The 60,948-nt window shown below is 42.7% G+C and overlaps 2 protein-coding genes across 3 annotated transcripts; both read right to left on the reverse strand.

Moving 5' to 3' along the window:
- Positions 1-6,157: 6,157 nt before the first annotated feature.
- On the reverse strand, positions 6,158-28,567 carry WDFY1 (WD repeat and FYVE domain containing 1). Its single transcript, XM_072344678.1, has 12 exons — positions 28,357-28,567; positions 23,146-23,213; positions 22,134-22,207; positions 20,919-20,973; positions 19,519-19,669; positions 16,896-17,008; positions 14,199-14,325; positions 12,662-12,767; positions 11,590-11,691; positions 10,735-10,865; positions 9,789-9,897; positions 6,158-9,084 (listed from the first exon to the last, which is right to left on the reverse strand). The coding sequence occupies exons 1-12, from the start codon at positions 28,491-28,493 to the stop codon at positions 9,025-9,027; spliced, it is 1,233 nt and encodes a 410-aa protein (XP_072200779.1). The 5' UTR covers positions 28,494-28,567; the 3' UTR covers positions 6,158-9,024.
- Positions 28,568-33,078: 4,511 nt separating this feature from the next.
- Positions 33,079-56,453, reverse strand: SERPINE2 (serpin family E member 2). Of its 2 annotated transcripts, XM_072344411.1 has the most exons (10): positions 56,340-56,453; positions 42,842-43,117; positions 42,157-42,177; positions 40,219-40,446; positions 38,969-39,163; positions 36,518-36,716; positions 36,272-36,372; positions 35,189-35,275; positions 34,581-34,664; positions 33,079-33,773 (listed from the first exon to the last, which is right to left on the reverse strand). In XM_072344411.1, exons 2-10 carry the CDS (start codon positions 43,095-43,097, stop codon positions 33,736-33,738), a joined length of 1,209 nt encoding a protein of 402 aa, XP_072200512.1. In that variant the 5' UTR covers positions 43,098-43,117; positions 56,340-56,453; the 3' UTR covers positions 33,079-33,735. The 2 variants fall into 2 exon arrangements, with proteins under 2 accessions (XP_072200512.1, XP_072200513.1); XM_072344412.1 differs by lacking the exon at positions 42,157-42,177.
- Between the last annotated feature and the right edge of the window lie 4,495 nt (positions 56,454-60,948).

The raw sequence follows: 60,948 nt of genomic DNA on the forward strand, positions 1-60,948 counted from the left end.
CACAAAAACATAAAATGGGAAGAGTGTTGAACTCCCACGTTTGTAGTCAGGAGAGATGGTTTCCCCATGCAGTGTGCATCTAGCCACACACGTAGCTCTGGATTCAGGATCCAGTTCTCAGCGCTGCAGGGAGAGCCCTGCTCTCCTGCACACAGTGCTGGACCTGTTGAGTCATCAGCAAAATAGAGAAATCTGAAAGATTCCAGCAGCTGCCACTGGGGAATCCTTTTCTGAGCCTCTGGCTTCAGCAAAGGGGGAACAGCCCTTGGACAAAAGCAACGATGTCTGCACAGTGGAGACAGCAACGGGGTGAAGATCATTCATGGTTAGAAATACTTGTTTGCAAGAGCAGTGGGAGAAGGGAGGCTGTCCTACGAGTCAGAAACATTCCTAGTTTTCTCCCTGCAAAAATGGAAGAATTTATGCTGTCTAAAGGAAAACACAGGAAGAACGAAGCCTTCGAACTAACAGAGGCTGAGCGAGGAGGGGATGCCAAAAAAACAACGACAAAAAGCAACAGCAACAAAATAAGATTTTACAGAGACAAAACGTTATCACTGTGACAAGTTTCTAGGCATGCACCTACATGTCATCCTATGCCTAAATCTCTCATTTGACTGTACCCTCTTAACCATAAAGGATATGCATTGGTGTGGATGGATGCTGGGATGTGGTGGTCCTTATGCTCATCTAGGGTTGTGGAAGTAATTTCCATACTTCCCTCAGCATGCATGACCCCTGCCCTCTTGTAAGCTACGATCTGACCTGGAAGCATTCATTAAAACCTTCATTTCTGTTCATTCAGTTCTTGTTCCTTCTCTCCTGCCATCAGTGGGCCTGCCAAATAGACACTTGTTGCTATCAGCATCTGACAAAGTAAGCCAAAACCTGTTCCTAGAGTCTCTGAAGGTAGCTGGGACAAGTCAATGGGCTACAAAAACTGCCATGCTAACAGGCAGGCATACTGCCTTCCCCAGGAGGTCAATGTTTAGTTTCCCCCCAGCCACAGAATTGTGCTTCTGTCCCATTGAGCCACCAGCCCTCCCTGCTTTGGCCTGTGCAGAACAACAGAGAGCTCTGCAGTCAGAAGCCAGATGTTCTTCACTGCTGCTGATCCAGAATGTCTATAGGCACCACTGTGGAACTCCAAGATCTCCAAAAAACCAGCTGCTATGCCAGGTACATTCACTTGGAGCTGGCTTTACCTAACATGCAAGAACGCAGACACCACAGTGCAGCTGTACTAGAGCTGCAAGTATCAATACTTTCATCTCCAAAATGAATTAAAAATCAAGGGTTGCACATTTCTTCCCGGCTCATTTCCCATCCCCTGACCCCCAAAAGTTTGAACAACTAACTCTCTTCTGCAGCCCACCTCTCACCTAGTTATGTTGTTTACTCCAGTGACGGACAGTAATTTCCTTCTTCTTTTTTTGCTTAGTCTTTTGCCAATAATCTTACTTTCCTGTGCAAGGACCTACCCTAAAATGGCCTATGAACTCAAAACTACTTCATGACTAATTGGAAGAGTTGGATTATCAGCGCTGCACAGCAGCGGGAGCGGGGGAAGCAGCCGAGGCACCGAGCTGTGCCAGCTGCACCGGTGGAGTGGCCACAGGCCAGAAAAATGCCATACCGCAGACTGCTCAGGGTTCTTCCCTTAGGCCCGGTTAATTCATTTGAACACAAAAGCGTGCAAAGAAATGCAAATGTATTCTTTCTAGCTCAAAATAGGCTGCAAAAGACTCTGAGGCTTTTCTCTTTCAGCTCCTGTCTCTGCCTGGAGATGAATGCTCATATTCCTTTCTTAAGGCCATTTGACGAGGCTTTTAAGGAAGGCAAACAGTGCTGGATTTTTGATTGCCGCTGGGTGTTGCATTCTCCCAGCCCGCATTCCACTCTTCCAGCAGCCTATCACGTTCACAAACAGAAACTCTTCAGATCAGGTTACAGTGGCTTCAGTGAATCTCGTGCGCGCAGAGAACTGCTGATGAGGCATTTTCTACCTCCTAGGTGCAAGTTTTTGGTGAGTTTCAATGTTATTTGTTTGAAAATAGGTAACTGCTAAAAAAAAGTCGGATGTTCTGAACTGATAACTCCTAGACCTACTGTTATTAGTTAGGGAACGATATGCAGCATTCTACTTTCCTTCGAAAATCCCGAGGAAGCCCTGAAACAAAACACCCTTTTATGGCAGGGAGAAGCCTCTTTGCTGACATCGAGTGCTACACCCAGTGGCAAACAGAGCCACAAAGTATTTCAGGTAAAGCAGCACCTTGGGAGCCAAGAGGTTCGGGCTGATGAACGCTCCTTGGTGACTTTCCAAGAGTCCTTCTGTGAAGGTTTTTTTCCACTTGCTACTAGATCCATAGAGGAAAGAAACAATTTAAAAGCCCAATCTAAATTCAGCTGCAGGAGGCAGCTTTTAATTGCACTTTGGATCAATAAAGAAGCAATTTAACACTTCCTTGTGTTTCTAAGCAGGAGTTTGTACTTTTCCAGAAGATTCTCCCCTGCTTTTCATATGTGCCCTTTTCCTCATTTGCTCACAAGATCTGCATTTCCCACAACTTAATGGCAGAACAAGCATTAATATCCTTAAAGAACATATACAGTTGTTTATCTGTGCCATAGATTTTGGCACCTTATTAGTAGAAATAACATGTTCAGTATGTAGTTCCGCCATTTAAGTAGTTTAAGGTATTATGGGAAAGCGTTAAAAATAGCAGTCTTAACTTGTTACAGCCTGCAGTGAAGTGATAGGGCTACACAAGAACTTAAAGAGTACCAAGTAGTATTTTAGTCCATTTCCCAGGTGTATAAAACTGAGAGCAGGCCGTAGACAGGCATTAACAGAGCTCTACCCAGAATTCTACTGCTATGAAGGGAAAGTGTTACTGTAGCCCTGTTGCATTCAGTTGAGTTATCAGCTATTGGATACAGTCTCCTTCCTTACATTCCCTTAACTGAAAGGCTAGAATGCCTTAGCTTGCTCTAACCATGCTGCCATTTGATTTTTTGCTCTTTCCATCTCCCTCCAGTTTCTTTCATGTTTTTCCTCTTCCCACTCCAATTGTAAAATGTGGGTACAGCCATGCCATGCTCTGCAACAACAGTGCTCAGCTGATATGTTCACGCAGCATCACAAGATAACCACTGTTCCGGAGCAGCAGTGGGATTAAAACATTAAAACACTGATGATAAGTGTATTTATATCCCCAGCATTTCTTCTCCACAAAAGGGCCACAATGAACACAGTTTAGCAGCTACGTTTCCTTACTTTACATTATGCCCGAGAGATCAAGTTTTAAATTGAACATCCCACAGACACCTATCAGATGTGCAGTATTTCTTCCACCTTTACAGAAAACACCCCAACGTTCATTTCTCTACCCTTGCTGAAAACATTCTGGCATTCTCCAAACCCAGTAAGTTCTATGGGTCATCCTATGGATCTCAGTTCTTCCCTACTGATCCCCAACACTGAAAAGCACAGTGTTCACCAGATAGTTGGGACAGACACCACGCTGTCAGACGTATGAGAGGTAATGTTTTTTACGGTACTTTTTCCAACCTGCAAGGGCTGTGGCAAACAGAAGAGCAATGATGAATGGCTGCATTGCTGTGAGTGCTGAATAAGATGGAATCTTATCATTGAGGATGAGGTAACAGGTCAATTTCCTAAAGATACTCACCTTCCACATCTGCTGCCTTAATTCAACCACTGCAAGACCAGCTCACTCTTATAGATCAGAAGGCTCAGGAAAGCAGTTTGGTCATGCTTCAAGAGTTCACGTCACTCATCTCAAGGAGCCAAAATCCAACAGAGACGTGCTGCTGCAGAAGAAACCTGGAGAAGGAGCCACAAACTAAGAGAAAGAAGGAGAAATGTAATGAGAACAAAGAAAAGACAAAAGATAGTGACTAGAATAGAAAAATAGCTATAGGGTAGCAGCAACTATATCAGGGAACCTTGGGAAACAGTGCCGACCCCTGATCAGAAGATGCACTTCAGTTCATGAATATTTTCAAGCCCTTTGACAGATAGATACACATAGATCTTAAGACTAGACAAAAGCATAAGAAAAACAGGCTTCAGAAAAGAAAGGTCAGTATAGATGTGTGAGGATCACAGAGCCATTTTTACTTGAAAAGCAGCCATGAGAGCAAAGTTAAGAGAAGAGTTAACCCTATTCTGTATCTTTCCCTGTGAACAGGTTAAAGGAGAGGAAAGAGTACACCTCCATACTGTTTGCCATAAAGCATTTCAGAGTAGGAAGGGAAAGGCAGCATTAAAAACACAGATGAAAAATTCTAGAATTAACCTGTATTTCTAAATAAATTCAATCGGTTTTGGACTGGGTAAGTGCTGAGAGATCCTAAGCCTCTGGATGTCTTACACAAAATATGATTCTTACCATACCAGGTCCTCTCTAAACAAAACTAACAGGACTAAATAAGTCAGTTATTTGAGTAGATAAAAGGTAACCCTTAGTATTTGTGTGACACATAGCAACGCAAAGATGAACATATTAAATATTCTGCAGATAAGCCAGACAATCCCACCCATGTCAGTACAATCTCAGAAAGTGTAAATCAAAGAATCTAATCTGTCTTCTGTGTACAGGTGCAGTTACAGAGCAAAACCAGTAAGAGATCTTACTGCAGCCTGAGTACACAAGTACGCTGGAGATCAACCAGTTGGGCAACTCTGAGCCACGCTGAGGGAAAAAAAATTCAGTATCATTTGGTTTCAGTCACTTAAGAGAGCACTGAGATGGGTTCCTGCTTTGGGTAATGGTAAAAGGAGCAGGTAAAGCCTCAAAAGGCAAGTTTCAACTCACTAAAAGTTTACTTGATGATAAATAATAGTATCTAAATAAACTAAGCTGGCAGAAGTTCATCATTTTTATATGAGTTTGACTGTGGGATTTCACTGTTTGTTAGCCAAGCCATTCAGAACTTGGGACTTCAAGTCTACCCAAACAAAAAAGCCTTATAGAGCTTTCATTCTAGCACACAGACATAAATCTGGTCGATGTTAAAAGAAAAAAAAAAAATCAGTGTGTTTCCCAAACCCAGCTTACTATGCAATCTGCCCATTGTGTGAAGCCAACACCACACCAAAAAATCATTGCTAGGTTTGCCACACAGCATATCCAAAGCTTATATTGTTGCAAATCGCATAAAGACTATAGGAAGTATTTAGCCACGCATTCCCACTTACAAAACCAATACATGTATTTTGTAATTTTCACTACAAAGACCTCATTTGCAGTTCTCAAATATTCTATACTCAACCAATCTAGAGTTCAGATGTATTATTCATAACCTATTATGCAATGGTCCGCAGAGATCTACAAACAAGCTTTCCTGACAAGAGATCAGTAACGGATTGCTTGTTTCTGGTCAAATTTTTGTTGCAGATAGAGAACAGGGTAAGCAGTAAGGTGACCAAATAAGACACATTGTTTAAAAGAAAGTTACAGTATTATTCTGCATAAGCCGTTCAGCCACTTTTCAGAGGTGGAAAGAACTTGTCAAACACTTTCAGATTCCTTCTATTGCTCTTGTATATTCTGGGGAGCACTGGGCTACATCATACTGGCCAACATTAAGTGAGAAATAAGGATGCTTCCCTGCTTGTCCACATCCTTCTTCTGTGAAGAGCTGTCACAAAACAACCATAATCAGATCTTCTGCAGTTGGTGTCCTCTGTATCTATCATGTATCTATCACGTTGTAGACTCTACTTAAACCATCTAACATAAATTGGAATTTCTCTTAACACCTTAGGCAGGTCCAAGGGATCTCCAAAGGAGGGTTGATCCTCTGGTACTGTGTTGTAAGAACCTTTGCATACATCTGAAGAACTAGATGAACCAGAGAAAAGGTCCATACGAGCTGCCAAGGACACAGATAGGGAGTACAGCTGTACACCCCTAGCTGGGACCATTCAGCAGCTGTTTGTCTCTAGGCTCACTGGTTCATCACGGGCCTAGCGTTGTGGCTCATTCAGGTCCAGTGCAGCACATCTGACAAGCCATCCCTCCAACCTAGAATTTGAATGTGGGCTGTCTGAAGAAGGAGACAGTGTAGAATAGGCGTTGTCCGTTCATACAATGTAAGAAAAGATGGATCATCCAAATAGACTAAGTGAATATCAAGAAATATTTTATTGTACATGTAATCAAAGTTTTAAAAAACACAAGAAGGAGCGAGGGACAGATTTATCTAGCATTGCTTAACTATGCAGAGTACAGAAATACAACTAGTAAAGACTGAGCACATACTTATATCCTTTGCTCTCCTTCCCTGCTCCCAATCAAAGAGGTTATACAAGTAATATTAGTAAAGCTTCAAATCAAGCTTTCTCAGTAATTGCGCATTGAGCTGACATAGTTGGAATTATGTTCAGTTTCATGAGAGAGTATGTGTATTCAAATGAGTTGTTTATAAACCACAACACCATCTCTTTAGTGGTTTGTAAGCATTACTTGTTTAACACCAAGAATATATTTAAATGACTAATGACTTAGCAGCCATAACTGTCTTGCTATATCTGAACACTATATTTAAGTATATCAATTATAGAAAATAGATTCCTTAGGTTTAAGAATATGTAGTAGAGAATATATTATTTACTGTCAAAACCTTAATGTAAGATAAGTGGTTGTCAAGAAGTGGAAGTATGCTCAAAAAACAGGAGGGAGGTGCATGCTGATTTGGGACACGTTGACTAATCAGAACTAAAAAAGCTGAAGCTCAAGAGCACTGGCTGCAAAGGAGTTATTACACTTCAGTATAATTGGTGTAGGAGTTTCAGAATGCTTGGTTTAAAAAGAAAACAAAAAACCCTATTCATCCCACATCTACACTAAGCTTCCAGCTTAACACGCAATCCTTGATCCTCCTTACCACAGCGTGGTAGTATCTTAAACAGCTCTATCCATGTAACCAGTGTTCTGCCTTACACCCCGCAAAGAAGAAGACTCCCATTCTCTTCCAAAATCGAATAGGAAGAGGTCTGAAAGTGAATGGCAAAGCATAATCAGGGCTTATTCACTCCCTTCAAACACTCAGCTTTCTTCCTGGTTTACAAGGGTGAAGGCCTTCACAGCAGAAAGCTGCATTTTTTCTAGTACAAGCTGATTTACTCTCAATAAGAAGAAATAAACCTATACCAAAAAATGTAAGCTGTACAGCATGTATCAAGGGATGAATCAGATCAGTTTGACGAGTGCTAAATCCTAAATTGAAAGTAAGATAATTTTTGGGGTTGACACAAAAGATAGATGTGTTCATTTTGCATTGGCTTAACACACTTGGCAAATTAAATGACTCCTAGCAAAACTTCTGGAGAAGGGCCAGGGAAAGGTAGACAAAGCCAGATCCAAGATAACAGTAACTACCATATTCTGGATTCTAATGCCCTTTTGAAGACTATCAGCTTTTTGGCTTAAAACAGAAGAGAATCATGGTTTATTACTTACACCATGATCTCCATATACTTTAGCCTATAGCATGGTCCAATGCAGATTATCAGCATCAAGTTAGACAACCAGGACTTGAATTCACTAACACTTATAGCACCACTTGATCTTTGCTGCACTAAAGTCAGTCTAACCTTCTAGTCCTCTGCCAGAAAGTGCCTGCTACCTTTGACAGTTTGTACAACACTACGTACCCAGCTGACCTACCCACATTTTGTCTTCACAAATATGCACCTGTTTTCAGAGAAATCTAAATAGCTCTGAGCTTAGAACTCTGGCATGTGATCCGAGCTCTTGTAGTTCTCTTTTCAGTACTCACAAGTAGGAAATTCATACAACTGATAGACCAATTTATTGCTCTTCTCAGTTATTTCCTGTATATGCCAAATACTGTTTTTAAAGCCTCCCAGTTCCTCTTCACACTTCTCAGCTTTAAAATAGGGAAGGATTGGTACAGATGTTAGAATTAACAGACTTGGGTGCAGGGCAAAAAACAGCAGCTGTTCTGTATCTCAGTAACTACTGCTTTGGGAAGGCTTGGCATTTATCAGTTTTAGGCAACACCAAGGCAGTATTTAAATGTATGCTGCGTTTTAGCAGATAGGCTACCTACTATTAAAGAAACATAAGAAACATCAGCCTTTCCACAGGAAAAAGTCTCTAAGACTTAGCTGGCCATTTTCTCTTAGCCATAACATTTAACAAGGCAGATTTACTTAGCTTCCCATTCTAACAGCATTACAGAATTGTCAAAACATACAGCTCATACCAATGGCCTGTCTTTAAAATAGAGTAGCTGGGCTGCACATTTTAGTAAGACCTACAGAAGTTTGTTAGCTACGCTAAAACTCTATTTAAGAACCTAGAAGTGTTTGAAGAGTTACCAACTACTTAAACAGTTGTCCCACAGAAGCGATTTCACTGGTGACTGAATTTGAAGACAAACACTACAAGAAAGTCAATAAAGGAAATCTTGTATGTTCAAAGGTTCTCTTACCTCACCTGAAAGAAGCTACCTGCCACTTTGAAGTATTTCCTCCTTCCATAGGAATAACCAACATACCTTTTGGAGGCAGTATAAACAGAGACTGCTCAAAAGTATTTATACAGAATTGCTTTTTGGAAGAGAGAATAAGTTACTTTACTACTTGAACAAATTGAATGTACTATACTCATTTTACTCTGATAAGTTTAAGCTACAAAGTATCTGTACAAGATATATCAGCAGAGATAGCACATTGTTAACACTACATATAAATCAAGTAACAACAGGTCCTTTCATCAAGGTGTCATATTGCAGGTAAGCCATTTTACATTAGTCCAAGAGGTTGTGAAACTGCACTTCCGCACCAAGGAGATTCCTGGTGAGCCCAACAGAAAAGCTGTGCTCTATAGAGGTGACTGTCCATCCTGGAACAGCAGCAGGAGAAGAATCAAGCAACCAGTGTTTGCCGTAAAATTCTTAAGAAGGATTCCACTCATTGGGTGCATATTGCTGTACATAAGGTGCATAAACCTGTCAGGTATTAGATCAACGTGAAGAGAAGCCAGTTGCAAGGCTGCAACCAACTACTGGCGTCATGTCCCAGATCTAGAAGAAAATAATGTGGAGAATTATATAGCAACAAAAAGACCTAAAAGATAGTTCTCTAACAGGCACAGAAGCAGACAAAGATTTCTCTGCACACAAGGTAGTAAAACCTGTTTAAACTAGATTTGAGGAGGACGAGGAGGTACACCAGCCTTACAAACCAACTGCCAAACTTCAGGCTCAGAAAAATCTACCTTCTAGCAGTTCTCTGGAGGTCTGGTCTAAAAAAACCGTGCTATGCAGTTTGATACAAACATACTTAGAAAACAACAGACAGCCTGGAACAGTCTTCGGTTCAGGCTAGCATGGAAGATGCATAACTTAAACGTAACAAGATTCTACATCAGTCTGATTTCCAAGTCACTGTTTCATAAAAAGGGCTTTTAGTGGCAACGCTCCAAGAAGTGAGGAAGCTCAGAGCCTGCACTTTTTATCATGTCTGCATCTTTAAGATCACTGGCAGATTCTGCTACTGCTGATACCTGCTTTGTTTGTCCAGAAGACACCAACAGTAATCATTTCTGACAGCTAGACTCTATGCAGTAGACTTGCAAGTAATTTCCTTATTCAGTTGCATAAAGGAAAGTCTGCAACAGACCTGATTCTTGCTACACAAAACAGTTGTTGGAAAGAAAAATGTAAATACAAACATTAGTTCTCTACTAACTTTCTCTAGTGAATGGAGGGAAGAGGGAATTGAATACCTTCACAATCCGATCACTCCCACAAGTGACCATTAGTCCTCTGGAGATGTCCATTGACATGTGTGAAATGTTGTGCTTTCCTTCATGAAAGGTTGCCAGGGAAGTACGGCTGCAACAGAACAGTTCAAACAAAACTCAGCCATGAGATGAAGTCTAATGACACCATTACAGCAGCAGAAAATGAACTTACAAGAAAAATCTTTAAGTCCAGAGAACTGCAGTGCCATCATTAAAGGGGACAGAATTAAATCAGTGAGTCGTGTTAAAGCATTGCATGTATAGTTATACAGGTGTGACAATTCCTGACCTTCCCTGCCTGACTGTTAAAAATGCTAGAGCAGAAGTGGGAAATAACCTAAGTAATTGGTACGCTTCCTCACTGCATTTTTACCTGCTGACTACTGTAAGGTAGGGTACAGCATCTCCTTTTCAAAAATCTTTTTTGTATCGAGATAAAGAGTGCTCCTTCATAACTCTGCCTAATGAGACAGTAGATGATGTCTAACCCAATTTGCTAGCACAGGAAAATTATGTTGGGCTGTGAAAAACACCGCTGAAGAAACAATTTTAAGTATATATAAACCGATGCATACACAGTCTGGCACCTGTGACGCATTATCAACCACCACTCAGCAATTTTATGTGCAATCAGTAGCCCTCATCTACAAAGAATTAGAGATGAATTTGTTTCAACCCTAGATCTGAGATCATGAAAAAGAATAAACTGGATATAAGTGCTTTAATATCATATCTGGTCTAAATCCACTTGCAAAGATAGTTGAGGAAACTCTGCCATTATACTGCTTTGAGTGCCCAAAGCAAAGGCAGACTATTAGCAGAGAGTCATCTTAGAATATTTGCATTACACTACATGAAGAGAGACAGCAAACACAAGAGTTTCAGCACATCAGCAGCATCACTTAAACTATTACTCCTTAATACTCACTCTTCATCCTTGATTGACTCAAAACAGGAATCACAGACACGGACCTGGAACTCAAATCCCATGATCGGGTAACTTGACCGTTTGGTACTGCACTTGCCACATACTGCTTGCCCACATTTTCTGCAGTGATGCTTCATGGAAGAAAACAAAAGACAAACCAAAAAAATCATTACATTGGACCACTTGATCATTTTCTCAAATGTTTGTTGATTAACAACATGCAAGGAAGCCTTCAGTTCTTTTAAGCTCACAGCAAACACTCTGGAGTTCTAAATGGCTTTCTTGACACCAATAGGCTTATCTCTGGTCATCTCTTCTCCTTTCACAATCTTATAAGAGCAGAGGAAAAAGGGTTGGACCGCCAACCAAGGAAAAACAAGTCCAAGAAAGCCAGAAAAAGAGTGCCTCACTGTCTGTCTAGACCCCCCAGATATAAAGCGATCTGGATATGTTTCACACCATTGTCCAGTAAGAGAAGGGCCACCACTGCTTCATTGAACTGGGTACTCCAAAACACGATAGGCTGCAGTTTGCTCGGTTATGGGGAATTGTGTGCTACTTTATACAACACTTAATATCTGTCCACAGCTCCAGTGCATTGAAGAATTCAGAAAAACCCAACTGAGGACTCCCAGCACAGCCTTCTTTGCCCAGTGCTATAAGTTTGATGCAACACTTCTCATAGAATTAGAAATTTTCTTAGCATTACCCAGCAGCTGTGAGTTCTCAATAAACACTCACTTCAAAGCAGCAGAAATACCAGCAGTACAGAAGATCTAATTGTGTTAGTGATTTTCTGTTTGCTTTTTGCTTAAGTGTTGAAGTACAGCTAAACACTCAAATGAGTGATCTCACCTGTCTCAACCCCAATGTCTTTGTGTCCCACATTTGCTTTATATTCCAGAAGAAAGGTTGTTCACATTTCTGACAGGAATCACTTTCTAGCCACTGAGGAGCCTATAAAACAAAAGACGTGAAAGCAATCAGAATTCTCAGCCAAGGAAGTTTGTTTTAAGAACACACAGTGAAGTTTTACTTGGAAAAATGCCATCTCATCTCTGGATATTAACACAGTAGATTACCTTGGGTACAGTACACAGGAAGTTAGTACAAAATACAAACAGAATCTCAAGTCCTACAGTTTGCCACCAAGAGCTACACACCTCCTACACTTTTTAAGCCCAAAACTGTATGTGATAAAAAAATAAATTCAAACATTCTAAGACTGCAGCTTTGGCTGCCTTGATGATTTCCAGCGCCTTGTATCATCTAAGTTGTAACAGCTACAAGGCAGTCATGCTCCTCTCTACAGGGAATTCCAGAATTAAATTCTTGAAGCAGCGATTTTATTGCTTCCTTAGGATCACAGTTTAAAATAATTAAGAAATCATATGTATGCATTTTCCATCCTGTCCACATTTTCATGAAGCATTTCTCTTAGCAGCACATAATATTCTTGACATAAATGATTTATGCCAAATGAAAATAAGGCTTTCTACACATTTCAACACACTCGGATACTTTAAGGGATAGAACGAGAGTCAAGAACTTTTCTAGCACATAGACTTGAACTGAAGCATGTATACCAGATACAACATTCAGCAGCCAATAGGAAACTCTCCCTGAAACCTGACAGCAGGAAAGTTGGAACAACCATGAAGATCTATCCTTAGTTCACTTACATTCATTATTGATAATAATAAAATAACATTGACAGTTGCACTATCTCACCATAAACATTTATTAATACCAAATGTCCAGTTTGTAGACCTTCAGCCTTGATTGTATCCCCATTCTTTCACCATGCTAGGGGAAAATATTGTAAAGGGTTTCCAGGAAAACAGACGGGTAACAGATTAAGAAAAGCCATGTCAGCCTCCAAAGAGGAAAAACAAAAGTATATCTTTCACCTAGAGCGTGATCTTACCTCTTCTCGGCTGATATCCATGTTCCAAACTGCAATTCCTCCATCAGCTGAGCAAGATACCAGCTGCCGTGTCAGTTGAATGTAACAGATAGCCTGCACCTTGTCACTGCAAACAGAGCACATGTTATTTATCAACAGGCATTTAAATCAAGCTTAGTTTCCCAGAAAAGCCTGATTTATCATTGTAAACTCACCTAGAAATCCAAAACTGATTTCCATACACTTTCTGCTAAGTCTACATAGAGCTATAATGAGTGAATTGATGCTACCACGTAAGCACTACTCATCAGGATGTTCACTAGAACAGTGTTCTTACAGGCTTGACCAGAATACCAGAGGTACAGCTCCATATTAACATTTGCCGGCAGAAAGCACTGACAGTGAGCAGAGTGCAATTTGCCTTAGAGTGCAGGTGCAAACTGTGTTAGCAAGAACCACTTACCAAAACAGAGACAACTGGAAAAATCAAGAGAAATGATTGTTTCAGGATGCAGCTAGAAAGCAAATGGAGCTTCTACTTTTGCTAATAAACCACACTAAGTCTGTAGTTGCAAAGAAAAGCATGCAGTGAGCAGTAACACAGACAGCTGAATCCTGAACAGTGTAATGGCAAAGTGAAAGTCAATCCAAATAAACTAAACAAATATCTCAGAAAGTATTAAAGTGTTTTGCAACATCTAAGTTTAATTTAAAAAAAGAAAAGCCATTCTGCTTTTCAGAAATTACTTTCCCATTCAATATGAAGTCTGATGCTAAGTGAGATGTTAGATGAGAAACTAATAGTGTTATTAGGCTTCACCAGGATACATGATGCAGCAGTAAGACCTCCAGTCACTGATGCCAGCTACACTTTTGTAACCAATAGTCTATTATTAGATCTTTAGTCATAAAACTAAATCCTCGAGATTTAACAACAGTTCTAGGACTAAGGCCTAGAGTCTCGATGAAAGGAGGATGGAGGCATCTACAAATTACACAAAAGGAGAATATGGACCATCCAAATACATCTTTAACATAAACAAGCTCTCTATAACCACTGTGTTTCTAAGTAGAATGTATTTTCAGTGGTGAACTGCCAGTCAGATTGAATTAAGGCCCTAGTGTTGTCTCTCTATAAATACAGACAACTACATAATCCACAGAACAGTGGAGATGTAACATGCTTTCATGAAATCTAGAAACGCACTCCAATAATTTAGTTTCTCACCTCACAGATCCTCACAAGTAATGCAGTTAAGCGTTTACAGTACAGAAGCATGTAACTTTTACATAAAGTTCAAGCAATGTGAGTGAAGACTACTCTTATGTCACGTTCTCATTATCCATGGTTTAAAAGCACCAAGTGTGACCAAAAAAATGTTATTAGTAAGCACTTTCCTAATACTAATTATCCTTCTTTCCCTCAGATGTCTTCAGTTATGCAAAAAGTTCTCTTTGTTATTCATAAAGACTTAAACATTTTGCCATGCTATTTAGTCTTCCTAGGACTCTGTGTTTGTTACAGAACATTCAGAAAAGACAAGACACCATTACATACTGATGGCCCTGGAGCAGCAACGTTCTCCCTTTCCTTCCACCAATATCCCACATGATAATGCTGTGATCAGAGGCACCCGAGAAGAGCAGTCGTTGAACAGGATCCCACCACAGGGAAGTAATACTTCCTATGAAAGAACATTCTGAAGTTAGGTCTAAGGGAATAAGTGCTGTTAAAATGAAAACTGACATATTCCCCTACTACAATAGCAAATATTAAAAGCCTTAAGGCAAAGGACAGCATGCAACTACAAGATGTAATCTTGCTAGAGAGGCAAAGACTGGTGACAGAACAAAACCATTCTGAAGGAGAATGTTAAAAGCAAAATATATTTCAGAAAGTTTGATAGTTACCAGTTTTCTGCCACTTATATTTGTCTGCACAGTTTTAAGAGCTGGCAGGTTATTATGTGATCTCTGAAAGGTGAAAAGTGTTAAAGCTTTCCAAGCAGAAACTAGTATCCAGAATACAGTAAGGTGTTCAGCCAGCGGTTACAGACTCAGCGCACGGTATTCACAGGCAAACCGAGCCCATTACATAACTATTTTTATCATGAAAATAGTTAGGATAAGAAACTAAGTGACCACTTAATTTGGTGTCTGTCAGCAAATTTGGACACTGTGCACTGAACTACAAAATGACTTTCAGAAGGCCCAACTTGACTGTGCCACTCCTTATTCAGATGAAGAATTCAGTCATCCAGCAGTATGAGACAAACTAAATTCGATATGCATGGCAATATGATAGGAGACTGAAGCAGTCATTTTGTCACTCGTGACACCTACGCTTTTGTGGCTGCAGGAACATATTTTCCCCTCTTATAGACATCCTTCCCTTTAACTAAAGCACCCTTCCATTGCTCAGTTGTTATCAAGTCTTGTTAGTCTGAAAGCAAGATGAGAAGTAATTACAGCCCAAAACATTTCCTTTCAGCTCTCCGGAGCAAGAGATCTGTCTTGTCATTCTTAGGACTATTATCGTTTTCTGACTGACCCATTTGGGAGTAGTTATCTCAGAGAACAGTGACCACCTGTTCCGTACAAGGCAATTTAAATGTTATTTTCAGCACTACACAGTGTGGCCTATTAAGTACAGAGAATTCTGGAAGTTGACTTTTGAGGGATAAGCTCTAAAGCCATTTAAACAGCAAAGTAAACAGTGCTTGCTTACAAACTCACAGTTAAAGCCAGCACTGGAAGGGAAACAAGTCAAAGTAAGACCTCTGAAGTCTAGCACGCACAGATTATTCAGAGAACTAGCTGCCATTCAGGTGTAGAGTTACCATGACTAGGGGATATTACACAGACACACAGGAAATAGGCTACACAACCTGTTTTGCTTTAAGAAGGGGAAAAAAAATGGAAGAGCTCAAATTACGCCAATGTATGAAAAACCTGTTTTTGTCTCTCTAGTTTAACCAGCTTTTATACTAGATCAGTTCTTAGTTTTGAGGACTGCAGTACTCTTAAGTAATTTATGTATAAGCCAAAGTTGTCTGCCCTGCAGTCAGGCAGACAGCGCTTGGAAGCTCAATGCAACTCAACAGATAGAATATGCATTACAGACAACCAGACATGCTGCTTCCAGACTAACAATCCCATCTATCAAGGAGATGCATTTGAATTCCGACTTCTGTAAAACATACAGATGAGGTAAAGCAGAGCCAGGAGGATTATTTTGCACTTAACTGAAGCAATCTGAAACTGCCTGAAAGCAGAAGATGCCTTTATCATTTGAAAAATTCCAATTTGCCTTTCCTACTCAAAGCCAACCTTGTCATTTCACAGCCTCCTGCAAAGCAGGAATCTACCCAGCTTAAGCAAAGTCTACTCTATACTTAAAGCTATTAGAAAAGAGTCTTTTCCAATGGGCCAGATACTCACGACAATGTAAATTTAATCCTTTTCAAATGCAAATCAGTCAGAAAATACTGAAAGTTGTCCTTCTAGTTACTGTCTCATTTCCCTCAGCACATCAGTAAATTATATGTTCCTTCCATAAGTCTGCATTCTTGCCTTAATCATTACTACAGATGATGGCTTCATATCATGTTACAGACTACTTGGTTCTTCATGCTCTTCATCTGATAAGGGCTACAGCTATACTACATAAGATGAGACATTTGTCTTTGATTCTAGAAGGCTCTCAAAATCTTTTGCATAGTTTCTGCTGAACATAGGAAATCACAAACTAAAATCTCATAACTGAATGACCAGAGCAGGAGGGACCTCGCTGGAGAGAATTAAACAGCTTTTTAGTATCTAGATTTGGGCTTGCTCAAGCTACTTTTAAATATTATATTAACAATAGAACTGCAGGGGGAAAAAAGGAAAGAAAAAAAAGAAAAAGCAATACATTCTAGTTCTTTCTCTGCAGCGTTAAGGTGACTAAAGTTTTTAAAGGTGGCCATCTAGTGGATAACTTGCACTTAACTGAATGCAAGTTTATTTTCTCATCTACAATAAAAGAACTTCAAAGTGTACACAGGATTAAGATTTCCCTACAGCAAGGATGCATCTGTTCTTTAAGAAGTAGCTAACTTGTGCAGCTTTGAAAATTTTCTGAGTGCTATGCTGTACTATTTGTTTATGCAGAATGTATCTTTAGGAGCTGCATATCCAACCAAATGTCTCATCCTGGTTTACAATAAAGCATTATAACCTGGGTCAACTGGTATCATGAGAAAAGTTACTTTACCTTCATGCCCTTTGAGTGTTGTGATAATCGAGCATGTGTTCTGCTCAAGCTTCAGGAGAGTGATCTGTCCAGAATAATCACCAACAAATGCGTATCGAGTTTCATAATCATATCTGAACACCAATCAAGGAGAAACTTCATTTGTTCTTAGAAGTATTTTAAGAGATTGAAACACAGAACTTACATATCAGCTACAAAGTCAGAACAAACTGGAAAAGAACATCTTAGTATGCCAGATAAACCTTTACATAACTACTTCTAGGAGGGCTGGAAGCTGTATTAGCTTAATACTTTTCATTTCTCTCTTCCCACCCTTCCATACATAAGCAAGTACGACAGCATGGAAAACAACAGATACAAGCCATTGGAGAAGCCATGAGGTAATCCATCCCATCATTTAAACCATTTCTAGCACATATTTACAAAACATACTTGTGATCTTCCAGAAGAGATGCCTTAGACTACTTGTTGTATTACAGAGCTCCCAGCAGAATTATTCAATTGGTCACTGGGTGCTATTCAGATTCAGATCTACTAATTGCCCTTATAAATTCTTACACCACCAGAACAGAAAAACTAAATTCAAGAATGTTGACCATCCACAGCTAGTTTACCTTACAAGTAGAAGCATATTCCCATAGTTCTAACTAATTAGAACAAGAGATCATCTAATTTGTGTTCTCTCTCTCCGCTTTCAAGCTTCCTGATGCAGGTCCTTGAACAACTGAAGACTGAATAGTGTTTCAGAAGGGGTTCTGCCATGAAACGCTGTCACAAAAGCCACAGCAGGTCCTAATAGAATCTATTAACAAGGTCATATGTTTTGCACTACAACAATTTTCAGATATTCCATTCTTCTTACTACACAACTAATGTCCCCTAAAACTGAAGTAGAGGGGAAGCTGGATGGAATCAGACCATTTTCCACATCTAGGAGATGTATGCTATTCAGGAAATAAGAACTAAGAAAAATCCCATACATGTGACACCCCATAACCCAAGAGTGGTATATTAACTCATGTGTCCTTTTGGAGCCACACACAGAGAAAAACCCACAAGCAGCTGCTAGCAATGTAGCCTATTCTCCACAACAGAAAATACTAATTTTAAGAAGTACAAAGAAGTCCACCACAAGCAAAAAAACAGAGATTTTGCAACCTAACAGCACTCTGAAATCTCTTAAGCCTGCAGAAATCTTGAGAGAAAAGAGTCACTTTCAACAAATCCATTAAGTTCCCAAACATGTGATCCTTTCCTCATCTTGGAAGTTTGTGCTAGCACAATCCCTGTTAATCCGGTAAAGATGAGGCACTCTGCTGTGTTCTTCAGAAGCTTACATATAGGATCATTAATAAATGAATACTAAGGATTCTCCTGATATCAAGCAACTAGCATACACATCAGAAAGCCAGTTCTTCCAAACTGAAGTCAAAGGCCTGATCAATTTGAATGCATTTGAAAATACAAATGCCACAGTCTTCAGTGAAAATTCACTTTGAACTTGATAGAAAAAGTCATATGCTTTTCTCTTCAAAATAAACTGCTCCAGTATTTAAAGAAGTTTTAACCAGAAAATCCACGGCATTCAGTGAGGTTCTGAAGCATCAGACTGTTATGTGAGCTAGTCACATAATATGGCACACCAGCATTAACCCAATTCTGTGTTACACTTGGCCAAGGTGAGCAGTGTGTTCGCTGGACATAAAGCCCAGACTTCTGGAACAAAGACAGCAACAAGGAGCAAAACAACAATACAGCTTTGTCAGCTCTTCAGTCAGTAAGGCAGGCTCCGCACAGATGAAACCCCACAATGCAAGACAAGCTACTGGCAGTCAAGCAGCTAGCCTTCCTCCTAGTTTCTCAGTACCACACAGTATATAGTAATTCTAGAGGGTTTTTGTTCTTTGTTTTTTAAGAGATGCATTGGTCTCTTTCATGCTTTGAATCAAGTCAGTTCTGCAACTTCACTGCCATTAATCCTCATACATCAGCCAGTACCTCCAGTCACTGGAGAGCCACATCTAAACTACTACCATTAACAACTGATAAAAACAGTTTCAGGATTTATGGGATTTAAACCTATGTTCAGAAATTCTCACACATGAACTATTGGTTTGTATGTCTTTTACATAAAGAATACCCTGAAGTACTTACAGCTGAAAAGACAGTAAGCATTCTTAAGATACAAACATTGTAGTTAAAAGCAATTTGCAGAAATGCAAACTGCACAGACAAATTACCACTAGTAATGAATAAAGTCTCAATCTGACTCGTAGGTTAGAGATTGTTCAACAGATGCTAGTGTGCATTGGTGTCCTAAGTGACTTGACTAGAAAGAGCACAGGCCAAGCTGCAGAGACAGTTACCAGTCATTTTCACAAGACTCTGCAGACCAGCATCCCAAAATGAGGAACTAGTACACATTAAGGTTTCTACAACTCAAGGTCACAGCATCCCCTCTACAATCTAACAAAAGCAGCGGTATTTAACATCACATAAAATAAAGGTTTGCAGACTTGCAAGAGATTTCAACAACAGCTTTTTAGATAAAAAATGAAGGAACAAATTGAGCTAAACAGAATACTTTTCCAGTTTCTGGGCACCAATTGTTTACAGAGGATACTGTAGACATGAAGCCCACGAGGTGAAGTAATGTCTCCCCAGCATGCTCCCACTCCTGGTACACATCCAGCTGACGCACTTGTCATGACCAGTGCTGATAACCCACTCTGATGTCAGGCAGAAGGTAATAGCAGACACTCGGTTCTGATGAGCTGTGAGAAAAAAAAGATTCTGGCTAGTTTTTCCTAGAAATTGACATGTTCTTTGCAGACAGACAGAGGTCAAAGATGATATCTGAGCAATGTTATACCACCACATAATAACTGCCTATAGGCTAATTTATAAGGCTAGAATTGTCCTGTTTGGTATATGCCTTATGAATAGCTTAAGTGAATCAAACATGCCAGTCAGCTAACTTAAGCCTTTCTCCTACAGAGGGAAGAGTTGAGTTCAGCCCAGATACCTGAGATGCTCTGATTAAGTAGCAGGTAAACCCCCAGCTCTAGTTAGGAAGCAAGGACTCATAGGGAATAATGTAGTACATCTAAAAAGCTTAAATGTTTTAAGTGCCTCTTAGCTTATCCCAGGGGATCTATACTCAGACTCATTATTTTAAGCACCTGAAAGTCTAATCCATTGCATTCAAACTGGTACCCATGATAACAATCAAATCCCACTGTTTTTGCTTAGAATGCTACCACTAAGCAAGAAGTTGCATGAGCTTTAGAAAGAACTCTCTCCTGACCTCTAAGATGTAACTATTCTATTAAATGAATTGACAAGTCATCTACGTTAGGATAAAGGGAGTCTTGTTGCTTTAAGAACAAGGCCTTGTTCTTGTAAGCAAGAACATTGCTTCTATTGGTGTCAGGGAGTCATAAGACATGCTGTACTTTGTTCCACTACATCAGCTGTAGCTCTTAAAGAGTTTCCAACAGGCCTTCTACATTATTATTCCAATTTTAACCAGCAATCATGTTTTAGATTTCTTTCTATACTCTTCATAAACCCTAAAATAATCCCTATTTCCCACATGCCAGAAAAGGTCTTTTTTACCCCTACTGCTCTCCCAAAAGACAGAGAAGGCAGAGACTCTCACCTTTATCTAGAAGTAATCTAGCCCAGAAAATACAGAATGGAACTTGTAAATATCAATGCTCTTACCCTACACATTGATGCAGTACAGCTACAACACTTCAAGAGTAACATCTGAACTTGTTAGATCCGGTTCATTACATGTGCAAGCTAATGATGCATTGAGCTCTGGTAATGACTGCAATTCAGACTCAGCTGACTGAAGATTACTCAATAACAGTGTTTATCTTATGGTAGTTACTCCCAACTAAGTGACAACTGGAAGAGTATTTGAACTTTATAAATCTCTGACACTGCCCAGTTTCTCAAGCATTTTAGAAGCTCCTCCTTCATACACACGAGTATAGACACCGGTTAATAGTTTACCTGGATAGGTCTTCACAAAGTTCATCTTATTGAAGTCCTCTGAAATATGAAACTCCTAAAATCAAAGTGGAACCGTTAGCAAAAATGTTGAAGTGACATTGGAATGAGTGGTACAAAAAAAAAAAGAGCAATAACCTCACAGAACAGAATTTGCATAGCAGCAGCTTCCTCAGGCTGAAGCACAGCACACTGATATGCCAGCTGCAAATTACAGTTATTATACTAACATGCATTTTTACCACGGCGTATTTTCTGAGGAAATACTACAGGAGGAGATGAGACCTCATTAGCCCCCATCAGGAACAAACAGAACTCCACCTCGCTGTATTTTTGATTTAAAGATCTGAGACTTCATAATCAAGAAGTAAATTTAAGTGAGAGTATCCTCTATTTGACCCATTGGAATATACAGAACGTTTAAATTTTTAGCTTAGTGATAGTTAACTATTTGTATTTCTGACATTCATTTAATACCCCATCTCCTTATAGAACACTTATTATTTTGACCTTATCTTCAAAGAGAAACCACTGAAACATCTGAAAGTCATGGGACTTCCCCTCCTTTGCCAAGAAAGATGGGAAGAATAAAAACTTGCTTTCTGTTCTGCTGTATGTACCCACTCTCCAGGAGCAGAAGTGAAATTACAGCTGGCATACAGCAAAGCAGAAAGACTACTTCTCTAGAAGAAGAGAAAGACAGACATTTCTCTATGCATGCAAGAGATAATGCATTGAACCCAACCCTGCCTCTCAGGCTTCCAGGACTAACATAGAAATTTCAACATCATGAAAAGGCCTGCATCAAGCCAATTCAGAGAGACACATGCAGCTAGACACTGGGAGATCAATATTTCTGAACAGATGCAAGCTAGCTGCAACACAATCCCTGTTAGTGTACAACCAGGGCACTTCACCCAACTTAATATATTCCTTGAAATAATTCCCTACAAAGCATAATAATCCAGGCTCATTGCTACACTAATGCCTCAGTGATTTCTTGAGGCTAGCTAGCTCACATCTAGACAGGAAAATCCTTCTTTGCTGTCCTCCAATATGCTACTCAGGTGAACTGTCAAGGAGTTCAGACATTTAGTAATAACTGCATTGCAAAAAGAAGGGAAAGAAAACAAATTATCAGCTGCCAGCAACACTTGATGCTCCCGGACAATCTAAGCAATTCTTATCCACATACAAAAAAAAAGTCAAGCAACTTACCATGATGGCTCCATTATCCTGGCCTACAAATATTCGCCTGCTGTCATGATGATAAGCCATGGCCGAACACGGAGCTGTCAAAAAAAGAGCAAGCCCACTGAAGTTGCTTAACTTGAAAATTAAAGAAGAATACAGTGTTCTAAACCAATACCAGCTCCTCTAACATCCTCAGAAAACACTGCCTGAAGTGTATTTAGAGTTTTAAAGCTACAGGACAGGCTGGAACACTGCACTGATCAGGGACAAATCGATTACTACAGACATGGTTTATTCTGTAAAAACCTTTTTAGAGCTCAATTTGAACAGTCTATTTTGAGAACTGACAAATGGAACAACTGCTGTAGTTCAGACCAACTACCAGGAAAACAAGATTACAGCTGGCATTTTGAATCCAGATCCTAGGCTACTCAGTCTACAGCTGAAAAGGAACATCAGGGAGACCAACTCTTTGGTCTTCATTTAATATTTGAATACCAGTTACTTCAGAAATTGTCATTCCAAATACTATCTTTTATTTTACTGATGATTTACTTCATCGTTGTATTCTTTTTATATATATGACAGGTAACTAGGCAGGAATTCTACATTAAAGAGCCTATAGTGAAATGTTCATGCTAGGTGATGCCTAGTACTGACACTCAAGATCTGAAGCAGCTACTCAATATTACTTAATTATCTAAATGTTTAAAAGTGATAACAAATATATACCTTGGGGAGCAGAAAATATTCTCTCAGTTAACAGTTTGAAAAGTTTACCTATTCAGCTGATGAGCTATTTGCCAGCATTTGAGACATATTCAGCAGCAGATCCTCACAGTAATTTATCTGGTGAATGATCTGGTTCATAACAGAGCACAGCTTCAAATTAAAGTTTCAATTGAAAGTTTCAAATTAAAGCCTGAGGGAGAGTTGTTGCAAGGTTCCCAAACTGAAGCTCACCAAGTGAATCCAGTGCATGAAGAAAGAAGTATGCTACACTTGGCCATCTTACCATCTCCAACATTTTACTTACATGACATGGTGTGATAGATGCTGGGCCAGTATTGTCCACTGTCTCTCTTCAGCCATACTCGTATTGTTCTGTGTTGTGGGAAGGACGAGAAGAAGACAGTTGTAAGTGCATCACCAACTGAACCAGTTTATTACTTAAATATCAGATACAAGAGAATCAGCCATGAAGTAGAAAGTTGTCATCAATTAAACACAACACTACAGCAGACACACCTGAAGGGAACTTACATCAAGAAATCAAGAGCACACATGTAGACAGTGTTAAAGCTATTATAGGTCTACTTGAGACTTCCTCTCTAAACTGCTGTGGGTCTTCTTTGTTACTATTTAAATTCAACTTCCTCATTCCTAAATGGAAGACTAAGTGATCTGTAAACACAGGCACCTGGAAACCATCTCAAAAGACTTCAAATCAGGGATGGATTTACTAAACCACATCGGATCATTAGTAAGAGTTTAACAACAAGAGTGTAGAAGACAACAATATCTTGCATCAGGACTAGAACTTTTCAGAACAGGTTGAATATGCAAAGGTAGCACTCTAATTTCCTAATTCCTATAAGAGCTTTACTTTAAAAAATGGCTAATAAAGTAGATAATACCTACATTCTTAATGTACAGGTACCTCCCTCTTCTAAAAAATGAAGCTGAGTACACACTGCCTCAAAACAATTAAGATTTTCAGCTTTTGTAAATACATTTTTCCACCAGCTTCAGTGGCAAATGCATATTACTCCAGTTCATTTAATACTCTGCATTAAGATTGTCTCTCAAAAACTATCACTTCCTCCTTACTCTAATTCATACTCTCATGGTATGGATTTACCTCATGGTCAACAAGCTAGCACTTCAGTCACCACTTCCCAGCAACATGCACCCACACCAGCCTTAGGATGCCAATGCCAACTGTAGCAGAGGCTTTCTCAAGCAGTTGAACAGCTCTACCATATTCAAACTAAACTGCTGGGAACATCTCAGATGGTAGCTTACCCCCAAACTAATTCAACCCTATCACTTCTAGCCAAAATCAAGTAATTATTTTTGCTGTAAACAGACTAAACAGACTAAGAGTTACTATAGCAATTGACATAATGCGCTGTTGATTTTTCCACAGTAAGCTTTGTTTCCTCCCAGTATTGTGATCAACTGCACTGGACTGGGAATTCACAAGAAGGAAGCAAGGATATGCTTTTTCTAAACAAATTTCTGAGAAGCATAATTTCCACAGTCATCATTAACAATACAGTTGCTTCCTAAAGTTGACAGTCTATGCAAACATTTGCCAAAGCAAGCAAAATTAACTTCTGAAAGCTTCTTACTTCAGTTCAAGTAAGATTTTAGACTTCACTAAATTCATGCTTGCCAAGATAAGCAGTTAGACAGCTTTCTATCTAATTACATAAAGCTCTCAGCAAAATCTGAAGAGATTGCCTCACAGCAGCTCACTAACAGCCCATGTCAAGATCCCGCTTCTCAGCTCTCTCTCCTACAGCCCCATAGCTAGGGCCTGTCTCCTCTTCCTGGAGAGAATTTGTGTGTGAAATACCAGCTCTAGCTCAAAGAACTAAGCAAGTTCTCCAGTAATACCACTTCCACAGTCTCTTACCATGAAACTGTTTTAACATGAGAACCACAGTGCTTCATAGTAATGCAAAACACAAAACTATCTTGAAGCAACACTGAATATGACCTTACCAACTTCTATTGATTTTCTTTGTTTCCCGGTGCTTCATTATCAGAACAAGTAAGCACCAGATAGCGATGGAGAAAAACTCTGGGGGTTGGACAGGGAGAAGAAAATCCTTCAGCATTCCTACAGCATTTGTGGCTCATGCAGCACCTGCAGCCCTCTGAAGCCAAGTGCACATGACAGGGAAAACAACGTGATGGAAGATCAGCAGGCAAATCCCAGCTTGTTCCAGTACAAACAGCTCTACAGGTTTCCATGCCACTACAGCAGTCCCATCTTCCAAACGCGTTCACACCACTAACAACTGCCTTCCTACCTGAGATCAATCACTAACAGTTGGTTTTCTGGCAGGAACAGAAGACTGCATTTTTCTGGCAGTCAAAAGAAAGTAAAGGTAGGTAGACTGCTATTGACTGTTCCCAAAACAGCACAAGAAAGTTGGTATAACCACAGTACAATGCTAGTTCAAGGACACACCAGGCAGCTGATGCTTTCTGTCGATTTCTGCTCATTAAAGCATTAGTTTTGACAAACATTCAAATCCCACAACTAGAAAAACGAACACTGCAATCTAAGCAGCAATTCCAATCCAACGGCAGCTGCTGACTGTCACAGAGCACCAGTACTCAGGGATGCTAGAATTTCTACAGTGCCTGCTGGATTGCTATTAATACAGAACCTTCACCTTGCTGCAGTCAGAGGTCCCTACCCTACCTTATTGTCCCTCAGCATCCCCAGCTACAGCTGGGAAACATGTATCCTGCCATTTGTTTGCTGAGAACAAGGACATGCGTGAAGGTCAAGCACAGAGATCTGACCATCACAGAGCCATGCAGCCCACGCTCCTTCTCAAACCTAAGAAGCTACACCAAGCCAGCTGTGAGCAGCAACCATGCCTACAGTAGGCTGAGCGATGTGCTGCAAGCAGCTCCAGATGTAGCCTGGGAGCAGGCAAGATGCCTGCAGCATTGAGGTAATTGTCCTTACCAGGAACCTTCTGAGAAAGCTTCACAGACGGTGAGTTCCCCGACTGAAAACACAGATAATCCTGCAGGTATCTCTGCCTCCTTTTGGGCTTCAGAGCTTACTAGATTTTTATTGGTATTCACAGACCTGCTACGGTATTTTGTATCCTCGAATAAAAATAGAACCATTATTTCTTAACATAGAAAACATCACTTGAAATAGAACGAACTCCCACACTTCTATTGATGATAATCCACAATGTCCATGGAGGGTGTTTTCCTCACTACCTAACTTGTAAACACATTCCTGTGACTGGTTATTCTGAAATGCTTGCCAGTCTTAGCCTATTAAGGTTTAATCAGAAGTACTTGGGCCCTGCTGTTTTGGTATACAGCTCAATGGGTTGTATGTTCCAGCTCTTTGCTTCCTGAACTCTGTATTGGCTCTCTGCTAGCAGCAGCCTCTGTTCTGCAGCATTAACACCTACACCCCGTTTTTATGGAACAAACAGGAGAGTAAAAAGTTTGATAACATGTTAAACTGTAGGTGAAAGATAGGTGAGTGAGTAGGCTTTGATGTACTGTGGGAGGTACCTCTGATGAAGGCAATACAGAGCAGCAGCGTCTGAAAGCTTAAAGATCTCAGCGACCTCCCTCAGCAAGGCAGGCTACAAGAATGTAACTTCCAAAGTGCAAAGCTTCTCTGGGGAATTAACACACACCAAAGGCAGACAGCAGCCTCTCTTCTCTTCGCCCAGCTCTGTAACCAGTATCAAAACATGCCCAGATAAAGATGCAGCTGCATTCTCAGCCCTTACCAACGTAATCTAAGCATGCAGTCTGCTAACCTTCAGCATTATATCTCGAAGGTTAAGCAGCAGCACTGTCTGCTACAGGCCTCTGCCAGCCTGTACCACACAATTGCTTTTCAGGGTTAATGCAGAAGTGAACCCTTCAGAATTGCTACTTCCTTATCTTCTCCTCGTGGAGCCCACCAAATCAAACTCAATGCAAACATGTTAAGATTCAACCCATACTGCCCCTCAAAAGCCAACTACACCATGCACATACAGGTTGAATAAAGAAGAAACTGCTCGGTCTCATCCCAAACCTACTGTCTAAGACAGATTACAGACAGTTTGGGGTTGTTTTTTCCTGTGGGAAGGGCAGTGATCAAACCCAGAACCACTCAATGCATGCAAACATCTCTGCTTGCTGCAAATGAGGTGCAATGACTGCCTCTTGTTGAGCCACAGCAATGTGTACTGTTGCTTCAGAGGGTCAGAATTTAAATCCTGATGAATTTACATAGAGATTACTGAGCGCAGAAAGCTGTTTACCTCTTTACACGGCTGAAAATTGCATTTGGAACCCTACGAAGCCCTACTAAGTTGCAGAATCAATCTCCGAGAAGGCAGTTAGAGAAGCACTTATGCCTTTAATCCTCAGATCCCGCTAATGCTGTGCCGAGTGCTTCCAGCACCCATGAAGCTTGGAAAAGAAGACCAAGAAGATGGTGGTATAACCCTCACACTGGTATTCCCTTAGGACCAGGAGTTCCCACTGCAGAGCACATCTTTGAAGGCCTATCACAACAGGCACCCAGCGTGAGAAATAATATTCTTTGGGAACAGAAGCCTGACTCCAAGTACATCAGAAAACTACTCTCAAATAGCCTTTAGATGAAGTAAGGACAACTTTGGCTTGAGTTATCCCAAACTTATGGGCTTTTAGCATGCAGTCACGAGCTCTTACTCCACTCCCAGTGATTGATAGCTCATTTAAGAATGAAACATGCAAAGGCAGAGGGGAAGAAATGCAATTATCCCTTTAAGATCTGTTTTCCAATACATGATAAACAGAAATCAAAACCAGAAGCTACTTGTTATGTCTGTCTTTTGCCAAATTAAACTACTTCTAAGTGCTTGCTTTCCAGAAACCTCAGCTGGCACCTGTGAGCAAGTAATTCCAAGCATGCCAACTGCACAATACGTTCTCACCACCTCTTCAGAGATGTGGAGATAGAGCCGCACTCAGATTCCTCAGAAGCGCCGATAATCGGTTTCAATAAGCACTATGGCAGCTTCACACAAATTCAGATGCTAACACAGTAAGGTTACCTGAGCGCTAAATCGTTTCGGACAGGGGCGCTCCCCAGGCCTCTCGCACCGCCGGGCCGGCTCACACTCACTCCCCGCAGCGCAGGTGGGCACCCCCCGCTCTCAGCACGGCGCTGCAGGCCGGCACAGCCACCCTCGGCGCTACCTGCTCCCTCCCTCCCGCCTCGGCTGGGTCTCAGTAACTACTTAACGCCGTTACAAACTCCAGCCCCGGGGCCGCCGCACCCCGAGGGCTCCTCGCAGGGCGGCAGAGCGCAGTTGCGGTGATTTCTTGACAGCTGCGGGCGAGGAGTCAGGGCCGCTCGCCTCCAGATCGGTATTCGAGCGCAGCCCCGGCCGGGGGCCACCCCTTCCCTCAGCCTCCGCCCGTCCGACGAAGCAAGTCCCGGCCTCCCGCTGCCCCGCGCGGGGCCCGAGCGCTCCGGGCCGCTCCCTACCTGTCCTCGCTGGCCGTAATAACGCCGTCCTCCTTGGGGATGAGGAGCGCGGCGCTCACCACGTCCTGGTGCCCCTCCACCTTACTGAGCAGCACGGGCCGGCTGCTCTGCGGCCGCGAGTGGATCTCCGCCGCCATGTTGGCGCGGCGCCCCTCAGCTGACGGCGCGAGGACCGCCCGGCGCCGCCCCGCCCCGCCCGGCCGAGCTGTGCCGTGTAGCGGCGCACACCGCGCTGACGTCGCGTCCGGTGCGCGGCGGCCGTACACTCTCGAGTAGCGGAGCGGGCGCCTCACCCGCCTCGTACGCTATAACTGAGGTACGAGGCCGTCCGTCAAGGCGTGCCGTGATGCAGCGTGGCCGACAGAGGGCGCTGACGCCGCGCTGGCGGGGAACGCTCGGCAGCGAGAGCCAGGCCTCTGCTAAGGGAAAGGCCGTGGCCTGCAGCGGGGCGGGAGGCGGACATCTCCCTTCAGCCGCCCTGGAAGGACGGGGCAGCAGGATGCTCGGGGCCTGAGCTTTGTCATTAGCTGATGCCCCTAGGGAAAAAGCAGCCGATTCAGCCCCCTGTTGCACAAGCACCTTTCCAGAGCTGCTACTCTTTAATTAGAGGGATCCTGGTGTGTGAGAAGCCATGGTGAAATATTTAAGACAGGGCAGGCGATCCCTGGCTCGGGGCTAATCGTGAATTGGAAATGTATGGTGGGATGGGAATGTTAGTGTGTTAATACACACAGCTTGCTCTGAAAGTAATGCCTCCTAAATAGGAGCCACTTGTTGGTCTTCAGGAACCCTCAGCCAGCATCAATGAATGTTAGTGGTGCCATTTTTTTTCCCACAGGGAGGAAATTCATTCTCATATTTGCTTCAGTGTCCACTTCCATGTCAGACACCGCTTTGTCAGGCTGCCCTCTGTCACGTGGCAACAAAAAGCAATGGAAGGTTCAACCTCTGCTGCCATACCACCACCATCTGCCTCTGACCTTGTGGTCTGACGTAATAAAACAGGAGACATTACTTTCAGAGCAGCCCTCGCACAAGCACATTACATGCACCCCCAGACAAGGCCCTGTGCATCTTAGAATGGCAGTTATCCCTAACATGGCCTTAAAAGTAAAAATAGCATTCATGGAGCTTCAGTACAACCTGAAGACAAAACCTTAAGGACAGCAGAGCACTAAGATCGTTAGCTCACAATAGCATGGCTGCATCCACTCAACAGGCATGTAAAAAAAGCATCATTAGTCAAGAGCCCACAAAAAATACCTGTTGTCTATTAAGCGACAGGTGCCCATCTGGCTCAAGCAGTAGGCCCAGCAAACAGCATGGAAATCCATATTCTGTCATCATCGTCATCATTAGCGGCAGCCTCTCAGAGAGGTGGGAAGACTGCATCACCCTTACTGCTTTTAGTAGGGCTTGTCTCCTCCTGAGTGTCACATCCCAGCACTACTAAATTACCATTGCCAGACAGGTTTTAACTAGCACGGGTTGGACTTCTTAGTAGCATTACTAATAAATAATATAGTTTGGAGTGATGGAGCTTAACTCAAAGCCAAAGGGTTTCCTTTTCCTTGAAGCACAAGGGTGAGTATTTGGAACACTGCTTACAAAGAGGTATTTGAATTTCTTTTCTTTTTCATCTTTATTAACCTGCTGTGCTGCTGGGAGGCAAGGCAGCCGTGTCAGAAGAAGGCTTCCAGCAGGGTGTTCATTGTGATGCCAGAGGAGGAACAGCAGTAATCCTTTCATACTACCCTCTCCACTCTGTTCAGGACACAGGATTTGAGAACTACAAAATGTAAATGAAAAGGGGAAGCTGCAAAAGAAAAGCAGCCTTTTTAGAGCTCTATGAAGTAATGAACACAAAACTGAAATGGTTTAGCAGATTCCTAGCCAACTATTTTTTTCTTCCTAATTACTTTATAAATAACCACTTTCTTCATGACAGATCTGGCTTAGGAAACACATGTTGGGCTTTCTATCTCAGCGGAGTTTACAACAGATGAATTATCTCCACTTTTAATGGCAGTGAAGTGGAGGCATATCTAGGGAAGGTAGCCAGTTACAGCAAGCCAGCAGCAGATACAGAATGGGACTGTAAAGCTCTCTGCATGAAGTTATTCCTTTCATACTACATTCCTTCTTGAATTACCTGCACAGCGTTAAGTTATGAGCTTTATACATTCAGTCTCTCACCATTTCTGTTCCTCCTTGAGGACTCTTCTTGCCTGAAGTCCAGCATGGAGTCAGAGTCAGTGCTAAGAACATCCCTCTGCCTGTGCATCGTGGATGGCTCCTGTTCTCAGGCAGTATGCAGGGCTGCTGGGGCTCAGGGACACACGTGACCAGGCTTTCAGGAAGATAAAAGTTCAGCTGTGAAGCAGTTGGGAATAACACAGGAAGAGACAGAAGTAGGCAGAAGCAGCATGAGCATTCATATTAGGTTCTACATTCCTAGAGGCATAGAAACAGAAATTAGATGCTAATGTCTGAAGGCAGATTCCCAAAAACCTTTCAGAAGCAGATAATTGTTATAGCAAGAGTTAACAAAACTACATCCAGCACACATGCACAACATTAAAATAGTTCCAGCAGGGCTGGAAATTTGATATAAAACAATTCAAGGAACTGGAAAGCTTGGATAGTGTTTTTGTAGCATTAAAAAGAAGTAAGCTTTTAGGGGCTAACCTAACACCTTCCTTCCCAGCCTTTTCTTCCAGTTCCCCTCAACCTGACCTTTTCCATCCAGACCGTAGGCAAAGATCAGAGCATTAGTTCACATTTGCTTGTTAAACTTTCCCAGCACTTAAAATAATAATAATAATACTTGAGTGTCAGTAACAGCAGAGCTAAAAAGCCTTTTTCTGAGCTGTGAAACATTTCACCCACACACTGCAGAGCATTAAAGCTCCCAAGTAACTGGTGCATGGGACATTCCCCACCTGTTTGTTCAGGCAATCCAGGCCCCATCAAGCTGAGTAAGCCCACTCACTCTCAGAGATATGTTCTTCAGCAACCAGTTTTGGCCTGATTAGGAGAAAATCAAAAATACCCAGTTACACTTTGTTCAGTGTTGTAAGCAATCATCTCATTTCACAAGCTATTTCTGGACTAACAGAAGAGACCCAAAGTTCTTTACAGAGAACCTGTGTTGAGGCAGTTCATTGCATTTTTCTAACCCTAGTCTACTTTCCAAGCCTGCTTGCTGCACAGAACACACATGGCCTCTGTGTGCAAGCACTGTGGGAGTTCAGTTTGAGTGCTAACCTCTTAATATTTGAATTCTTACCAGAAGTATCAAATAGAAGCAACTGGAAAATTAATTCTCTCAACATTTCCAAAACAACAGCGGTGCTATCCTGAAATACAGTCCTACTCTGCTAGAAAAGTGATGCTTCTCACTCAGGGAAGACATACATCAAGCTTTGTGAACCTCAGTTCCTAGCAGTATAGTTTGAGACATCATCCATCAATTTTTGCAAGAGAAATCACACCTTTGTCTAACTCAAACCAGGAGTGACACTCCTTATGCAGCATACAAGTCTCTTGTTATTACTCTTGTTCCTTAGCTCGACGGGACATAAGGTATTGAAAGCAGGCACAGTTAAGCTGAGAGCTTTCCTAACTCAGCACTAGATTTTGCAATTAGATCAGTCACACATCTAGAGCCTTTTCTTGCTGCCTGCATGGCTTGCTTTCTCCTAAGACAGGAAGAGAACTAGATCCTGTAAGATTCTCTACTTGCCTCTTTTGAGGGGAATGCAGGAGACAGTTTTGTGCAGGCACTGCCACACTAAAAGGGCATGGGAGCAGCATCTAACTCTTGGCTTATGGGAACTCACTGAATCAGCCAATACATCCCATAAAAAACCACACATAAGTCAGAACTATTTAGTTGATTATTGCAAACAGGGGAAAAAAAACAACAACAACAAAATCAAAGAAAATGCCAGCAGTTAGAACCAGACATTCTCCTTACTGAGCTTTTTCCTCTCTCCCTTGCTTTTAAGTCAGTACCTGTGTTTCATATGCAGCAGTACATTGAAATCTCATCCTGGTTTTCATGTTGGGTTATCACTGCTGACCCATAACACAGCTGAGCACATTGTGGTAATTGCAAAAATTTCCTCACCTGACCTTGTATTCTCACCCATCAAGTAGGGATCAACTCTTTCATCCTCCAGTTTGTGCAGATGTGCATCACCTTAAGCCAGCACTGAGCTGGTGAAACACCATAGGAATTCCTCCCTCAAGAGCACTGTAACACAGTTACCTCTTACTGAAAAAGTACCCTTAGAAGAAACAGCTACTATCAGAGATTAGCTTTTCCATCCAAATCCCCAGGTTGCCACAGCAGCAGTACAGCATGCTTTCCTACAAAGAACCATCTGTGACAAGCCAAAATCATTCACTGCTTCTTTTATGAGCTTTGTACCCATGCAAATACTGAAGACAAGCGAGTGCACACATAACCTACATCGTAAGTAAGAGAAAAGACTCAAAGGGAGCACTAAGGTGTCCTCATGTGACAGTTTCAGCAGTAACCTGGGTGTGGTAAATACAGGGAGTTTGCTCTTCAGGCACCGAACCTCTGTATAATCCATCCACAGCAACCCACTACAATAAGACAACCTGGCTTTCATTTATGAAGGAAGTTTCAAACAACGGTTTCAGTGGGGTCTGGACCCAAATGCCTTTCATCACATCCACAATTCACAGCACTGACTGTTCATAATGCAGTTTTATTTTTTATTTTTTTCCTTTGTACAAAAACAAATATAAAATTTAAATCCAATAGAAAGTGTATACTAGCAATCTAGCAATGACAAGTTTACATTACATTAAGACAGGACAACGCGATGTGTATCTAACATCACATTAGTTTTAAAACTCTCAGTGATACATGCACTATATAAAATAAAAACTGCTAGAACTTTTAATCTATTTCTACCAAGAACACCCACGTATCAAGATACTCAAGGATCACAAGTAATCTTGATGGGGTTAGCTACAAATTAGACCTTTTCCACACACAAGAAGAAACCAACATTAATAGAAATGTTTAACATTCTTTGTTAAAATCCTCTCACAAAAAGCCATACATAAAATTCTTAGTAGATACAGAAAAAGGTCAAAAAGTTTGTTAGCATGGGTAACCATTCAGTAGTTCAGAGAATCTTTTAGACATTTCAAAGACATACTGCAGTTTTCAATCTGTATTTTTCCCCAGAAAGCCAGAACTACGTTGACTCCCATTTCAAAACCTAGCCAGTGGTTAACACTAGTTCTTGAGTGAAGTCAGAGTAGCGTACAAAATATTTAACAGGACAGGGGTGCGGCAAATGAGTCTGTTTACTTCTTGAAGAAAGTCTTCCACATTCAAGGTTTGTTTATTTGTCCCATAAACAAGATTGTACCTGAGGGAATGAAATGAAAACAAGAGTTACCAGTCTGCAAATACAGGGAAATTTTTCCATGAAAGCACGGAATCCACAGAGCACAGTTGAGCCACCTCATCACAGTCTTCTCTAGCTTCCCCCAAGTCTGTTAGCTCTGAGTAGGCAGCAAAGAAGTGTATGTTTGGATGGGTAGCTGGCTCATGTTTCTGGAGACACCCAGTTCTTCTGATGGTCTGTATAGCCTTGGGATGGGGCTCCTGCCAGGAGTTTAACTCTTCCCTGCATGCTGACAGCCACATCTGGTTCCCCCATAACCAGCATACCTATCATCTGCATGTCTAACTCGAACCAATTGAGTTAGCTCTGCTTTAAGACTCAGCCCATGATGTAGAAGACTGTGACCACTGTGTTTGCACACTCAAATTAGTTCACAGTAGGCCAAGGCAACATTCCAGATTCCTGAAGTCCCTCTTGCTATATATACTATCACTGTTTTACAGTCTATCAGAAAGCTGAGCCCTAGTCACTAAATTCATTATCAGTAAACAGTTATTTCCTTTCCCCATAGGAAAACTACAAATTGTGTTCTTTTTTACCTATAAACTTGCAACGCCAGTTTACAGCCTATACTTACTCCCTGTACTGAGTTGTATTCCAAGGAGGATAATCTAATGTTAAAGGTATTTAAAAAATACTGGGAGTACACTTTAAAATAATTCTCTCTCACCCTTCTCCAACACACACGTAACCTGGACTTCCCCTAGCCAGGAATTTTGTCTGCTGCAGCTATTAAGCAAAATGAAGTACATACAAGCAACTGTTTACCTGTAGGATTGTGCCGGATGAAGAATACAAATGGTCTGTCTACTATGAACCAAGGAGGGGATGATCTGGCTATTAAAATCGCAGCTTGCAAAAAAGACAAGGTTTGAAGTTAAGCAAAGAAAGTACCACAACACAGCAGGTACTCTATTAAAGTGAAACTTCCTGGTGTATAGTAGAAGTTTGCACAGATAGATGAATGGCTAAAATCCACTCAAACATTTAAAACAAGCACAAGACATTTTATTCCAATAGGAACCATAAAAAGGCAAAAACACAACACAAGGCCCACAGGAAGTTGGAAGGATATCTCCTGTCATCATACGTAAAAGACAGCTCTTTTTGCCACCTGGATAACAACACATTTTATACTGGTGGTCAAAGCATGAGCTATTAGAAAATACTTTTCCAGGCAAAAGTAAACCAGTTTATACTTCCCAGAGGACACTGGTGCTCTGATCAACATTAGCAAGTGATGTCCTGAAGAAGTTGCATAAAGCCAATAAGTAACTTAACCTGAAGTGATACTGAAATAGGCTATCTTTGCTTAGTGATACAGTCTGCTGATCCAGTTTCCCTGACTCTGCCACTTTCTCAGCATAGTTACTTACTTGTTGCTGCAGAAGCTTTGGTTCCATCTTCACTAACCTCAATTTTTGTCTTCTGCAAAACATGAGATACATGTAGACCTTCTGTTCCTGGAAAAAAACAAACAAAAAAGAGTTAAAATAACTAAAAAGAGATCCTGTAGCTAGCATGGCAAAAATCAGACACTGCTATAATCCTGCTGTGAAGAACACTGGATACAATCACTATACCTATAATCACAAGCAAAATAAAAGCTACTTACTCTTCACTTTTCCCCATTTTCCAGGCTTTGTTTTTATTGTCTGTCAGAAGTACACATTTGCAATTTTAGTTTTAAAAAGGAAAAGAGTTTGGTTTCTGTTGTGCTGATGGTGGGTATTCCCCCCCCCCCCCCCCAGTCATTTCTTTATCTGAATTTAAGTCACCTTCCCATTTATCTCAATGTTGAGGGCCAGGGTGGGGGAAAGCACTTAACAAGCCACTTCACTTTCAGTGAAACAGTCATTTGTTCTTCAAATCAGGTAAGCAAACACAATGCGAGCTTTTAGTAACATCCCTGGAGCTTATGAAAAATGATGAAAAAGCTGATGGAAATGGAGAACAGAGGTTTTATTAAGCTCACAATTCTTACATCTACATTTCAGATAGAATTCATTTAATTCTGGCTTGGTCCAGTCCACTAAGCTGGATATTTAGTCCATTTGTTTCCAGCTGCTTGAGAAAATTCAAATTATTAAATACATACATTATGGAAAATCAAATATTGCCATTATATCTTCAGTAATGATCTAAAGCATTGCTTTAAGTCCTGCCACGGATTTTAAACAATACCGAAGACCTCCGGATTGTAACAAAATCTTTACTTGTGAAGCTGACCAACAAGATTCATTGCTGCAATGCAAGGCAAGAGGGGGAAAAAAAAAAAGACTACAGTATTCAGTAGAAGCAAGAAGCCACGCTTGGCTGGGTGCAAGCCAGAGCTTTGCTCCAGTGTCATGGTAACACTTATCCAAGATGTAACAGACAGCTACACTGGTAAAACAGCACTTCATTCAGTGCCAGAAGCTACAAATAAAGACCACTGAAAGTTCAGTAAAATAACTTACTTGTTATTTTTGCAAAGTTTGATTTTGACTCATCAAACATATCTGTAATACCAAGTGCCTTCAGAGGGTCCTTTAAGTCTGTTTCTGCTACTGCTGTAAATCTAGTTAGAAGAAACAAAAAGAATCTATCAGTGTTATGTGAGAAAGTTGCCTCAAGCACCATGTTCCTCTCCTGTCAGAGGATGTATATGCACACTGACTCCAAAATGCTCCCTTGAAGGAAAAACAGACAACACTAGTACTTACTTGGGCAAAATAACTTGCACTCTTTTGGCTACCATGGTAGTCATCCAGCTTCCTATTGTCTTTGTGCTGATGTGTGGAATGATAGCAGAGAGAGGTGTTGTGTTTTCCGTAGGCAAAGCAATCAACATGCTTATCATTTCCCCGTGGTATGGCAATTCAATTATGTTATACCACAGCTCATTTGGAGTACTTGTAGTACCTAAAATGGACAGGGATAATGAGCCATCATTCCCATAGCCTTAAATCCGTTTTATTTTCAGATATCTGCTGCAATTTAAGTCCACCAGGAAACCTTTACCCACACCTCAAAAACTGAGCATTGCAGACAGTAACTCAAACATTCACAGACCACCAGCCTTCCAGCTAAGCAGTCCATCAAGAAGTGGTATGGGTTGACAAAAAGTATAACACGGGTAATATGAAGCATATAATACATGTATTGGATCTGCATATTGTTTCCCAGTCAAGTCCTATCATCTCAGCTATGCAAGAAATTATCAGGTCCGTAAATCAGCTGGGATCTAATTCAGATCTCAGTTGTAGCAGAGCTGATTGAGCACTGAGAAACAAAGAACAAGAAAAGGAGATCATCTTTCCGAACTGAAGAGGTCTTGCAGACAAACCTTTTCCTTCAAGTGATTAAACCACCTCCTGTTTGAAGTAATCAGTCGAATTCACTTGCTTAATAAGAATCTCATTAGGAAGCAGTTTTAAGTTCTTCAAAGTAGTGGAGAGCAGCCACTTTGACGTAACAGACAAGGCCAACTGGATGAGTGAGAACACAACACCCCCAAGTTACAGCACGTGTTGGGAAGGCTGGCTTTGAGCAGCCCTCTGCAAGTTCCCTTTGGTTACTGTGGGACTTTTGGCATGTGGCTTCTTACAGGAGGCTGCAGGGAAAGTTGTCAGCCTAACTACAGACAAGGTTTCTGGGAAAATTCAAGGATAGAAGTAAGAACTTATCCTTCCTTTTTCTTCATGCAAGTCTGCACTCATCAGACCAAACTGAAATTGAGATCTTCATCAGAAATGTAATCTTTTAGCAAGAACCATGCTTCGACAAAGTCTGTATTGCTAGAAAGCTAGTAGCATTACATTTATTAGCTAAGCTTTGTGGTTTATCTCCTTTTAGTCTGAGAACCACTGCTGTAATATGACCTAAGGATCAAAATATTGTTGCAGAAGTCTCCACAAGAAAGTGACCAATGGTAACCTTCCCAGCCAAATACTACTTTCCTAGTCAGCTGTATGCTACCATCATTGCCCCTGAAACACACGAAACAGGAGATTTCATCTTCACAATCAAGCGATGGAATTTAAAGATGCACAAGTTGTTTAAGAAGTTTGAGAAGTCTTAACTCAGATCTTCTCTTGCTGCTTTCTAGATTAACAGCATTTCTTAACCTAAGTTTATACCTACATAATTAAGTCTTTCATTCATCTGTGGATGCTGGTTAAAGAACCATTTCAGATAGCCTTGTTAAAATCTGTCTTTAGTTATGAACTCCATTCAAACTCCACAGATAAATAAGTGGTAAGCCTACGCTGGTATATACATACCTTCCCCAAATCACATTTAAGCAGCTACCTTTAAACATAGAATTACACGTACTCCAATGCGTGGGTGGTTTTCAAAGTTACAGCCTTTTACCTTAACACAAACCTGTCAGAATTGCCTGAATACTGTTAAGAATAAAATTAGACATTTAAATGGGTCTTTCCCATTCACTCTTTTGCATTTAATAGCCAGCTATATTCTCAAGCCTGTTCCTCGGAGTACACATGCACATTAAGTTCCAGACATCAAAAGCAATGGAAAATGTTCTTTCAGAGCCTTAATTTTTTACCAATACCCATACACCTACATGCTGAGACTTTGAGGTACACTGTTAGTCATATCAAGACTCATATATCGGCTCCAAGCTTCGCATACAGAACTCAGGCCAAACCTACTGAACTATTGTCCTGTGACTCAATTTGAATCTGAAGAACATGTGCTCCTCTGGCTCCCCCAGAACTGTTGATTGTACAAGTTCCATTTCATTATTACACTGTGACACAGACTAATTCTACTCCAATCTTTTATTTACAGCTCATTAGCAGATAAGCCTCAAGTTTCTGTTGGCAGCCCTCCTTCATTCTCATCTCTTAAAAAAAAATTGTTCCTACTGCAAGGCTTAGGAAATATGCAAGGTTCTCAATTTCAGTACTTCATGATTTTCACTTCATTGAAAAGCAGGATAAGGGAAGTACTTTGTTAGAGTGCTTGACCTAGAGCAACCTTTCATAGCAACCTTACCTATTCCTTACCAGTACAAAATGCTTACATAACCGCACAGTCTCCACTATCAGATGCAATAGGTATGTCAAAGCACCCTTTCGTTTGAAGGAAAAGAGCAAAATTTTTTACCACTCCTTTCTGGGGTTTTCATTGAAAGTTACTGGGCTTACCACAACGGAAGATTGATAACTGGGACAACATGGGAACTTGGTAGGTCTTCCCATCGGCTCCGTAAAATGGCCGTTTCTTTGTGTTTTCAGGTCGAAATCGTGATTTCCATAAGCCCTTGAAATACACTGCATTGACTAGAACCAGTCTGGTTAAACTGTCAATATCATCTGGAGCTACAACTTGATCAATCATACCTAGAAAGAAAAAAAGATAAGTATTTGTTTTCATAAATACAGTGAAGCACATTTCACTTCAAATTGTTTGAATGCCTTCGAATGTGCCAGCTATTCATTGTATAAGATTTGAGATCTATGCAGTCAATAGTTTTTGTTTTAAAAAGTAACCCTTTGGGATACCTAGAAAACAAGCAGCATATCTAGCTAACCTATGAACTGATGTTACAATGTACTGGGCCTTACCTTTTTCAGCTTGTGATCAGATCTAAGATTCACTGCAAGGAGGACACAGTGATAACAGTTTCAACTGAAGCACTCCCCCCTTTCACACACAGCTTGTAACATAGCTATGCAAGGCTGGTGACATGGTAGAGAAAGAATTCGACAGCCTTGTTTCACAAATGGCACATCCAACATCATTAGCAACATACTCCTCACATCCAGTTTTAACTCCATGAGATACCAAGCATGCAATCAATTAGACTATGGCCATGTTGCAAAGCACCATCTCTGCCTACAGTACATCTAAACTTGACAAATGGACGGCAGCACACTTGAACCATGAGGAGTTCTGTCAAGGCAGTGTTAATTAAAAATCTTCTACTAAACATTACTTCTAATAACAGCGACACATCGCAGAAATTTAGGGTATTAGAGCAAAAGCTGAACTGCCCTAGAGGTTTTGTTTTGTTTTGTTTTGTTTTTCCAAGTCTGATGTACTGAGTCGCTTTTAAGCTTTTTTCCTCCCTCTTCCCTTCATATCTGACAATACCCAGCTTCAAGAGAATGCTGCCTGGGTTTCCTGCAGATTAAATACAGATGATCAACAGTAGAAGCTTTTCAGTTTCACAGAGAAACAGGCACACACACAAATCATACCAGTACACCTGCTAGGGCACTGGGACTAATGGTCACTGGCAAACAGACTCTAAAACACATCATACATGCCATCTTATTGATAGCTTCCAACTGCAAGGCAGTTTCCTCCCTCTCTATTTTACTCCAGTATTCCCAATCGGATCTGAGAGGTCTCAGATGCCACTCATGCACATGAAATACTGGCTAATACTCACCCCTTGTTTCATTTTTCACCCACTGGTTGATGGAATCACAGGCTGTATTTGGGTCCTCAAAGTCCACACTCTTGACACTGCACTGAAACACCTCTTTGTTCCTTGTAACAAAAGGCACTTCCATTTTAAAGCCACTCTTTGCAAATACTGCATTAGCAATTGTAACAATGTCTTTATTCTTTTTTGAGACTATGAGCCTGTTTATCTTCTTTAACGCTTTACCAACTCCTAGTTGGAAAGAACAGCAAGTTTAATTTAGAACAAGATGACAAACAAACAATTACTTTATATGCAACTGTTAATGACATGAAAGAACAGACATTAAAGTGCTGAGGTAGGAAAAAAACAAACCAATTCTGAGAGGGCTTCCAAAATACACATTTCTGATCTCCTGCCTGAAAAGTGCTACTATTTCCCAGGAAATGTTACTTTCACTGTGATGCCTATTTCCTGTCCAGCAGCCTGCACAGGATGCTCCAGACAATACTAAGGATAAATATTAGGGTTTAATTCTTAGTGTAGAATTACATCTACAGAAGATGCTGCTTCAAAACATGTCACACTATGCAGAAACCGCAACCTGTCAGCCATACAGCAAAGACAAAGTCCAGGGCTCATAGCTGACAGCTGCAGGTGGTCTTGAATCTCAGAGCACAAAGCTTAAGCTGCTTCACCATCCTCCCTCTCCATTTATTAGAGAACACAGGAAACCATCAAGATTTCTATATCAGGTTCAAGTCCAGACTTCAGCTAGGACACAGTCCTTCAGAAAACTATATTTGCTACAAGCATAAGTCAGTATCTCAACATGAGCTGGTCTTTAAAGAAGAAAAAAAGAAAAGCAGTATAAGCCCCAATACCTACAATTGAGATCTTTAGGATATGAAAGCAGCTCATATTGAGCGCTTGTTGGCTCCTTCACTGCATATAAGAGAATGCAAATGGCAGCACAGAAGAACTGCTATGTTCAACATACTCAGTTCTCTATGTTGTTATAGCTTATGAAGAAGCATTTGTCTACACAGGGAAGATACTGCTAGACAAGAAACCTAATGTTCAACCATTACACTGGACAGGATACGTGAGTGGCTGTTTTCACAGCAGTTATTAACTAGCTCCCTCTGTTTCCCAATACAATTTAGGCAGGAACAATTCCAGGCTATTTCCCTATGTAGACAAACTTAAGAGAAGAGCTATGAAGGGAATAAATTAGTTGAGTTATTCTCTTAGCTGTATATAAGAAAAAGCCTCAGATGGCTTTGCTGTTTATAACATCGTGAATGCTTTAGCATTACCGTTTGTATGAAGTTCTACATGTTCACTCTCCAATATGATGAGCAAACTCTTTTGGAGAACATACCATAACAGAGGTTCTCAAACTGTATTCTGTGGACCACTGGTGGTCCACGGAGCACTTGCTGGTGGTCCGGGGAGAGCTGGCTGGTCTCATGACGCTGGCTCTCCTCCTTGCTTCCAGCTGCTAAATTGCATTAAAAGACAGCTAAAGATAGATTAAATACTTTCCAACTGTTACCTTTCCAAAGAAGTTGCTGTAGCTGCCAAAGAACTGTAAGGCAATCTTGAACAAAAGCAGAGGAAGCCTGTGCTAACAGACAGGTAGTATCCCATACCAAGTCTCTATAGCAAGATACAGGCTACCTTCTGGGAAGTTTGAGAACCTCTGTGTCTCACAGAGAGGACTGGGAAGTATGTAAACCAAATTAAACCAGTTGACCTAATGTATCAAAAATTCTGTGAGTACTTATGATTTGAGCATTAAGATGCTCCTCGAGTTGATTATCTCATGAAGAGATTTCAAATCTGCAACAGTAATAGCTTAAGCTGACAAACCATTCTGCTGTACTTTAAACCAAAACAGCAAAGCAAATGAAGACATGTTACACAATGATACTGCTTAAGATTTAAAAATGCACTTACCTCTTGGAGGGTTTTCTGCTCCTGGAAGGAAAACAGAATGCTGGCACTAAGATGTTAACTCATAAAAATACTCAGCATGCAAAGTAAAGCAGCAAGAACCTTCAACCTACACCCTTCTAGAGGGGCAGGCATTGGCAGAAGAATACAAACACAGGTGCATGCAGTGTCAGGAACAGACAAGCAGAAATGTCTGTTTCAAGAAGGTTTCAGACAACTGTGGTTTTAAGGATCCCGACAGCAGAAACAAGTGAACAAATCTGAAGAGCATCAGAGTGAAAGTATCAATTGTATGATTAGACTCTGCGCTATTTTTAATAGAAAAAGAAATATCCTATTGCCCTTTCATCTAAAGATTCACATACTCAGGGCTGCTCAGTACAGCCTCTCTGAGCAGTTTTGGGGGAGCAGTTTACAAAGATGAGTAATTCTAGCCAGGGCCTCAAAAATCATCAGCAAAGCTGCTTATAAGCCAGTTAAAAAGATATATGTAAATGCATACATTCAGACTATCAACTAACTACAAACATGTCCATTTTCTCTGAGTGAACAGAGTTAATTGGTTTATGATGCAGACTAGCCGACTTTGAAAACCATCTCAAAACAGCGTAGTGATTCTGACCAAACATCAGAAACCCATAACCCTCAAAAAACCCACCCAACCCAAAGAGCCTTAGGAATCACTTACCATTTACACTATATCTCATCATAGTTGTCAGCTGCTTCTTTGTCTTACCATCAGCACCCAGCTGCAAAACCCCTAACACTGATGCAATCCCATGAGGAGAAACTACTACATTGTCCTGAGGCTTAGCTTTCACTATCTGATTGAAGACTTGGATTCCAACATCAGAGCTAAGCTCCTCCAGAGGATAAAAATTGAACTGGGAACATACAGATGTTAAAGTCCCAAGAAGAAAGAGAAACGAGAAGTGACAGTTCATGATTTCTGGTTGGAGAGAACCTGCAAGAGAACAAGACAAGAAAAATTAAAGTCAGCCTTTAAAAATATGCTTTGGGTTTTTTTTCCAGCTTATTTATTTGGCAAGCATTAACTGGCAAACTGTGCACATGCTTCATGCACCCTTCACAAACCTCTAACAGCAGGACTCATGCCTGCAGTTTAGGTGTAGGGATCTCCAGAAGCAGAGACAACCACAAAATAGCTAGATGTTAGTGACTCTATAACAGGACAAAAGCCACCAGGTTGGGAAACACCCACTACCTCTCCTTCAAATTCTATTAGCTTTCTGTTTCAGACAAATGGAAGCTCAGTATTCTGCTCAAAGTGGCCTACAGGAAGATTTATTGCTATGTGCATTGCTGTGGTTCTCACCCAGTGCATTGGTACAGCTCACAGATGATTTTCTGCAGTGAACAGAAGCATATATACATATGCAAACAGACCTGTTGTGGGAATTTGCACCTGCCTAGAATAATAAAAGTTAGCTGCATAACCGGCATTTTTCATGATGGGTAACAGAGAAGGAAGAACATTAGATTGTAAAACACAAGGTTAAGTTGGGATTTTAGCTTGTACTTATTCATGTAAGAATATTTAGCAGCTAATTAATGCAGAAGGAAGATCTACTCAAAAATGGGACCCAATCTTCACCTGCAGATCTCAATACCTAACACAAAACAGCACTGTTACTCCCACAATGCCATAGAAACTGAGGCACAGGCAGCAGAAATTTGTTCAGGACCTCTCAGTATCTGATTAGAGGACCAAGCCCAAATCCTAAACACACTAGGTAATGTTTACCTACTAGGCTTGATTTCCTCTTCATGGATATGTATTCAATCCAATCGAGTTAGGGCAAAAAAAATACTTAAAACAAGAGTCATGCTGTAATCTTTTCCACGAAATCAGGCTCTCTAGCTAATCTTTGAGAAGTTCAGTCACAGCATAAAGTTTAAGCATATGGGTGCCCATTTTCAGGCCAGCAAGTGAGCCAGCAGTGGCTCTGCGTGCCGAGATGCTAGTCTTCCAGATGCACTGATGAGCCAAGGGGCAACCCAGCTTGCTGAGGACTAAAAAAGCTGCAGAAAGTACATACAACTGATTCAAATGTCATTTGCAAACCACTTGCAAAAAGCTAAAAATAAGCCTCTCCTCCCCTTGAGCCTTCTGATAATCACCACACACTTGCTCTTCTGGCTTAAGCCACCCTGGAGCAGGAGGCCAGCAGCAGCTCGTTACCCAGCTGAGAGCACTGCAGTTTCCACAGCCTGCCTCCCACTCTCGAGCAGGGAGCTCTGCCATGGCAGCCTACCTACGCTGCGAGCTCACGCCATGCCAGAGCGCCTGGTTACCAGAAAACCAGCTGGTGTTTCTATAGATTCACTTAATCATCTTTTAATAGCATGTACTTTCACTGCGCTAAAAGGGTTGAGAGCGACAAATACAGCATTTCCACTTTCTTCTGCACTGCTTCAGGGGATGCAATGCATTTACTCAAGCTCGCTGTCGCAGCACAGAATAACTCAAATGCTGACTGAACAGGAGCAGAGCTGGGCCATGTCTCTGCCACAGCCCAACAGCGATGGTATCACTGCCACCAGAGGAGCCAGTCTGACCTATTCAAGTCAATTAAGAAAAAGTAAGGAGGACAGGTTAACAGCCTGCCCTCTAATTACATCTTTCCCATCAACTTCTAATCCTCTTCTATCCCCCAAGCGCTTTGGGAGTCCCAGAGGAACAGTTACTTCCAAAGGAGCCTCATACCAGCTAATGACTGACAATACACGACTTACTCTGAAAACTAACCTGGACTTGAGCAGCTGCAGCAGTTAAGATGCACAGGAAGAAAACCCAAGTGCAGCCTGTCCCTGAAGCAGCCTGCCCAGTTGCTTCCTAGGTCTGTTCTGGTCTCGTTCCCAGCTGGAGCAGAAAGACACTACAGGCAGCACCAGCAGTGTGACATGGAAAAGGAATTTGTACTTTTTCCCCCCCTGTGTTAGGAAGTAGTCTTCATAATTATTTAGTACTAATACTTACAACCTACCTGACACCACTGTTTGGTTCTCCCTCTCCCTCCAGGCAACAGGGACACTAAGACAACAGTGCTGTCTTGCATGAAACATTATCTCAGAGCAGGCAGGTTTGGGTTTTAAGGATTTCAATGCCATGCTGACCATCTTTCTCCTACCAGGAACCCAAATGGTAACCCAAACGGACTTACCTCCATCCAGTACCTTGGCAAAAAAAAGATAAACCTACTAGAGATTCTTAGAGTGTAACCTCCCCCCCCCCCCCTTACATTGTGGAGTGTGCTACAAGGACAAAGAACAATGATACAGCTATGAAACTAAGTTATGTTTTATTGCCATTTATGTACTGCATCTGCATAAGCCCGGTTAAAATCAGATATGTCTTCCTTCTGCCTTTAAACTAACACAGTACATTGTGGGTCCAGTGTTTTTTTCCTTTAATTTCACTGATGAAAGCCCTGGCCAGATCCAGGAACAAGCAACATCAGCAGCCATTATTTGTTCTCACTGTGCATGCAAAGCCCTGTCAGAATAACACCACTACTTCCAAGGCAAAAGAAAACCCAGCAGCTGTGGCCAAGTGCAAAAGCCACGGCCTCCTGCACCTGGCTTCCCCAGACACTACCGGGCTCACCCAATCTCTCCCTCCTGCTATGCCATCAGGGAAGGTAGGTCTCTGAGAGCACAATCTCTAGTAGACACCTAATAAATAAGCAAAACCAAGTTCTGCAGTATTCCAAGCACAGGAAAAATGAAAAGCACTTCTCAGTATTACTTATAGAGCAGTTGATTCTTGGCTCTGTTATGCCCATCGCATGCTCTAACCAGCTCATGAAGGAGCTAATTTAATCTTAGAGCAGAAGCAGCATTCATACGTTATTAATGCTTCTCACATGGATTTTAGCATATTCAACTTTTATGCAGTTCAGTAACAAGAAATACATCTATATATCCAGAAAGAAAGAACCAGCTAAACCATGGTGCAAGAAGAAAAAAAGCCAGAGAGGATGTGGGATGTGTAGGATGAAAACAGTTGACCTGCTGTACAGAATACCTACAAGCTTTCAACAAGCTTTCATCACTGAATCTAAAAAAAACTTGGCAGTAGCTAAATCAGAATCTAAGTCTTGCCCGTGACAAGATGGTTTCAGTGTTCACTGTATGGGTTCACTCAGTGGCATGGGATATCTCCCAGCAGTATGATGCTATAGGAAAAAAAACACAGCTAAATGTTTTTTGGGACCTCAGTTTTAGAAACTGTTCTCAATCCTATGAGACAGCGAGAAAGCTGTTTCAAGCACTAGTGAGATTGCATTGCAATCCATACAGGCAACACTGGAGTGCCAGATCTTCAGAGCCATAGGTCCCTTGTGGCAATTCTGCTTTAACAGAAGGCATGTGATGCTGGGAAAGAGAGCTCATGCTAGCTGGAGGTCTGTTTCATCTAGAAGTAACTCTGTGGCACATGGCACAATACAAGGACTTGAGTTGGACTCAGCAATCCTTATGGGTCCCTTCCAACTTGAGATATTCTATGATTCTGTGAATGCCAACAACTCTGGTGCTTTGCCTCACCTCCCTTACAAAGGAGCACCACCCTGAGTCTTGCATGCCAAGCTAAATGCGGAGTTACTGCCCGTGTTGGATCACCAAGCCTATTTTAAGTCACTGCATATTTTCAGACAAGCAGTTCAGTCAGGTAGACAGTTATCAGGAAGGAGGAAGAGGAACACCACTATGTGTGTCATCTGCACTGGTAGCTTTGCATTACTCTGTAACAGATGAGATGTCTTCAGGCTACCAGTCTCTGAATGAACACAGCCTCTAGCCCGTAATGCACTCAGCTCTCACCAGGTTCAACCATTTAGAACATCCACATAATGCACAGTTGAAGATTCTGGCTGAAGCATTTACGTCAGCAAAGAGGACATGATGCTTCCAGCCTGCGCTTACAGAATGTTCCATGCAAAAGTACATTAATAGACTGTTTCATGTGAGCACAGAAAAGCATTTGGTGGAGCTGAGAGAAGTTATGCAGTCAGCCCTGAGCACAGAAAGTCACTGAACATGGAGATCCTCCTAAAGGAATTAGGTTATGAAGGACTTCATCTTCAGAGAGCCAGACTGGGCTGTTGTGAATGTGCACATAGATTGCTAAGTACCTACCTACAGCACTAAGTACAACAGTGTGTTAGAATACTACATGACATCTCAAAGCATTTATTTTAAGCCATCCCTTCAGCAGCAATAAGATAACCCATAAGGCTCCTTTTCTCAGCTGCAAGCTGGGTTCTGCAGTTTCTTGAAGACTTACCAGGCATAGAGAAGTTTAGACACCAGACTTCATTTCTATGAACAGCTGAAATTAAAACAGCAGCAAGTACAGCTCACGATAAATTAGTGCCCCAAAAAAAGCAGTCTTTCAACACTACAGATCTCACTGTATTGAGCCCCAAATAGCTCAAACTCCACCTGGGCCAAACATCCGGGGACTTCTCAGAACCTGGGGTGTTGGTGTCTCCTTGTCAGTGCCATCTGTGCTACTAATTTAAAGAGTCTCATTCCAGCTGCCATGTGAGCAGAAAGTAGCTTCACTTGCTGCATTTAACTAACTCACTCCAACAGAACTAATTACTCAACCAAATTTATTAACAGTCTTTAAAGAGCTAGCTAAGCACACAGGAGTTGTTTCTCTAAAGCAATAAGACCACTCTGATAGCAGTGGGAAGGTCACATGCTGGGTCTTGTTTTTCAGGAGATGCACACTTGGCAGCACATTAGGAAACTCAAGCTTTCCCTCTCCCCCTCACAGGTGTCTGCAACTCCTCTCCTGCCTAAGCCTTTTATCTCAAAGCCTTTGACTTTGAGAGCCCTCTCCTAATACACTGCTTGGCCACTCCTTCTAAATATGCTTTTGGATTCAGAGCAGCAGGACCCGCATCCTGAATGCAGGCAGGTTCAGCAGTAGCATCGTTCACAACACACAACAGACAAGCCAAACCAGAAACATCAAGTCTTCCTGCAGGTTTTCTGATACCTCCTGAAGTTGGGCTCTCTCCTGTTTAAACTCTTTGCAGTGCTACCTGCTTTAAAGGGGATGGGGTGGGGGGGTAGAAAAAAAAAAGAACAAAAAGCAGCACAGCCCCCACATTTCTATAAAAATAGAACCCACAGTGTATCAGCATGTTAAGCCACAAAAAAAATAGCACAAAACAGATATTTATTACTCAGCACCTTAGAAGAATTAACGCACACAGAACTTTACAAAGGAAGGACGATTCCTAGCTTTTGTTAAACACTTTTAAACAGTTCAGTACTCACATGGCTCCAAAGAGGAATAAGTTACTGTCAACACCGAAACAAACACGCCTTGTACACAGAGATAAGCTGGAAGGCTTTGTTGTTGTTTAAAAACATCTCCATATGCAAAATGTATTGATTTGACTTCAGGCACACTACAGCCCTCTTTGCATTTGCATTAAGTTGACAGTACTGGTTCTGAGGCTCTCCTGAACTTAATCCTTTCTCTGCAATTTCTCATTCTCCCAGTTCATTTGTCCATTTGTGTTTCAAAATGGATCGTCTCCATCTGGAAAGCCTCCCTCCCAGCTTCATCCAACCAGCCTCCTCTGCCAAGGGGGAATTTCCCAGTGGAGCTCCAACTTGTAAAACTGGCTGGCCCCAGATAGGAACCATCTCTTTGTCCAAGCAGAGTTCCCACATGAACAAAAAGATTTAATGACTCTTCATGAAAAGTCCTGACCAATGCTTCCTGGGAGTTTCGGTTTAGCAGGAAGGACAGACAGACAAGCTTTGCTTCAAGATTTCCAAAGCCTCCAGGAGTTCACAAGCCACACAGATGCTTGCAAGAAAACTAAAAAAAAGACTTCTACAACTTTTACATTACAGTGCTTCGCAAGGACCACATTTCACATGGTGCAGTAAGGTTCAACAGAGATAGCATCTGACCTCACCATTCAGCTCTAACCATACCACAGCCACACTGCTCAATCCCAAAAGCACAGGTAGGCATCTCTGTAGAATTTGCTTTTACTTCTATTTAGGTACTGTTGGGAAAAGCCTACTTGAGCCTAGCTTAATGAAGCAAACACCATTCCCTACGAGCACAGGGCAGGGGGGGCTTAGGGAGATGATTCTGGAATTTGCAACACTAGCACAGCTTTCAAAATCTACCTGCATTCTCTCATTACAACTCATTCCTAGCATCTTTAAGGCTGGAAAAGACTGCCAAGATCACCTAGTCCAGTCGTCCACCTACCACCACTACTACCTGCTAAAATGTGTCCCTCAGTGCCACATCTACACACTCCCTGAGCACCTCCCTGAATGCTGACACCACCACTTCCATGGGCAGCCTGTACTAGGAACTTCTACCTGCTCCTTTCAGGTAGAAAGACAAAACTCCACAGCTTTCTCTAAGATCCACTGTCAAGTTTTACAGTGTCAGGATTAAACAGCGTTGTTTTCAGTTTACTGGTGTCATCCCTTTATTAAAGAAGTGGTTTTGTTAATCTCAGGTTCTCTACGCAACACTGCTATTTTACCATAATGAAGAAACAGCATGGAATAGGCAGCCCATCATGACTAACGCTGCAGAACCAGTTCTCTACAAACCACACAGCACAGTACTGTTTCACAACATGGCAGCTAGGCTGCAACCCACCACTTTGGATTTATCCCAGTAGAGAGATTGATGGTTCAGTGATTGAAGTATTTACCTACAACTTAACAGCAGGTTCATAACCCAGGTTTTCCCTTGAGTTTTTGTAGAAGAAAGGCCCCATGGAACCACAGCTCCCACATTTACTGTACATTAATAACACTTGCTATGCAAGCACAGGCTCATAAAGAGCCCAAGGCATACCTACAGGTCTGTAAGTTCCCATTAATAAGGTACAGGCTATTGACTCTTTGATAATGGACTGCGCACGTACAGATTTGTGGAGCAACTCCACAAGATTTAGGACTAACAATGGCTGGTATCTTACCAAGTTGGTTTTCTCACCACCACCACCAAGTTAACTCTTACCGCTACTATAGCATGACACCTTCTCCTCCTTGAAGAACACTGAAAAGAAACCCTTATTCATTTCCAGTTGCTACAGGGATTCCTCTGACATCAGGGTTCACTCCCCTCTCCACAATCCTGCAGAACAAACTGAAACGTGAAGGTGCAGACCTTCCCTCAAGTTAAGTTTTCATCTGCTGGCCAGTGACAAGCACCCTATCTCTTGCACAGATTAGGAAGAGCAGAAAGCCTGGATGAGAGCAGCTCCACAGCCACTGAGAGCACCTACAGCTGGCTATTGAGAGCTCCCCAGTGCACGTTCTTCAGAAGGCTTACAGTACCAATAGCAGCATTCATAACACTCAGCCCTAGAGAAAGGCAGGCAAAGAATAAAGGCAGCTCAAGGCACAGAACTGAGTCCTCAAACCAAGTTGTTACATACTAGATTAAGCAAATACTTGCTTTCAGATTCTACACCTATCGCATTTAGTTCACAGAATACTCATTTTTTACCTACTAAACGGCATCTTAACAAGCCTAGTTCTTTTCATTTCACATTGTACAGTTAGGTCTCTGGTATTACAGCACAACTGGAAATGGCATCTTCTGTGTAGCAATAATACCTCCATACTCATGGGAAAATAAGATGGCATGACATGAGCCATGTGACATCTAGCTGAAGATATGCACACAGGAGTAGATACATCCAAATGGTGAAATGATAGGATTTCAGCCTTCCAAGGGGTCTTTAAAAGAGGAAAAAACCCAGCAAGTGCTTGAAATAATGCAGATAACGTTAAGTCTCTGCCTTTTTTTTGTCCTCTTACAAGAGGTACAACCATGGTCATAATAGTGTTAGAGTTGTACAAAATTACATATTTGTATTTTATTTCACCTTGAAAGTAAACTGGAACAACTCCAGCATCCTCTGTTTGTCCTAAGAACCCCTGTAAGGTCATGTACAGGCGCTGAGGAATATGATTTAGCTGGGAAGTATTGGTGATGGTTGGACTAGATGATCTTCTAGGTCTTTTCCAACCTTGATAATTCTGTGATATATCCAAGACCTCAAACATGGAGGCCTTTGTATCTAGGGAATGCAACCATGATAATTCCAACAAAATATTTTGAGAGAAAACACTGTCCTATTTACTGTGCTTGCTGTAAAATTAAAGAGTGACAGCAGACAAGCCTTTTATTTACTAATCATCTTCTACGGCATTTATGATGAAGAACTTGCAACGTCAGATGGATTTAGACACCTTATTTCTTACCTAGTGCACCAGACTGGAACATAATCCTTCAAAGGTAATTTAACCAGTGATGAAACTTCTTAAAACTAAAAAGCTGATTGATTACTTAAACTTAGGACAACTTCAGACTTGGATTGACAGAAACATCACATTAATAACTCCCAGTGGCCATTTCTCAGCTATTTCAGAACCAGCTTAAAGTTACCACAGCCTTAAGGCTGCGCAAAAGTGACAGGGATATCCACATTTTTCTTTGCAGCACACAGATGTACTTACACTCATCTTTCCCCCCCCCGCAGCTTTAGGTGCAGCAGCAGCCAACTAGAAGGCATCAGAAGTCACTGGTGCTGTAAGGCTGTGTGAATTGCATCTTGTGAGGACAGTGAGGCACCGAGCCCCAACCATGCTTCTCAGGCATCTGCAGGACGACCGACACTAAGCAGTTAATGAGAACTAAAAGCTATCCAGAAGAATATACTTGCAAATACATGTTTTTTTCATTAATCTGACCTCACTTCTGATTAATCCCACTGGCTTCACTACAGTTTCTGGAAAGGCAAGACCCAAACTTCCGTAGGAGAAAAAAAAAAAATCAGATACGAACTATGCACGAGAGCCCTGCCAGAACAGACCACGACCTGCTATGTTAAACGCCCCCATTCAGTTCGGACGAGGAGCTCGTAGGCTGGGCTGTGAACTGCGCTCACAGAAGCCTCCACGCAGCCCATCGCTATTTCTGAAATGCAGATGACAAACCTCAGCAGAGGAAGTAGGCAATTAGCTGGGACAAGCAGCCTCTTAAACCGAGCTGCCTGAGCAGCTGGAGGCCTCAGGCTTGCTTCCTTGCTGAGAAAGCTACATAAAATACACAAGCTACTCCTCCAATATGAAGGTATACAGCAAACCGAGGCATATGACTAAAGATAAAGGAACTGCTACATATATTTACATATGTTAACAAACAACAGAATAAAAATTACTCTGCTCTCCTCTTAGTTTTATACCTTTAACATGCCAGAGCCAAGGAAAAGGCTCCCTTCTCCTGTCTAAAACAGAGCAGAATTAAAGCACCGCCACCTTTGGCCAGCAGGCACTTGCTGTTTGTACCAGTTGTCTCACAAGCAGGAAGGACCATCAGTAAGCAGAACAAGAATGCTCTTCTGCAGGAATAGGTGTCTCAAGTTCAAGTTGTTAACTAAGAAAAGAATTTAAGGAGAAAGCAAAGCTTGGCCAAAGCCACATGAACCCCAATCATCTGCACATCAGCTGACCTAATTGATTCTGATGTATGAGCATTTCTCAGTGCTGCTTCTGGGGACCCCTGCACAACTTGCTGCAGCTCACAGCCCACTGCTGAGTAATACTTCTCACAACCCAGCAGCTCATACCTGCATGCTGAGGCCACTGTGCACACACACAGCCTTGAGCAGGGCCTTCAACTCAGAACTTGCTGGCAATCCAAGATGAGGAAAAACCTCCAAACTTAGGCTGCAGTTTCTAAAGCCAAGTAGGTGAGAGCAGGAGGCTGCCTGAAGCTCATGGTTTATACCAATTGCTGATTATGGTCAGCAAGACAGACTTCCACCTTCAGGATATCAATTCAAGTGAGGAATATCCTTTCATACTTGAACAAACCTGAGACATATTTATCAGATATCAGCCAGCATAAGTTACCTTCCAGTTTCACTCTGGAAATATAAACCAAAGCATCTCTCTGGCTATTCAAGGTGAACAGCAGACTACTGCTGCCAAATATTTCCAAGACTGGTGTGCTTTTACAGATACTGCTCAGGAAGAGGTGCTAAAGGATCATGCATTTCAATTGGCGTTGAAGTACCTTAAGGCTAGAACAAACAACTCCAGAAACTGTCTCGGATCAGCATTTTCACATCCTCTTCCAGTGGGGGCTCCAACTTCAGCAGTGTCCCCAGGAGCTGGTACAAGTAGTCACGTAGTTGAGCTTTTAGTACCAACATGGTTCACAGAAGAGACAGGAAGAAGCAGAGCACTGGACAGCTTCTTTCCAGAGCACATCAGCCTGAACAGTTGTACAGCTACAGCCGTGAGATGGAATCACCTGTATTTTTCATCTTTGTTTCCTTCCACCCCATCATTTTCACCATCACAGAGGACACCCACCTGAACACACATCTGGTTACACGTTTCCAGCTTGATCACAATTCCATATCTACAAACTGTTCGCTTTAAGGTAACTTCCTATATTTTCAAGACTCTCTAACTTACAGTGTTAACCTTTAACCTCTTTGGTAGGAGAGAAACTATTCCATGCTGCCTGCCCTCCAAAGAAGGAAAGGAGGAGGCAATTAATATCACCCTGCTTACTCACAAGTTGTTTACAGATTATACAGGTACACTGATTTGCACTGTACTTAAAACATTAGTACTTTGCTATAAAATATGACTTGTAAGTATGCTACAGGTGATTAGAAGGATGCCCAGAGGCATGCAAAGATGACTGTACTCAGCAGTACCTTACAGATTAGCAATGATTCATCTATCTTTTCCCTGTCTTCCCTTGTATAAAGTTCCTTGCCTCTGAAGAGTGGCAGAAAGCAGCTAACAGATCAACGAATTGTAAGCGTCTGGTTCATTAGAGCAATTTCCCCGATTAATATTATGAAAAACATCCTTCTCATGCACACTTAGGATTAAGCAATTCAAGCTGCTCAGACAACCCTGTTTTTGTTTATTTGATTTGGAACCTAAAAAACAACCCACCAAAAAAAAGCTCCCACAAGAGCCTCACCTTCTTCAACCACAACCACTGCAGTTGCCTGGCAAGGATCAAAAGCTGTGCCCAGCAGACAGAGCACACCTCCCTCCCTCCAACAGAAACCCAGCTCAAGCTCCCCCTGAACTGCTCCCTTACTGCAGAAGTATGCAATTTACATACATCTCCATTTTGAATCCTAGCAGTGAGGTGAGGGAGGTTTTTTGATCCATCTATATAAGCATGCACACACTAATCTAGTTGGGAAAAATTTAACGCCCTGGCTTTGCTCTTGGCCATTTCCATGCATGGCAGTGTGCTTGTTAAGGAGCTTTAGGACTAGAACCCACTTCTGGTGGCACAGCACAGAGACCCGTGCTGAAGGTCTGTATGCCTCCAAGATGTGCTTGTTTCCCTGTTGTCAATGACAACACCAAACAGGAGCTTCAGCGCTTCTGTGTGCACCTTTAGACAAAACCCACTGCAGATTCCTGCTTATTTTGGGACTGACATGAGTTACATTCTCTTTCCTACAAGGGATACACAGAGCTATTATAGGCAGTTCTCTGCAGCAACGCGCCCATCACCACCTCCTGCAGCAGCTTCTGTAACACCACCAGACACAGGTAGCAGCAGAAAGAGTAACTTCCAGACACAGCTTCTCAGCATCTTACGAGCACAGGCAAAACTTGCTGACAGCTCATCCGGCACACAACGTGCCCGCAATCCTAAAGGCGCCACAGACTGGCAGTCATTGCACAAAGTTCACATCTGTGCCAAACAGCTGCTGTTCTCACAGGTTTAGTCACACACCACATAGCACCAAAATCCCACACCAGCACATCTTACACCTATTTGAACTCATCTACCTCCCTCACCCTGCCCTCCTATTGCACCAGCTGTCACCTCACACACTTTCAGGACTCAGCAGATCACCCCAGGGGTGCACAGCTGCTTCTCACACCGCAGCTTCTCCCATTCCCAAGGTGTGCAGCAGCGCTGCTGCCCACACCTACGTGTGCTTTACCAGCAGGCACGGTGAGGGCTGGTTCCTACTGAATTCCTGAGAGGAGCAGGGAGTAAGACGTCAGTAAGCACTCGCACATGAGAAAGGCAGGGGAGAGGAGGAAGTCATTTTTCAGCGCAGTTTAAGAGTCAGCCTCCCAGGTTTCTCTTTCAGGAAGTTGCCCAAGAATGCAATTAAAACCACAAGAACTAAACCATGTTTCAGAACGACATGCAGGCATGGGAAAAGGAGGGGGGGAGGGCTGGGAGTGATTGAAGCATCTAATCCATAGGCAGGTATTCGTGGGTTTTAGAAGAAAAATCTAGCATTTGGGTTTAACCTGTTAGCACACCGGCGTTCTCTCCAAAGGTTTTGCTTCTAAGTGAAGATCCTACCGCATCTCACAGCACGGAGCCAAGGCACTGAGCACCATTTTAAACGGAGAGAAAGGGCTTTCCCGAACCGTGCTTTCTGCCTCAAAAGCACCCAGCACAGCCCCTCCTCACGCAGGACAGGGCGTGGAGCTCCAGCCCAGCACACAGCCGGTACCACCGGCATCACCTCAACCCCGTGCCACTAGCAGGGATTTGCCCACCCTTTCGCCCCCCAAACCGCAGCGGCTACGCATCCTTCTCCCACGCTTCTCTGTCGCTCTGTATTTCAGGAAACCTCCAGCTGCCAGCACAGCTCCGAGCCGCTCTCCCAGCAGCAGGACGGCAGCTCCGGGCAGCCGCCGGGCGGTTCGGGCCGGGAGGGCAGTGCCCCTCTCCGCTCCGCGAGGAACCGGGGCGGCACCGCGCACCCCAGGCTCGGCTCAACGGCGCTGCTGAGCGCGGAGCTCAGCCGGGCTCCGCTCCCTGCCCGCACGCGCAGCGGGACGGGCAAAGAAAGTCCTCGCTCGCACCGAACGAACGGCCGCGGACGGCGCCCACGGCAGAGCGGCGTCCACGCAGCTGCAACGGAAAACTTATGCACTCAGGTCTCCGGAGAAGCGGCGCCGAGCCCCGGCTGTCAGCAGCGCGTGGAGAAACTCCGCTCTCCCCCTCCCCAGCACGGCCCCCTTCTCCCCCCGCCGCCGAGCGCCCAGCTGGCCCCCCCGGCCCTCCTTCCGCCGGGGCAGCGCTAACGGCCCCTTAGCGCTCCGCTCGGGCCCGGCCTCGCCCCCGCACTCACCTCCCTCGGAGCTCTCAGCCCGCTCCGGTGGCGGCCGCCCGTACACAGCGCCGCTCAGTCGGAGCGTGGCGGCGCCCGATGTTTATAGGACCCGCGGGCCGCCCCGCCCCGCCCGCCCCTCCGCCTCGGGGCAGAGCCGCCCGCGGAGCGCGTGGGGAAGTGCCGTCCGGCCCTGCGCCGATCCGACGGGCTGCGAGGGGAGCGGCGTGGCCTCCGCCGCCCGTGGCTGTGGGGCAGCGTAGGGCTCCCGTGGCTGCACGGCCGGCTGCGTGCGCTCTGCCCCGCTGCATAGGGATAGCAGGGGATGGGAGGCTCCCAAAGCCAAGGGCCCCGTAGTGGTACCATCGTCTCACGATGCCCCCGCTTGGCATTTCAGCAAGGAGGCAGCGTGATGAGACAGAAGTCTTGTCTTGAGAAAGCACGTGTGAATCTTAGCGCTGCCCGATAGCCTCAGGCACCTCAGCTGACAGTATAAGTTGGAATTTCCACAGTTAATACCCAAACTGCGCTACCATCAATCCCAAAGAAACAGGAGACCCATTGGTCTGATGGAGCACAACACTTTCTTGTTAAGTCATCCTTTCTGAGCTCATCCTCCAAAAAAATTTCTCATGCACAGCACAGTCCAGCTTTGAAGAAACAGGACAAGTATGTAAAAAACCACATTTTTTCCCTCAGGATTTTGGACTCTACGGCACGAAGGGGAAAAAAACAAACATCTTCTGGCATGAGCTGCGGCAGCAGCAGTTGATGGTGTTTGAGTTTCCCAGCACCTGGTGTCCACCGAGATGGCCACGGAGAGCCCCTGCACAGTGCAGAATGCTGGCGGGCAGGACAGGGAAGGAGGGAAGGATGGAGAGGTGGCCAGGAGCTTGGCTGCAGGGAGGGGAACTTGGGACAAGGCCCTGGCAATAGCAGGCAGGCTGTCCAGGAATGCTTTCTTCACAGGCAGTGCCACCAGAGATGGATGTTTCTTAGGCTTTTAACACAGCAGTCACTTGCCATTTACTCATTAGCTCCTTTTTGCTACTATTGGTTTAGAATGCCCTCTTTTTCTTTTTCCAAAATGCTTAATTTCTGCAGGACGTTCCCTCCTGAGCTGAGCAGTGCTGAATTTCGAGAAGAAAACAAACAACAGAAAAACCTGCTTTCATTATGATCATACTTTTAGCAGGAGTGACCTCTGAGTACCTGTTTTCTCTCATGGACGAACAGAGAAAGCTATGTATTCTGTCAGATCTCTTGCTTGACTGCTTGACATCATGATGACCGTATGGAGAAATGTTACTGAGTGATCTGAGGACCTGTTTGGTACAATGTGGCTTATAGAATGGAGGCAGAAGAGCCAACCCATGACACGCCAGCTGCTCCATCCTGGCTCCAATAGGAAAGACTGAAGACCTAAGCCAACATCCAACCCACACATACTTTCAGCCTGGGTCCAAACACAGAACTTCCAGGTGCAAACTTCACTATCCGTCTTCAGCAGAAACAGGAAGTCGGGAAGGGAAGTTGCATTTCACACAAATCAGCATGAACTAAGTTCAGTTTTCTTGCACTTGCTTTGGACAACATAGTTCCAACCTGGTGAAGCTGGAGCCAAATAGTTATAGCTAGAAGGCAATGCTGTCCTTCTCCTGTCTGGTTGCCACAGTAGCCTGAACCTGGATACTGAAGTAGCCTTGGGCAACCACCTCTCACACAAGTGTGAAATCATTTTTCTCTGGATCCATTCTCTGAAGGAGCCTTCTGAGTGGCCTGATGGGTGCTGGAGGCACCGCAGTGACAGAATGTCCAGGCCTATGGCAGCCAGCAGAGAGGCTGGCTTAAACTGCTGTAGAAACTATGCTGCAGGAGGCACTGCAAGATCTGACTCAGACTCCTTTATGTGTGTGCACGTGGGCTACAATTCGTTGCTACTGAAATTCATTTCATACATAAGTACCTCCGCACAGAGATTAAAGATGTGCACATGAAAGCAAAATTCACTGGCGAGTCGCGTGTGCTGTGAGGCTACACTTGAAAGCACATAGGCTCGTCTGATGTTATCTCACCTTAGGAAGGGCAGATTTCAAACCATGCACAGAGTCTCTACTGAGGATACAGGAAATCTCATCCATTTTTTCCACTTGAAGCAAAACATCTCTCCCCACAGAGGGAAATGTTGCTGTCGCCCTGTATGATTTAGACTTAAAGAGGAAGCTGACAGACAGAAAGTCGTGGTGAAACAGAAAAACTGATTCCAACACAAACAAGCCTGAGCTTCACAAAATAGGCTGTAGTTTTAACAGGCAGCTTAGGAGGAGACTAAGGCAGAGGCCCTTAATGAAAACTACCTTCTTTTGAGGCCCAGCGCTTTAGAGCACCTCTTTTCAAGCAGTTCAGATTGGAAATCCTATATTGAAAGTAAAAGAAACTTTCCATGCACGTTCTATAAAGCCAAGGCTAAAAAATTATGGAGAAAGTGATAAGCCCATAGAATTTATTGTTTTATGTATGGTTTTGACAGGCTGCCAACAGAAGGGTGCTGCTGTATGGAGAGTGGAAGAAATGACATTTTCTTTGCTTTAGATTGTTATAAAATTGTCGGTGCTTTACAAGCCCCCAGATGGTTTTTATAACCCCTGCAGGGGTTGCAACGCATTGACTGAGAAACACTGATTTATATGGCAAACTCCACTCTTACTGTGGGTAAAAATTACCGCTTTGTATATGTGTACATACACGGTGGCTGAATATAAATTAAAGTCCGACACATAATGAGATCTGAGGCAAAATCCACCACCTGGTGGTACATTAACTCAGATGAAATGTCCTTAATTTTACACAGGTGTAAATAAATGGCCCTAAATCTCTTAGGTGAGCACTGGATTGAGGACTAAAAAGTCTGTACTGTGTTTCACCCTGCAAACACAGCAGATTGCTGGCTGCTTTTACTGGTGGCAGCAACAGGGAAACATTTCCAATCAGCAATTCTCCTGTTCATTTATAGGCTTTCAGTGTGTTCATATGAAGTGACTTAACTGGAAAGGATTGGTGACTTGGGTTGTACTGAGCCTGCACTGAAAACACTCCAGCAAGTGACCCCAACACCTTTGAGAGGAGCAACCCTGGAATGTTTTGCATCTGTTCTGGAAACATCTGGAATGAACAGCAAATCCAGCTTTTATTTCATTTTGGGCAGACCACTGGGTTCATCTGTATTTCATGTGGCTGAGCACAAAGCAACTCCTAAGGAATGGTGGCTTCCTGAAGTGTGTTGAAACCCAGTAGTGGACAATAAAGAGCTCATGCCCTGGAGTGGTTATCCCTGCACCTCTGCTCTTGCCCATCAAGCTGGTACCCAGGGCTGAAGCTTGGGGTGTCGCGCAGCCCTCCTCTGAGCCCCTCCTGAGACCACCAGGGAGGAAATGCTGCTGTACCTGGTGCTGCATGCCAACAACCGACCGCTTGCTTGTGCAGTGTGGTAGGTGGTCTCTCAGCACAGGAGTTCAATGTTAGCTCCCACAAAGGCAGGGGCTGTGCCTGTGTTCCCAGTGGAGCTCTTCAGCAACCATGGCTGAGGCTTTTCTGGAACAAAGCAGAGCTCTTAGACTCTCATATTGATGCTTTCCTACTTTGCAGTAAAGAATTAAAAATGCATTTGATCTGATAGAAGGAAAGGAAGAGCACGACACCAGAGCTTCACATTTAAGTCATTCCTTCGGGAGGGTGGAGACTGCAGTTCCACCCCTGCTTGCAAAGGCAGACTGCTTTTGTACTTTGCATTAATCAGACAGTGAATAAAATGCACGAACAATCCTTTGGCTGGGCAGAAAATTTAACTAAGGGCCTTGTCCTCAGCAACTTGCCTACTCCTTTGCATTACAGAGCCTCGGTTGCTGCTCAGAGCTGGACCTGAGCCTGCATCCCTTGGCTCTGTGCTGGTGAGAGCAGAACTGCTCCACTCAACTTTCTTGCTGTTTGAAACAGGCAGCTTATAAAACCTTCGGCTCACAAACTTTCTCTGACAAGCCATGCACACAGCTCCTGGCTCCTTCAGCCCCTGCTCTGCTGAAGCCTTTTGACACCATGATGCTAAGAAAGGGCAACGAGCAGCTTCCAGATTACCTTGGATTTGTGTGGATTTGGGACTAAGCCCCATCAGCAAAGCTCCTGCTTAAGCTTTTGCACGCTGTGTTTCAGTTGTAGGACCCAAGTGACCAGAGCTGGCAAACTTTTATTGTTGGTTCAGCTATTTCTGCTCACTTGGACTGCTGTAAAAAGAGCAGGCAGCAGAACAGCCCCAGACCTGAGCAGGCAACGAAGCAGGCTTGGCAGAGGGAAAAAGGCCAGGGCAAGTCAGGCAGCTCAGGGGAGGTGAGGCAGTGGAAGGAGCCTGAAGCACAAACAAAGCAAATGGCAGCCTTGAGGCTGTCCACAGCCCAGGCAGCCCCACTATCCAGGCTGAGAGAGGCTGAGCACGACAGCAGGGTCAGCAGAGGGGGACGGTGTGAATGTGAATGAACGCTGCTTTTTTGTTTTGTTTTGGCTGAAATCTGCCTGTTACTCAAAGTGGGGAATGTTACAGTTTGCTATTGTAAATATCCTATTCTGAAACATGGGCTCT

Source organism: Excalfactoria chinensis, chromosome 9, assembly GCF_039878825.1.
Source record: "Excalfactoria chinensis isolate bCotChi1 chromosome 9, bCotChi1.hap2, whole genome shotgun sequence".
NCBI lineage: Eukaryota > Metazoa > Chordata > Aves > Galliformes > Phasianidae > Excalfactoria > Excalfactoria chinensis.

Excerpts from the sequence above, each read along its gene's own strand:
- WDFY1 (XM_072344678.1), bottom strand. The coding sequence starts at position 28,493 with ATGGCGGCGGAGATCCACTCGCGGCCGCAGAGCAGCCGGCCCGTGCTG. Across the intron at positions 19,670-20,918 it reads CTTTGTGAAGACCTATCCAG|CTCATCAGAACCGAGTGTCT; the intron begins GTAAACTATTAA and ends TTTTTCTCACAG. Across the intron at positions 11,692-12,661 it reads TGGATATCAGCCGAGAAGAG|GCTCCTCAGTGGCTAGAAAG; the intron begins GTAAGATCACGC and ends TTTGTTTTATAG.
- SERPINE2 (XM_072344411.1), bottom strand. The coding sequence starts at position 43,097 with ATGAACTGTCACTTCTCGTTTCTCTTTCTTCTTGGGACTTTAACATCT. Across the intron at positions 40,447-42,156 it reads AGCAGAAAACCCTCCAAGAG|GAGTTGGTAAAGCGTTAAAG; the intron begins GTAAGTGCATTT and ends CTTTCCAACTAG. Across the intron at positions 34,665-35,188 it reads CAAAGCTTCTGCAGCAACAA|CTGCGATTTTAATAGCCAGA; the intron begins GTAAGTAACTAT and ends CTTTTTTGCAAG.